General features: G+C 63.5%; 4 protein-coding genes across 4 annotated transcripts; 1 reads left to right on the top strand and 3 right to left on the bottom strand.

The window, feature by feature from the left end:
- Positions 1–11097: 11097 nt before the first annotated feature.
- RAB2B (RAB2B, member RAS oncogene family) lies at positions 11098–17574 on the bottom strand. The gene is made up of 8 exons (XM_065422918.1): positions 17412–17574; positions 17234–17305; positions 13493–13560; positions 13046–13128; positions 12851–12943; positions 12413–12524; positions 11995–12063; positions 11098–11705 (listed from the first exon to the last, which is right to left on the bottom strand). Exons 1-8 carry the CDS (start codon positions 17455–17457, stop codon positions 11601–11603), a joined length of 648 nt encoding a protein of 215 aa, XP_065278990.1. The 5' UTR covers positions 17458–17574; the 3' UTR covers positions 11098–11600.
- A 401-nt stretch (positions 17575–17975) lies between these two features.
- Positions 17976–29465, top strand: TOX4 (TOX high mobility group box family member 4). The gene is made up of 9 exons (XM_065422914.1): positions 17976–18034; positions 20941–21009; positions 21807–22049; positions 22320–22577; positions 23529–23768; positions 23877–23964; positions 24395–25083; positions 29008–29171; positions 29253–29465. Exons 1-9 carry the CDS (start codon positions 18029–18031, stop codon positions 29314–29316), a joined length of 1821 nt encoding a protein of 606 aa, XP_065278986.1. The 5' UTR covers positions 17976–18028; the 3' UTR covers positions 29317–29465.
- Positions 29466–29653: 188 nt separating this feature from the next.
- Positions 29654–34172, bottom strand: METTL3 (methyltransferase 3, N6-adenosine-methyltransferase complex catalytic subunit). The gene is made up of 11 exons (XM_065422915.1): positions 34079–34172; positions 32934–33124; positions 32272–32670; positions 31638–31813; positions 31207–31423; positions 30704–30891; positions 30441–30479; positions 30254–30362; positions 30083–30148; positions 29870–29982; positions 29654–29790 (listed from the first exon to the last, which is right to left on the bottom strand). The coding sequence occupies exons 1-11, from the start codon at positions 34170–34172 to the stop codon at positions 29679–29681; spliced, it is 1704 nt and encodes a 567-aa protein (XP_065278987.1). The 3' UTR covers positions 29654–29678.
- Positions 34173–36280: 2108 nt separating this feature from the next.
- On the bottom strand, positions 36281–41169 carry SALL2 (spalt like transcription factor 2). The gene is made up of 4 exons (XM_065422920.1): positions 41154–41169; positions 37487–39738; positions 36939–37337; positions 36281–36554 (listed from the first exon to the last, which is right to left on the bottom strand). Exons 1-3 carry the CDS (start codon positions 41167–41169, stop codon positions 36957–36959), a joined length of 2649 nt encoding a protein of 882 aa, XP_065278992.1. The 3' UTR covers positions 36281–36554; positions 36939–36956.
- Positions 41170–62208: the final 21039 nt, after the last annotated feature.

The raw sequence follows: 62208 nt of genomic DNA, 5'->3' as shown, positions 1-62208 counted from the left end.
CCCCCCACCCCCCCACAGCGTTCCAGACCCTGCCCCCCACACACAGCGTTCCAGACCCTGCCCCCCCACACACAGCGTTCCAGACCCTGCCCCACACCGCACCCCACACACAGTGTTCCAGACCCTGCCCCCCGCAGCGTTGCAGAACTTACTCCCACTCCACTAGACCCTGCCCCGCACCCCACACAGCGTTACAGGCCTTGCACCCCACACTGTTACAGACCCTGCCTCCCACACCGCACCTCCCACAGCATTACACCAACCCTGCCCCCTCACCCCCCCCCTACAGCGTTACAGACTCTGCCCCCCACACCGTACCAGAACCCCCACTTCACTGTTCCCAGTTCCCCAGGCTGTCCCATCTCCATCCCTCTCCTGCCCCACCAATCCTCTCCCCACTCAGTGCCCCCCAAACTCCTCCATCCACCCTCTTATCCCCACCCTCCTGCAGCTTGTGTCCTCTTTTCCCTTCATCCCTCTCAACTCTCCTGCTCCCCATCTCACCACAACCCCTGCCCCATGCACCCTCACCCATCCCCCATTTCCCCTCCAGCCCCAACTTCCTGCCCCCAACCCCTCTCCCACAGCACCCCACCCCCGTCCCCTCAGTGCTCCTTCTCCCCAACCCATACTGCCCCATCTCACCCCGCACACCCCCAGTGCTCCCCCAACCCATCCACATGGCTCCCTCCCCTTGTGCACCCCTGCCCCAACCTGGTTCAGTACCCCACTGCCTCTCGCAGCTCCCCACATGCCCCTCATGGCCCAGAGCTCCCCCACCCCGTCTCACCCCACATGTCCCCAGGGCACCCCCCACATGCTCCCCCACCCGATCTCATCCCACATGTCCCCAGGGCACCCCTCACATACTCCCCCAACACACATGTCCCCAGGGCACCCCATCTCATCCCACATGTCCCCAGGGCACCCCTCACATGCTCCCCCAACCCAAGTCCCCAGGGCACCCCCCACATGCTCCCCCACCCCATCTCATCCCACATGTCTCCAGGGCACCCCCCCACATGCTCCCCCACCCCACATGTCCCCAGGGCACCCCCCACATGCTCCCCCACCCCATCTCATCCCACATGTCCCCAGGGCACCCCTCACATGCTCCCCCAACCCACGTCCCCAGGGCACCCCCCACATGCTCCCCCACCCCACCTCACCCCACATGTCCCCAGGGCACCCCCACATACTCCCCCAACACACATGTCCCAGGGCACCCCTCACATGCTCCCCCACCCCATCTCATCCCACATGTCCCCAGGGCACCCCCCACATGCTCCCCCCCCCGCAACGGGGCCCGGGCTCTCCCGGACGCGGCTCCAGCCCCGGCGTCTCGGCGGCGGGTCCCTCCCCCAAGCCGGGCGGGAGGCGGGGCCGGGCCCGGCCGCTTCCAGCAGCGCAGCAGGCACAGGGCCCGGCCCGGCCGCAGCGAGACACCCCGCCCCCGCCCCCAGCCTGGCCCCACAGAGACCCCCCCCGCACCCAGCTCCCGCCCCCCCCCCGAGCCTGGCCCCACAGAGACCCCCCCGCCCCTCCCCACAGCTCCCTGGGACCCCCCCCAGCCTGGCCCCACAGAGACCCCCCCGTCACTCCCCCCCACAGCTCCCTGGGACCCCCCGCCTCCCCACCCCCAGCTCCCACCCCCACAGACACCCACCGCCCCCAGCCCCACCCAACACCCCGAAGACCCGACCACCCCCCCACAGCTAGCCCCCCCCGAGCTCCCAAGAACCCCAATATCCCACCCCACCCAGCAGAACCCCCCAAAACCCACCTCAGCCCCCCCATCCTGCCCCCAGCTTCCTCCCTCGAGCTACTGCACCCCCGAGTCACCCCCAGAGCCAGCCCAGGGATGCAGGTGCTAAGTGCTAACCCGGCCACGACTCCCCATACACATGCTGGGGCTGACCTCCTCTGCACCCCAGTGCCACACACCAACCCCCCCCAGGAGCCCAGAAACCCCCCCAATCTAACACCCCACTCCACAGCAGGGCCTGGGGCCATGGGCTCCGGCCACCCACCCCTGCACATACCTACTGGCCTCCCCGCAGGGCTGTGCAAGATACAGCCGCTTCCAGGGTCCCCCACAACTGCTCCAGCTGCCCCCTCCCCACTGTGCTCCAATACACCCCAGAGCCGAAAACAACACCCAACAAGCCGATAGGTGGGGGTGCAACCCTTAGCCCTGTACGTTTCCCAACAGCCCCTCTCAGTGCCATCTCCAGGCACCCATCCCCCCATGCTCACTCTGGGCCAGCTGAACCCCCAGGGCACCTCCCCAAACCACAACCCCCCACTGGGCTGCACTGTGACCCCCACTGCCCGGCGCCCACCCACTACCAACCAAGCTCTGCTGAAGGCCCACGCCACATACCCCCTCCCTGCACGCGCCCCCCAAGCAGAGCACAAAACATTGGGAGCCCATGCCACACTCCCTGGGAGTGTCAGCATAAAACAGGGATCCCCATACTGGGGCCCTGTAGAGCTCAGCTGGGCCTGGGCCACGTGACGGGGACCAGGACCCCACTCCCAACGCCAGCTCCCACTTGAGGACACTTTCCTGAAGGTAGGTCCTGGGGGTCGGAAGGGTCCTCGCAGAGAGGGATCCAAGGCCATCCCACTGCACCAGGGTAAGGGGCTGCCCCAGGGGTGAGCGTGTGATGGGACAGGAGGGGAGAAAACTAAGGTTCCATTCCCCTCTCCCCTCAACATAGCATCTCTGCCTTGGGGGACAGGCTGGGGTTGTTGCCGGGCAACGACCTTGCATCCAGGTTGCACAACATTACTGATGGGAAAACAGCCGGGAGCAGGGAGCCAGCAATCTGATGGGCCACAATGGGGGTCGAGGAGCACCCCCTACTCCATGGCTCAGGGATTCAAATGCACTCAGCTAAAGGCCTCAGTGGGCAAACCGCAGAGTTAGGAGGGTGCCAGTGATCTGGCTTGGCCAGCCAGTGACTAAGGGGGAAGGCAGCAGGAGCTGCAGAATCTCGGGTTCACGTCAAAGAGGTCCTTCGTCATTCTAGGGAGCCATGGGTTCACCCACACACAGAGGAGTACGCACTTCTGTCCCCTCAGAGCCATGCAATGTGCTGCAGCTACCAGGGCCCCCAGGTGTCAGCCCCGATTTGGCCCAGAGATCATCCCCCCTCCTTCCCCGGTGCCCTCGCTTGGTCTGAGCTGTGCACACACCCTGCTGCTGTACAGAGCCTGCCATCCCCTGCCACGCTGCACAGCACAGCCTGCTGCACCCCGCTACTCCCCATCACCCACGCCAACAGCCCTGCAATGCTGTGCAGGGCTCTGTCCTGGCCCGTTTGGGGAAGAGGCCGAGCAGGTGGGTGATGTATGCCAGGCAGCTCTGCCCACCTGCTGCTGCGGCCCAGCAGTGACCCAGCAAGGGCCTGCCAGTGCCCCTCAGTCCCAACCCACGAACACCTGCTATCCCTGACCTGGGGCTTCCCACCCACAGCACTACCAGTGCTCCTCACTCCTGACCCACAGACCCCTGCAATCCCTGGCTGGGCTCCCCACACAACTTTCTCAGTGCCCCTCACTCTGGACCCGCAGCCCCCTGTTAGCCCAGGCCTGGGCTCCCACCCACGGCTCTGCCAGTGCCCCTCAATACTTTTCCCCTCTAGGGGAAAGGGGCCTTTCCCCTCACCGGAGCTGCCCCTGCAACACACAGGCGCCAAACTGGACCCTCTCCCCAGCCCCAAAACTCCCACTGAAAATATCTGTGATAGGATCTTCGGCTGACATCTCCCAGATCGTACTTGTAACGGGGCTCCCCGCCTTCCAGCCCTTCCCCTCTATACTGCAGACACCCACTGGGTGCACATGGGGCCTGCTTGCTCCTATTCACCATGGGAAGGGAAGGATTGAGCTATTACCAGACACAAGGGGAGAAGAAAACCAGAGACAAGCCATAGTGAGACAGGGGTTCTGAACCCAGCGGAGAGGGGCTGAGGTGATGTTGCAGGCATCCCACATCATCCGTGCTATCTCCCCACCCAATACAATAATATGGGACCAACCTGAGTGGATGCCCCTCAACTTCTAACCGACCCCACCTCCACCCCCACAGGCAGGGGGCTTCCAGGCCCTAGAGGGGGTGTGGAGGGGAGGGGGTATTTCACTCCAGAGGGAAAGCTGGGCAGCACCCTCCCAACAGAAATCTCCCACAAGGGGCAGCACGCTGTATCCTCTCCTTGTGCCCCCACAGATCAGCACAGCACAGATGCACCAACCCCCCCTATGTTCCCTGTCCCCCCAGGAAAGCACTACCTGGATGCTTCCTCCCACCACCAATCTCCTTACCCCTCCCCCACCCACCAAGGACAAGGTGACATGGAACCCCCCATACAATGTGGCTTCAAGCCCCCATCCTAATGTGAACCCAGCCCCCCACCCCCCTCCCACGTGCAGTGTGGACCCAGCCCCCCTCCTCTAGTGCAATGTGGACCCAGCTCCCCCCTGCCCCATGCAGTGTGGACCCAATCCCCCCACGCCCCACCTCCAGTGAAGTGTGGACCCAGCTCCCCCCTGCCCCATGCAGTGTGGACCCAGCCCCACTCCTCTAGTGCAATGTGGACCCAGCTCCCCCCTGCCCCATGCAGTGTGGACCCAATCCCCCCCCCAGTGCCGTGTGGACCCAGCTCCTCCCTGCCCCATGCAGTGTGGACGCCCCCCCATTATCCCCTATGGGGGGCGGGCTGGACCATCCCTCCCGGGGGGGGGGGAAATCTCCCTGCCTGGCCTGCATCCCGCAGACGGGCACGTCGCCATCCCATAATACCCCTGCCGGGCGGGGGGGGCGGGGACCTTACCTGGGGTCTCCCCTGCGGCTGCCTCGGCCTCACCCTTCGCGGCGCTGCCCCCCCTCCCCGGGAGAGAGAACAAGGCAGCTGAGCATGGGCGGCGCAACCTAACCCGCAGCCCCTCCAAACCCCGCCCACCTCTCCCGGCCGCGGCGACGGGCCCGGCGACCTAGGAGGCGGGGCCAGCCAGCAGGTTAGGCTGAGAGCCTACCAGGAAGTCTCCGCAGAGAGGAGGGGGAAGGGAGAGGGGGGCCTCGCCCGGGAGGGGCTGTCCTGAGTGGTGCCTGAATTAAAATAATAATAATTTAATAAACCCCAATGTTTGTGGATTTATTCCCTCCCCCACCTCGTTTGGAAACCTGTCGTGGGTATTTTTTTCCACCCCTTTCACAGTCAGGCAGTGGGTAGGACAGCTATGTGGTATAGCCATCTTGGTTTGGTCTGGATGCTGAGTGTATTTTTTTTGGGGGGGTAACCCCCTATTTAAGCCAGTGGTGACCCCACACTCGCAGTGCCCCCCCCACCCTCCAATGCCCGGCTGGGGAACAGGCTGCCTGCCCCAGGTGTCCAAAAACCATGAGTCAGCTCCCCCCCAAATCATGGGACAGGCCTAAATCATGGGATCACGGTTAGATATCCTGGGATTGGATTTAAAAATCATGGGATTAGGTATAGAAATGATGGGATACGGGTTAGAAATCATGGGATTGGGTTCAATAGTAATGAGATTGTCTTTTAAATTAACGGCATTGTGTTTAAAAATCATGTGTTTTTTTTTGTAAATAAGGATAGGGTGATCGGACAGCAAGTGTGAAAAATTGGGACAGAGGGTGTGTGTGGGGTAATAGGAGCCTATATAAGAAAAAGCCCCAAATATCGGGACTATCCCTATAAAATCAGGACATCTGGTCACCCTAAACAAAGATAACATGTACAATTCTTTTTAATTAATTTTTTTTTTAGACTTTAGGGGTGGTCACTTTTCCAACTTTTCTCATCCAACAGCAGCATCCAACAGTTGACTTTGTAAACTCCCTTTACAAAGTAAGAAAGCTGGGAGTCTCACATAATCAATTATAATAATCTCTAGCTTTTATCCAGTGCTTTTCATCTCTGTTGATCCCAATGTGCTTTAAAAACAAGGTCAGTATAACGATCTGCATATTAGAGATGGGGAACCTGAGGCACAGCATGAAGTGATCGCTCAAGGTCTCTCAGCAAGCCAGAAGCAGAGCCAGGAATAATCACCTAACACTAGGAGCTGGGGCTTTAAGAGAAACATCCAATGTCCAAGACTTGCAATAAAATGATTAAATCTGGCAACACTGAAATGCTAAAAAACATTAACCACCACCCCGCACCAAAAAAAATGATTTTGTATCCTTCTGTGGTTGGTGTTAAAAGTGGGGTGGAGGAGTCACCTCAAGGGCAGAACTTTTTGTTAATGAGTAGCTAATTCAAAAGGCTCTAAAATCTGCAGGCATACTCAGACTGTCTTGAAAATTGCTCTGCTTCATTAAGCCTAGGGGAAGAATTAGTGGTCCATGTTTAGGGTCATTTGGGCCAACGGTTCCCAAGACTGCCCCACACAAAATTAGCTTCTTTTAATCTTCAAAATGCACTGAAATCCACATACAGTGAGATCCTCTTGATTCCTGGTAGACCACCGACAGGAGCTGGAGTAGGAGTTGTGCTGTGAATTTGGAGTAATTTGGTCAAGGAGTTCTAGAGACAGAACCCCCCCCCAATCCATGCATGTTGGTAATCTGCCTTAAAAGTAGTGCACCCCAGGATATGGGGGAGGTGAACACCCCACTGAGATGAATGGGGCAGCTCACATTCCCTGGTATGGTGTCAAGATAAATCTGTCAGCCGAAAGCACCACACTGAGATGAATGGGGCAGCTCATACCTCTATGACCCTCACCTACTGAAGAGCCCCTTTGCCCTCTAGCCCTGTGGGTGGGATGGAGGGGTCATGAGGGAGACAGAGCTGGTAGCTGAGTGGGAGGTGCAGTTCCCCCTCCCCCCCCCCACGTAACCCTATTTCTGTGTAGTACCACAGGAGATATTTACTTTAGCCCTCTAATTCCCATTTTTCAAAGGAATAAAGTGGTGTCAATCCTGGTTTTAAGAATCTTAAAGGCTGTTCTACACATGGAGTTGCTCTTGATTAACTCCTGCAAGCATGCTTAGGCTTGTCTACAACAAGATATTAATCTGGATTAAGGCAGGGTGTGAATTTAAAGTAGAACAGCTATTCTGAAAAACTCCATGTGTGGATGCTCTTATTCTGTAATTCACATCTTTAATGCAGACTAATTTTTCTGAGTGCCCCCATGTAAACAAGACTTGCTTGTAGAATAAGAGCATCCAACGCAGGAAATTATTCTAAACTATTCCGCTTTAAATTCATGCCCTGCTATAATCTGGATTAACCCTAACCCTAACCAGCAATACTCCTCTTCTACTGGTATAGCTCTTTCATTCGGGGGAGACCTGGTCTACATTTACCATTGATATTGGCAGAGCTGTTTCACCAGGTGTGGTTTTTGTTCTACACTTCTACTAACCCACATACCTATGCTGTTCTACACTTCTACTAACCCTAACCCTAACCAGCAATACTCCTCTTCTACTGGTATAGCTCTTTCATTCGGGGGAGACCTGGTCTACATTTACCATTGATATTGGCAGAGCTGTTTCACCAGGTGTGGTTTTGTTACCCACATACCTATGCTGTTCTACACTCGAGAGCAGATGGATTTATACTGGCATGTGAGCACTTTTGTCTTCACTAGGAGGATTTGCCTGTGTAGCTAGACTGGTCCAGCTATGCCAGAAAAGCTTTTCTAATGTATACAAGGCATCAGTTGGAAGTGCCAATAAAAGCACAATCTTTTCTTGCGGATATAAACTGTGTTCACACTAGGAGGGTTTGCTGGTCTAGCTCTTATAGTTACCCTGGCAAAGCATGCATGGTGATAAACAGAAGCCAGGCACTGTTCTTCATGTGGGATTCATCTGGATAACTCCGTGTGTAGCCAGGCCTTTAGTCTAGGCGCCTTCTGGGCTCTGGGAGATGTGAAGGAAATTCCAGGGCAGTGAACAGAGAGATGGTGGGGCTTGCTCCCTTCCAGGTCCCTGGGGATATTACGGCTAGGAGCGGGGTGTGGCCAATAGAGCTTCTGTCAGCGAGGGGAGAAACCCTGCAACAGTGTTCACCTCCCGCGGGACTCTTTGGGTCTCTGCCCCACCTTGCCCCCTGCATTGGCACTCTCAGAGGCACCATCGCAGGGTGGGAACAAAGCTATTTGCCCCTGACCCTGGAGGGTTAAAAGCCTGCTTGCCTTGCTCCATTTCTGCTCTTCATTCAGAGGTCACTGCCTGAAGTCAGTGCCACGCCCCTGGTCCCAGAGCTGCAGCATTTGGACCAGGACCCAGTCTTCACAAAGGAAACTGAGCCCCAGTGGGATTCAAATAGAACAGGCACAATTGAGGCAGGGGCAGGGTTTATTAGACATGCAGGGTCACATAGAAATCAAGAAGAGTCCTGGCAGACAGGCAGACTGAGACGGGATGGCAGGACAGAGGCAGAGAAAAAAGCAGGTGTGTATGGATGGCTAGAAAGTATGGAGAAACAGAGACAGACAGACACCAGGTAGAGATATGTAATGGCAGTGAAAGGACAGGGTGGGTAGATTAGGACAGACAGACACTGTAGGGGGAAGGACAGATAGCTGGGTGGGTGACCAGTCAAATTCATTCTCCCCAGAGAGATGCCCAGAAACATTAGCCTCTGTGACCCATGTAGTAGTCACTGCTGCGCTTCCCGGGGGCTCAGCCCAGCCAGCCTATGTGGGGCCACAGCTTACACCCAGATGGCCCAGTGGAGCTCCAAGGTGTCTGAGCAATGCAGGGAGAAATGCCCACAAAACTGCTCTGGTCCTTCCATACCCGAGGAGGCCATCAGGGAGCAGTGGCTCACCTAGTCTAACTTTTGTACTAAGCCCAGTGACTGGTGTCTGGCGAAAGCATCCCCCAGCTGGGATTCTCAGCCCTTCCAGCTCGATGCTGAGACTGGAAGCAGCTCAACACATTTTCCTCCAAAAAAGCTTTTTAATACCAAAGGGGTGTTTCCGCAAAGCCACTTCCCACAGAAAAAGATTTATTGTTTTTTAAACAAAGTCAAAATTTGTATTGTACAAACGGTGGGGGAATTCCTCCTCTCCTCCAGTAGCCCCCCCCTTCTCTGCCCCAGGAAAAGAGGGAGGGGATGTAAAAGTTAGGGACAGGAGGAATTCCCCCGACTCCTGCTATTCCCCCCAGAAATAGGAAAAAAAAACAACCAAACAGCTAATCAAAATGTTTGAATGAAATTAAAATTGCTCATTTTCTTTTTAAAATTAAAAAAGGGGCTAGACTCCCTCAGGTCAGCCCTGTCCGAGGAGATGCTAAGACCTTGTCTACCCTTAATGGACATGTCAGCCGGAGGTGTGAACAAAACACACAACCTAGCAACACAGCTATGCCAACAAAGCCCCAGCTGTGCGGGCAGAAGAGGGCTTGTCAGCACAACTCATGTTGTTTGGTGAGGTCACATTCCTCCACTGGCAGAAAAACTTCTGGAGATGCAGCGCTTGAAACTGTCTCCTGCACTTGAGAGATGGGTCGAAAGTTTGTTTTGCAAAAAGCTTCAACAGAAAATGAACAATTTTTGTTTCTTCAACATTAGGTTTTGGACAAAAATGTTTTGCTGAAAAATAGGATTCCAGCTCTATATATACATAGATTCCCCCTTCCCATAAACATTTAACAATTTAAAATATTTTGAAGGGGAAAATATTGCAAATTTTTGGTTTGAAATTGTGGGGAAATGTCAACTTTCTCACAAATTTTTATTTTCCTGCTTTTTCTCTGGGGGGAAAAGGAGTTTAAAGGGTTTTTAAAGTTGGAGAATGTGGGGGGAAGAACCCCTCTGTTTCTCATGTGTTTACATTTTCCCAGTGAGAAAAGTGAAAAAAATGTTTTAACAAAAAAAAGTGATCATTGTCCTCCTTTCCTCTCCCCCCCCCCCCCCCGGTGAGGTAAAAAAGGAAAGAAAGGGAATTAAAAAAAAAAAAAAAACAAGAGAAGGAAAAACCCAGGAGATCCTTTTTTTAAAATTAAGCAAATATTTGTTTACAAACACTTTGAAACAAAACTTGTTTTGAATTTTGTAACAAAAACAATTTTAAAAGTTTAAAATGTTGAAGAAACAAAAATTGTTCATCCAAGCCAGAACAAACCACAGCACTGTCTCCCATTTGGGTTTAGAAGTGGCCTATTTCAGTTTAGTTTACAATTGGGAACAGGTATCGTAGGGTCCAGCACCAAGTTCAAACCAATCAGCGTGTAACTGGTGCAATGTTCCCATGCAGGTAAAGGCTAAAAGACCTTCCAGACTCTGCAGGTGGGTGAAGGGAGATGAGGTAACCCATCCTAACCTGCCTAGCAGGATGTATGCAGTGCTTAGCCACCGGTCATCACAGCCCTCCAGCTGCCTGCATCAGGGCACGGGGGGTTCGGAGGAGGTGAAGGGGTATCTTTAGGGAGCTTTCCCCAGAGCTGAGGGGCAGTAATGGAGGCTAGGCACACGGGTGTCCGTTCCCTCTGGGAGCCACGCTGACCTGAGCTGAGAGACATGGGGAGTTGGGGGTCTTTGCAAACCCCAGGCCTGACTGTTAAACGCTCCCCCAGCAGCACCAGTTACTGTAGGCTGTCCATCACCAGTGTCTGTACCTCTGTGTTGTCAGCGTGGGGCCCAGATGTTCAGAGCTTCCTAAGGGAACTGGGTGTCCAGTGAATGGGGAACTCAGTGCCTGAAGCCCCCAGGAAGCTTAGAAAAACTCAGCCCTGCCAAGCCAACAAGAGAATAAATCTCCCATCAGTGGTGCAGCCTAGGAGGTTACAGCAGGGGGTGCTGGGAGCCAGGACTCCTGGGTTCTTTCTCCAGCTCTGGGAGGTGAGTGGAGTCTAATGGGTTAGGGTTGGAGCCAGGACTCTTGGGTTCTCTCCTGACTCTGGGAGGGAAGTGGGGTCTAGCAGGTTAGAGTGTGGAGGCTGGGAGCCAGGACTCCTGGGTTCTATCCCAGCTCTGGGAGGGGAGTGGGGTCTAGTGGTTAGAGCAGGGGGGCTGGGCGCCAGGACTCCTGGGTTCTCTCCCCAGCTCTGGGAGGGGAAGGACCACACTATGGTGCCCCACCCCATAAGCAGAGATGCAGCGAGTGTGGGTTACAGACATGCACATGTTTAATAAGACGAGCCACAGAGAGGGAGTACACGATAAAAGCCGATACAGGCTGAGGAGTGGGGGCTGGGCACCTGGCCAGGAACACACAAACAGGGTGGGGGGCCCCCAGTTGGGTCTCACAAGCCCCAGGGAAGCGGGGGCCTCACCAGGGCCCGGGAAACAAGAGATGCAGCTGAAGCGAGAAGGCACTGATGGGGGGAGACTCCAGACCAGGCTCTGCCCCCCCCCCCCCAAACTTACAAGAAGGAATGTTCGGGGGTGTGAAACCATGGGCAGGGTCTTTAACCACCCCCCAGGTGTGCGTCAGGGGACACCTGTTCCCCTCCATGGGGTCGGGACAGGAGTCATGAGCCCCCTCCCACCTCCACGGCTCAGCCAGGGAGCCACCTTCCCCACCCAGGACTGGGGCGGGCTGGTCTCAGCCCCAGGGGAGCAGAGGGTGACCCCCCCACTCCAGGGGCACTGGCATCAACGCGGGGCTCAACAGCAGCCCGAGCTGTCTCCTGAGCCCTGGGGGCTGTGGCGAGAGCCGGCGCCAGGAGCTGCCCCCGATGGCTGCTGGGGCCCGATCTTGATGCCATTCGCCTAGAAGAGAGAGGGGAGGTTACTCAGATGTGGACAGGGGAGGGCGCTGCCTCCGTGGGCCCTGCAACAAGACACTGGGTCTAGGAATGGGATCCCATCACCCATAGAAGATCTCACAGAGCTCCTGGTCCCTAGGGGAAGGGACCCAGGCATCCGAGATAGCAGCATGGGGCACTCACTCCCGCAGCATATGCCTGGGAGAGGAAGTGGGAACCCAGACGTCCAGGATGGCAGTGCCGGGGCACCCCCCAGGCAGAAGGCAGACAAGAAGTGGGGGGGTCTGGCTCACCTCGTTGTTGACGTCAAAGAGCCCCTGCTGGATCTTCCTGTAGATTTCCTTGGCTGTGTCAATGAAGGCCTGAAAACCCAACACATGTGGGGCTGAAAGCGGGCTGGCCTGGGGGCATCTGTCCCCCGCACCCAGGATGTGGCTCCCAGGTGCACCCCCTAGCCCTGCTGTAAGGAGAGGGGGCTCCTGGGTGTAATGGGGTGTGGAAGGGGGCACTGTGGGAGGTGACCCCAGGTCCCTTCTAGTCCCCTCTGCCACTGACAGCTGTCTTGGCTGAGCGGAGGGTGTGGGAAGGGGAATGGGGTGGGCAGAACAGGGAGGAATGGGGTGGGAGAGCGGGTGGGGGGATGGAGTGGGAGAGTGGGAGGGAAGGGGCAGTCCCAGGCCGTGATCCCAGCCCCCCTTTCCCCTTGGTCACCTCCTCGACGTTGGTGGACGTCTTGGCCGAGGTCTCCATGAAGACCAGCCCGTGTTCCCGCGCGAAGGCCTCTCCCTCTGCTTTCTGCACATCCCGCCGGGACTCCAGGTCACTGCGGGGACACCAGGGGTGGGGGGTGAGCATGGATGGGCAGGGGTCCTGCCCCAGTGAGTCCTAGGGCCCCCAAAGGCCATGCTGGGAGCCCTGCCCTCGGCTGTGGAGCCTGTCTTGGCAGAGATGAGCATGCTTCACCCTGGATCCCTGCACCGCCCAGAGAATCCCCTCATGGAAAGCCGGCTTCCCATCCAACCCTGCAGATATCAGCCCCACCCCACCGGGGTTCCTACATCCCCCGGAGATGAGAAACCCCCTGGCCACTCCCGCAGCTCCTTGACAGCAGATCTCTGCAGGGACCTGCCCTGGACCCCAATCAGTTACCTCTTGTTGCCGATAAGCATGATGACCATGTTGGAGCTGGAATGTTGCCGAGCGTCCTCCAGCCACGAGGTCAGGTGGTTAAAGGTCTCCCGCCTGCGGGGCAGAGAAGGGGTTGAGAGGTGCTGCGGGGACAGACGGCCCCCAGGCTCTGAGCGCATGAGGGAGGGGAGTGTGGGTGAGGGAGCCAGGCCCTACCTGGTGATGTCATAGACCAGCAGCGCTCCAGCTGCACCACGGTAGTAGGAGCGGGTAATAGAACGGAAAGACTCCTGCCCAGCCTGGATGGGAGAAAAAGGGGGTGAATGCAGCTGCTCACCTGGTTCCACTTCCCTGCTGGGTCCCCCGGCTCCCCCAGCCCACACCTGGCTTCCCCCAGTCACCCTATTCCCCTGCATCACACCCACCTCCTCCCCTGCGCCACAGCTCCAGTACAACCCCCAGCACCCTCCGTGCAACCACACCCCACAGCTCCATGTCCCACCACCCCTCAGCTCCATGTCCCACCATCCCTCAGCTCCCAGACCCATTACTCCCACTGCTCCTAGCTACCTACCCCCACACCTCCACAGCTACGTCTCCCAGCCCCACAGCTCCCCACAGCTGTGAATCCAATCTCCCCTGCCAGTGTCTGCCCCATCTCACCGTGTCCCAGATCTGCAGCTTGATCTGTTTGCTGTCAATGTTGATCATCCGAGCCCCAAACTCCACACCTGGCAGAAAGACACAACATCAGAAACCATTAAAAGGGGGACCCAATGGGACAGGCCCAGTACAGTACACAGCTCCGCCGGTGCCCCTCACTCCCGACCCGCAGCCCCCTGCCAGCCCAGCCCAGCCCAGCCCCCCCCAGCTCCGCCGGTGCCCCTCACTCCCGCCCCGCAGCCCCCTGCCAGCCCAGCCCAGCCCCCCCCCAGCTCCGCCGGTGCCCCTCACTCCCGCCCCGCAGCCCCCCTGCCAGCCCAGCCCCCCCCAGCTCCGCCGGTGCCCCTCACTCCCGCCCCCAGCCCCCTGCCAGCCCAGCCCGCCCCCCAGCTCCGCCGGTGCCCCTCACTCCCGACCCGCAGCCCCCTGCCAGCCCAGCCCAGGCCAGCCCCCCCCCAGTTCCGCCGGTGCCCCTCACTCCCGCCCTCAGCCCCCTGCCAGCCCAGCCCAGCCCCCCCCAGCTCCGCCGGTGCCCCTCACTCCCGCCCCGCAGCCCCCTGCCAGCCCAGCCCCCCCCCCCCAGCTCCGCCGGTTCCCCTCACTCCTGCCCCGCAGCCCCTGCCAGCCCAGCCCAGCCCCCCCAGCTCCGCCGGTGCCCCTCACTCCCGCCCCGCAGCCCCCTGCCAGCCCAGCCCAGCCCCCCCACCCCCGCCGGTGCCCCTCACTCCCGCCCCCAGCCCACTGCCAGCCCAGCCTCCCCCCAGCTCCGCCGGTGCCCCTCACTCCCGATCCGCAGCCCCTGCCAGCCCAGCCCAGCCCCCCCCCAGCTCCGCCGGTGCCCCTCACTCCCGACCCGCAGCCCCCTGCCAGCCCAGCCCAGCCCCCCCCAGCTCCGCCGGTGCCCCTCACTCCCGCCCCCAGCCCCCTGCCAGCCCAGCCCAGCCCCCCCCAGCTCCACCGGTGCCCCTCACTCCCGCCCCGCAGCCCCCCTGCCAGCCCAGCCCCCCCCAGCTCCGCCGGTGCCCCTCACTCCCGCCCCCAGCCCCCTGCCAGCCCAGCCCGCCCCCCAGCTCCGCCGGTGCCCCTCACTCCCGACCCGCAGCCCCCTGCCAGCCCAGCCCAGCCCCGCCGGTGCCCCTCACTCCCGCCCCGCAGGCCCCTGCCAGCCCAGCCCAGCCCCCCCAGCTCCGCCGGTGCCCCTCACTCCCGCCCCGCAGCCCCCTGCCAGCCCAGCCCAGCCCCCCCACCCCCGCCGGTGCCCCTCACTCCCGCCCCCAGCCCACTGCCAGCCCAGCCTCCCCCCAGCTCCGCCGGTGCCCCTCACTCCCGATCCGCAGCCCCTGCCAGCCCAGCCCAGCCCAGCCCCCCCCAGCTCCGCCGGTGCCCCTCACTCCCGACCCGCAGCCCCCTGCCAGCCCAGCCCAGCCCCCCCCAGCTCCGCCGGTGCCCCTCACTCCCGACCCGCAGCCCCCCTGCCAGCCCAGCCCCCCCCCAGCTCCGCCGGTGCCCCTCACTCCCGCCCCCAGCCCCTGCCAGCCCAGCCTCCCCCCAGCTCCGCCGGTGCCCCTCACTCCTGCCCCCAGCCCCCCTGCCAGCCCAGCCCCCCCCAGCTCCGCCGGTGCCCCTCACTCCTGCCCCCAGCCCCCCTGCCAGCCCAGCCTCCCCCAGCTCCGCCGGTACCCCTCACTCCCGCCCGCAGCCCCCTGCCAGCCCAGCCCCCCCCCAGCTCCGCCGGTGCCCCTCACTCCCGACCCGCAGCCCCCTGCCAGCCCAGCCCCCCCCCAGCTCCGCCGGTGCCCCTCACTCCCGCCCCCAGCCCCCTGCCAGCCCAGCCTGCCCCCCAGCTCCGCCGGTGCCCCTCACTCCCGACCCGCAGCCCCCTGCCAGCCCAGCCGGTGCCCCTCACTCCCGCCCCGCAGCCCCCCTGCCAGCCCAGCCCCCCCCAGCTCCGCCGGTGCCCCTCACTCCCGCCCCCAGCCCCCTGCCAGCCCAGCCCGCCCCCCAGCTCCGCCGGTGCCCCTCACTCCCGACCCGCAGCCCCCTGCCAGCCCAGCCCAGCCCCGCCGGTGCCCCTCACTCCCGCCCCGCAGGCCCCTGCCAGCCCAGCCCAGCCCCCCCAGCTCCGCCGGTGCCCCTCACTCCCACCCCGCAGCCCCCTGCCAGCCCAGCCCAGCCCCCCCACCCCCGCCGGTGCCCCTCACTCCCGCCCCCAGCCCACTGCCAGCCCAGCCTCCCCCCAGCTCCGCCGGTGCCCCTCACTCCCGATCCGCAGCCCCTGCCAGCCCAGCCCAGCCCCCCCCAGCTCCGCCGGTGCCCCTCACTCCCGACCCGCAGCCCCCTGCCAGCCCAGCCCAGCCCCCCCCAGCTCCGCCGGTGCCCCTCACTCCCGACCCGCAGCCCCCCTGCCAGCCCAGCCCCCCCCCAGCTCCGCCGGTGCCCCTCACTCCCGCCCCCAGCCCCTGCCAGCCCAGCCTCCCCCCAGCTCCGCCGGTGCCCCTCACTCCTGCCCCCAGCCCCCCTGCCAGCCCAGCCCCCCCCCGCTCCGCCGGTGCCCCTCACTCCTGCCCCCAGCCCCCCTGCCAGCCCAGCCTCCCCCAGCTCCGCCGGTGCCCCTCACTCCCGACCCGCAGCCCCCCTGCCAGCCCAGCCCCCCCCAGCTCCGCCGGTACCCCTCACTCCCGCCCGCAGCCCCCTGCCAGCCCAGCCCCCCCCAGCTCCGCCGGTGCCCCTCACTCCCGCCCCCAGCCCCCCCCCGCTCCTCTGGTGCCCCTCACTTCCGCCCGCAGCCCCCTGCCAGCCCAGCCCCCCCCCAGCTCCGCCGGTGCCCCTCACTCCCGCCCCCAGCCCCCTGCCAGCCCAGCCCGCCCCCCAGCTCCGCCGGTGCCCCTCACTCCCGACCCGCAGCCCCCTGCCAGCCCAGCCGGTGCCCCTCACTCCCGCCCCCAGCCCCCTGCCAGCCCAGCCCAGCCCCCCCCCAGCTCCGCCGGTGCCCCTCACTCCCGCCCCCAGCCCCCTGCCAGCCCAGCCCAGCCCCCCCCAGCTCCGCCGGTGCCCCTCACTCCCGCCCCCAGCCCCCCTGCCAGCCCAGCCCCCCCACCCCCGCCGGTGCCCCTCACTCCCGCCCCCAGCCCGCTGCCAGCCCAGCCTCCCCCCAGCTCCGCCGGTGCCCCTCACTCCCGCCCCCCAGCCCCCTGCCAGCCCAGCCCAGCCCCCCCCAGCTCCGCCGGTGCCCCTCACTCCCGACCCGCAGCCCCCCTGCCAGCCCAGCCCAGCCCCCCCACCCCCGCCGGTGCCCCTCACTCCCGCCCCCAGCCCGCTGCCAGCCCAGCCCGCCCCCCAGCTCCGCCGGTGCCCCTCACTCCCGCCCCCCAGCCCCCTGCCAGCCCAGCCCAGCCCCCCCCCAGCTCCGCCGGTGCCCCTCACTCCCGACCCGCAGCCCCCCTGCCAGCCCAGCCCAGCCCCCCAGCTCCGCCGGTGCCCCTCACTCCCGCCCCCAGCCCGCTGCCAGCCCAGCCCCCCCACCCCCGCCGGTGCCCCTCACTCCCGCCCCCAGCCCGCTGCCAGCCCAGCCCCCCCCCAGCTCCGCCGGGGCCCCTCACTCCCGACCCGCAGCCCCCTGCCAGCCCAGCCCCCCCCCCCAGCTCCGCCGGTGCCCCTCACTCCCGACCCGCAGCCCCCTGCCAGCCCAGCCCAGTCCCGCCGGTGCCCCTCACTCCCGACCCGCAGCCCCCCGGCTGTCACCGATGGTCAGGTCGTGGACGGGCTGGAAGCGCTTGTCGGTGAACTGCAGCAGGAGACAGGATTTCCCGACACCTGGGGGCACAAAACGAGACTCTCAGGCCCGGGGGGTGAGGGGGGGCTGGGGCGGGGAGTGACCCCCCCCCGCCCGGACGGGCCCAGCGCCCCTCCCCCACAGTACCGGTGTCCCCGATGATGATGTATTTGAAGAGATAGGCATAAGACATGATGCCCCAACCAGGTCCGCCAAGAGCCTCTCTATCCCCGTCCAGGCTCCGACTCTACTGCTCTACATCGGGTGCCGCTCTATCCCCACCCTGAACCGTCCCCGTCTCCACTGCACTACTTCCGGCGAGTGGCGCCGCTCTATCCCCAGCACGGAGCCTACTCTATGCTCTACTTCCGGTACGCTCTAGCCTCCTGCCGGTGCCGACTTTATTATCCACTTCCGGAGCCGTTCTAGCCTTAGCATAGGGCCATCTCTACTTCTCTACTTCCGGCGCCGCAATATCACTCACCCAGTACCATTTCTACTTCCGGCGCCATTCTATCTCTGGGAGAGCTAAACTCGGTTGCTCTCTAGCCGGGAGCCGCTCTGGGCGTCCGGGCGTCCCGTTGTGCCCCACTCCCAGCTCTACAGGGCGGGGGCTTGGGGTTTGTACCGGAAGTGACGCCAAACAGCGGCGGCGGGGGGAGAACAGTGCTGCTGGGGGAGCACTGGAGGGCGGCGATTTCCGGTTCCGGGAGAGGGCTCGGGGGTCGCTTACAGACTCGTAGGCTGTGGCGGCTGCTGGGACAATGGAGGTGAGGGGGGTGGCTGCAGGGGGCTGGGGAGCGGCGTGGTTGTGGGGGACCTGGGGAGTGGTTGCAGGAGGTGGTTTTGGGGGGGCTGGTTGCAGGGGGCTGGGGAGCGGGGTGGTTGTGGGGGACCTGGGGAGTGGTTGCAGGAGGTGGTTGTGTGGGGGCTGGGGAGTGGTTGGGGGGCTAGTTGCAGGGGGCTGGGAAGGTGGGGGGGTGGCTGGGGAGCGGGGTGGTTGTGGGGTGGCTGGAGGGGTGGTTGTGGGGGGGCTGGTTGCAGAGGGCTGGGGAGCGGGGTGGTTGTGGGGGACCTGGGGAGTGGTTGCAGGAGGTGGTTTTGGGGGGGCTGGTTGCAGGGGGCTGGGGAGCGCGGTGGTTGTGGGGGACCTGGGGAGTGGTTGCAGGAGGTGGTTGTGTGGGGGCTGGGGAGTGGTTGGGGGGCTGGTTGCAGGGGGCTGGGGAGCGGGGTGGTTGTGGGGGACCTGGGGAGTGGTTGCAAGAGGTGGTTTTGGGGGGGCTGGTTGCAGGGGGCTGGGAGGGTGGGGGGGGCTGGGGAGCGCGGTGGTTGTGGGGGACCTGGGGAGTGGTTGCAGGAGGTGGTTGTGTGGGGGCTGGGGAGTGGTTGGGGGGCTAGTTGCAGGGGGCTGGGAAGGTGGGGGGGTGGCTGGGGAGCGGGGTGGTTGTGGGGTGGCTGGAGGGGTGGTTCTGTGGGGTGGCTGGAGGGGTGGTTGTGGGGGGGCTGGTTGCAGAGGGCTGGGGAGCGGGGTGGTTGTGGGGGACCTGGGGAGTGGTTGCAAGAGGTGGTTTTGGGGGGGCTGGTTGCAGGGGGCTGGGGAGGTGGGGGGGGCTGGGGAGCAGGGTGGTTGTGGGGGACCTGGGGAGTGGTTGCAGGAGGTGGTTGTGGGGGGGCTGGGGAGTGGTTGGGGGGCTGGTTGCAGGGGGGCTGGGGAGGTGGGGGGCGGCTGGGGAGCGGGGTGGTTGTGGGGGGCTGGGGGTGGTTGGGATGTGCTGAAGTCACAGGCTCAGACCTGTTCTGCACATAAAGGTTTTGCCAATGTCCATGTGTGACACACACGTGCCCCCTCCCCCCAGAATAATGGATCTGGGACCCCCTGGGCTCGGTGATGCTGCCACAGAAGCGCATTTGCTGGTGCAGCTCGTTTGGCTCTGGGACCTGGTCTGAGCTGTGTCCTGTTTAAATGCTATTTCTCTTGGGCTGGCATCAGGCGCATCTCTGCTAGGGCAGCATTGGCAGCAGAGCCGCGCTGGTGTCCAGCTCTGCCAGCGAACCCGTGGTAGTGTAGACGAAGCCTTACGCCAAAGTAATGAAGGGACTGGATTGTGACCAACACCTGCCTCTTGCTGGCGTGAAACTGGTTCAGGCAGTTTGACTCACACCTGTAAACTAAGCATCCACTCGCCCACCTGAGCATCCGCTCGCAAACTCTCATCAGTTTGATTGAACCTGTGTAAAATCCCATCCTCAAAGAGATCCCCGTGGCTCTGCCTGTGGGTCAGGCTGAAATCCCAGATCCCTAGGCCACCTTAGAGGGACAAAAAGGCTGTGAGCCAGGTCTTGTCTACCTTTAAACATGGCCATGCCAGCAGCGTTAAGGCAGAAAACACCCCACCCAGTGTAGAGACAGCTCTGCTGGTATAAAAGGGTTTGTGCCGGGGAAGCGAAAGAAGCTCTCCTAGCATATCTTTTATACCACTTTTACTGTGGCTCCCGTGGGTTTTTTTCTGGCATAAATGTCACACCCGTCACAGTCATAGCTCTGCCACTAAACCTTCTAGACCAGGGCTTTGCTTGAGCCCAGCTTACGTGGGTTAAACTGCAGGCTGTGGGCTTGTCTGCACATGGACTTGTTCAGGAATAGCTCTGCTATGAAAGTGGATTCAGCGACACAGGAACAAGCTAAAGTACTTCTATTGGCTTTCTGTCTCCAGAGTATCTGAGTGCCTGACAATCTTGAATGTATTTCTTCTCCCAGCGCTCCTGAGACGCAGCGCAGTGCTAGTATGCCCTCTGTACGGGTGGGGAACTAAGGCAGAGAGGCTAAGTCCTCTGCATGGGACACTCAGGAAAATTAATGTGAATTCATTTGAAGTGAATTAGTTAAACCACATTTAACCTAACTCACTTTGAAGTTAATTATGGCCACTTGAATGCTGAATAAGACTATCCACACAGGGGTTGTGTGCAGTTTAGCAAATCCACTTTAAATTCACACTTGTAGTTAAATTGGATTAACTTTTCTGAGTGTCCCATGTAGACAAGCCCTTAGTGACTTGCCTCAGCTTCCACAGGGAGTCTCTGACAAAGCAGGGAGTTAATACATGTGGAGAGCTGTTGTTGTAGTTTAAATTCTCCCTGCCTTAATCTGGATTAATTTTCAAACCTAGACAAATGCTAAAACCTTTGAAGGCACTATTTAGAGAATTCCTCCCAGTTCCCGCTGGCCAGAGCTCAACCAATGCCCGTCTTCCTAAAGCACCTTCCAGGAAGGTCTCCGGGCTGTCTCTGAAGCCCTCATGAGACGGAGATTCCACCACTTCCCTCAGGAGTTTGTCCTAGTGGTTAATTCCCCTCATTGTTAAAAAAACAAAAAACAAAAAACACAACAACAATGGTGCCTGATTTCCAACCAGAATGTGGCTGGCCCAGCTTCCAGTCCCGGGTTCTGGTGTGGGCAGGTGAGGCCGGCGTGGTTGCCTGTGTCTCACTGGAAAGCCCCATTAACACCACCAGGGCTCCTTTGTTTCCCCCTCACTGCTGCCTGGACTGGGTGCCAGTCACCCCATGTACAGGGCTGAATGCCTGTGGGCTGGGGTTTGCACAGAAACCAAGGACACAGGCTGGTCTGCTCCCCCCCCCCCTCACCAGCCCACATCTCTTCTCTCCCCCATAGTTCCCTGGAGGAAACGACAATTACCTGGCCATCACGGGGACGGCCCATCCCTTCCTGTCGGGGGCGGAGGTGAGATGGCATTGCGGCTGGGGGTGGAAAATGGGAGATGGATTTGGGGTGGGAGCGGAGCTGAGCAGAGCAGGGTCTGTGGGAGGAGGCCCATGGATGGAGGCTGGAGCTGGCCCGTGGGGTGACCAGGGCTCACCTGGGAATGAGCGACTAGCAGAGGCAGAGAGAGGAAACCAAGAGGGTAATTGTGAGAGGGAGTTGTGAGGGAAAACGTTGCTGCCCCAGTGGGGACTTCCTGGTGTGAAGCAGGAGGGCTGGAGCCCTCGGTCTTGGAGCCATGTGGCCGACTCTGAAGGAAGAGTGGGACCCCCTGGGGGTCTGGTTCACTGAAGGGGTTCCTCCGAGGGACGGTTTAAAAGATGGGGCATGGCACAGAACCTTTGGATCACTATGGGGCACCAGGGAGATGGGGGCTGGGCCCTGGCCAGGGGTGGGGTAGTGAGGGGCTGCAGGGAGATGGGGGCTGAGCTCTGGCAGGGGGAGGGGTGGTGATGGGGCTGGGCCCTGGCCAGGGGTGGGGGAAGGGGGGCACCAGGGTGATGGAGCTGGCCAGGGGAGGGGTAGTGGGGGGCACCAGGGAGATGGGGGCTGGCCCCTGGCCAGGGGAGGGGGCAGGGGGGCACCAGGGAGATGGGGGCTGGGCCCTGGCCGGGGAAGGAGGCAGGGGGGCACCAGGGTCATGGGGCTGGGCCCTGGCCATGGGAGGGGGCAGGGGGACACCAGGGAGATGGGGCTGGGCCTTGGCCGGGGGAAGGGGGCACCAGGGCACCGAGTTCAAGTCTCCGACCTCTCTGCAGACGTTCCACACCCCCAGCCTGGGGGATGAGGAGTTTGAGATCCCGCCCATCTCCCTGGACGCCGACCCCTCGCTGGCTGTCTCAGACGTGGTGGGGCACTTCGATGACCTGGGGGACCCCAGCAGTGCGCCCGACGCCGGCTTCTCCACCCAGTATGGCGTGCAGGCCCTCGACATGCCCGTGGGCATGAACCATGGCCTCATGGAGCAGGGCGGCGGGCTCCTGGCGGGGGGGCTGGCCATGGTGAGGGGCTGGGGCCAGGGCTGGGCAGGGGAGGGCGGGTTGCCTCGCAAGGCACTGCCCTGTAGTGCCTGGCTGTGGGGTGGGTGGAGCCTGGGCCCCCTAGTGGCTGGCTGAGGATGTACGTGCCGGGAGGGCCAGGGCTGCTGCCCTCTAGCAGCAGGCTGGGGTATTGCAGGAGGCTGGTGCTGCAGGGGGGAGGGGGGGAGCCTCCTCTGGGGATGGACAGTGCCCCCCAGCGCCAGCCCCCCAGCTTTGTGTCTGCCTCTCCAGGACCTGGATCACTCCATTGGCACCCAGTACAGCACCAACCCGCCCGTCACGATAGACGTGCCCATGAGCCCTGGGGCACTGATGGGGCACGGCCAGCTGACCACCATCGACCAGTCCGAGCTGAGCTCCCAGCTGGGCCTGAGCCTGGGGGGCAGCTCCATCCTGCCGCCCGCTGCCCAGTCGCCCGAGGAGCGGCTCTCCACCACGCCCTCCCCCACCAGCTCCCTGCAGGAGGACGAGCCTGAGGAGTTCAGACGGGTGAGATGCTGCTGCCCCCCCCCCCCCCGCGGGCAGCGCCAGGGCCCCTCGCTCCCGCCCCCCCCCCGATGGGCAGCGCCAGGGCCCCTCGCTCCCGCCCCCCCCCCCCGCGGGCAGCGCCAGGGCCCCTCGCTCCCGCCCCCCCCATGGGCAGCGCCAGGGCCCCTCGCTCCCGCTCACCCCCCATGGGCAGCGCCAAGGCCCCTCGCTCCCCCCCCCCCGGGCAGCGCCAGGGCCCCTCGCCTCCGCTCCTCCCCCCCGGGCAGCGCCAGGGCCCCTCGCCTCCGCTCCTCCCCCCGGGCAGCGCCAGGGCCCCTCGCCTCCGCTCCTCCCCCCGGGCAGCGCCAGGGCCCCTCGCCTCCGCTCCTCCCCCCGGGCAGCGCCAGGGCCCCTCGCCCCCGCCCCCCCCCCAGGGCAGCGCCAGGGCCCCTCGCCCCCGCCCCCCCCCCATGGGCAGCGCCAGGGCCCCTCGCCCCCGCCCCCCCCCCATGGGCAGCGCCAGGGCCCCTCGCCCCCGCCCCCCCCCCATGGGCAGCGCCAGGGCCCCTCGCTCCCGCTCCCGCCCCCCCCCCATGGGCAGCGCCAGGGCCCCTCGCTCCCGCTCCCGCCCCCCCCCATGGGCAGCGCCAGGGCCCCTCGCTCCCGCTCCCGCCCCCCCCCCCATGGGCAGCGCCAGGGCCTCCCGCTCCCGCCCCCCCCCCATGGGCAGCGCCAGGGCCCCTTGCTCCCGCTCCCGCCCCCCCCCATGGGCAGCGCCAGGGCCCCTCGCTCCTCCCACCCCCCAGGCAGCGCCAGGGCTCCCGCTCCCGCTCTGCCCCCCGGGCAGTGCCAGGGCCCCCTGCTTCCCCCCCGCGGGCAGCGCCAGGACCCCTCGCTCTGCATTCCCCCCCCCCCCCCCGGGGTCTTGGCTCTCCTGTGCATGCTGCTGAAGGTGAGGTCTGTCTCCAGCAGCAGGTGCCGGCCCAGAAGGCTGCGCCAGTGGTGCTGGACGTGGGGCGGAAGCAGAAGCCCGCCAAGAAGCAGAAGAAGAAGAAGGACCCAAACGAGCCGCAGAAGCCGGTCTCGGCCTATGCCCTGTTCTTCCGTGACACGCAGGCCGCCATCAAGGGCCAGAACCCCAACGCCACCTTCGGGGAGGTCTCCAAGATCGTGGCCTCTATGTGGGACAGCTTGGGCGAGGAGCAGAAACAGGTGGGTAGGGCAGTGGGGCCTGGGGGGAAGAGCACAGGCAGGTGAGGGCTGGGGAGGGGCAGGGCTGGCTGTGGGTGTTGCTGCTCACCCCCTGTCCTTCCTCGCCAGGTTTACAAGCGGAAGACGGAGGCGGCGAAGAAGGAGTATCTGAAGGCGCTGGCGGCCTATCGGGCTATCCAGGTGCGTCAGGCACAGGGTAACTGCGCTCGGTGCTGTATGCATGGTCCCAGGCTGAGGGCAGCAAACGGCCGCTCTGTGCCCTGAAGTTCTGAAGATGGGCTGGGCTCAGCAGGGACCAGCTCAGCGGAGAGAGGGGGGCTGGATGAGGAGCAGGGTGGAATGAAGCAGAGATGGAGGAGGAGGGAGAGGGTCAGAGAAAATAGCTGAGGGAGTCCAGCAAAACTGTAGTTCTCGGAATGTCCCTGCTTCAGTTGCTTCTCCCCCGCCTGGCAGGAGGCTCTGGCTCGTCTGTTCTCCCCTAGGGCTCCTCTCTGGGTTGCCGCAGGGAGGAGGGGGCTGCCCTGCATTGTTCAGGGTCCCCAGGGGGGCCTTAGTTGGTTCCCCCCCCCTTCCCTGCTTTCTCTGCTCTTGGGCTAATCTTCCTTCTCCCTCTCTGCAGACGGTAGCCGAGACGGCGGAGCTGGACCTGAACCCAGTGCCGCCCCCAGCAGCTCCCCAGCCAGCACCAGCTCCGGCCCCCGCGGCCCCCTCGCCAGCCCCCACGCCCCCTGCCCCCTCGCCGGTTCTGGAGTCCCCACCAGCCACCCCCCAGCCAGCGCCCGCCCCCGGGAACCTCTGCTCGCCGCCGCCAGCCCAGCCCAGCTTCACCAAGATCATCATCCCCAAGCAGATGCTGCCCTTGTCCTCGCAGGGCGGTGTGGTCACTGTCATCCCCGTCACCTCCGTCACCTCCAGGGGGCTGCAGCTGGGCACAGGCGCCACCCAGATAGTCACCCGCTCTGTGCTGCAGGCTGCGGCCGCTGCCGCCGCCGCTGCCTCCTCCATGCAGCTGCCCCGGCTCCAGCCCCCGCCCCTGCAGCAGATGCCCCCGCCCCAGCCCCCTGCCCAGCAGGTTGCCATCCTGCAGCCGCCGCCGCCCCTGCAGGCCATGCAGCAGCCCGCCCTGCAGCAGAAGGTGCGGCTCCACCTGCAGCAACAGCCCCCGCCCCTCCAGATCAAGATCCTGCCTCCACCTGCCCTGCAGATCCAGCCTGTCACCCTGCAGCCCGAGGAGGCCAGTCCCGAGCGGCCCAGCCCGGAGCCCCAGGGCTCCCCGGAGCCCGTGGAGATGATCACGGCCGACGTGGTGCCCGAGGTGAGGAGGAGGGAACGGGGGCCCCGTGGCCCTGCTCCTGGGAGGGCTGGACGGAGACACGGTGCCTCCTGTGTCCTTGTAATTCTGCCCTGCCCTGCGGTCGATGGGGGGCTGGTGGGGCCAAGAGCCAGCACATTCAAAGGCCATGGGGTAGGATGGACTGGAGGAGTGTATATGACCTGGGGGTTCTCTGTGTGGGTCGTGGGGGGATAGGCTGGGTGCAGGGGGGGATGTGGAGGAGTGGCGTGGGGGGGACAGGCTGGGTGTAGGGGAGTGATGGAGGGGTGGCGTGGGGACAGGATGGGTGCAGGGGGGTGTTGGGTTATGGAGGGGTGACAGGCTGGGTGCAGGGGGTTGTGGAGGGTTGGCATGGGGGGATAGGTGTGGAGGGGCGGCATGGGGGGACAGGCTGGGTGCAGGGGGTCGTGGGGGGACAGGCTGGGGGATAGGCTGGGTGCAGGGCTGTGTGGAGGAGGATGGGGGGGACAGGCTGGGTGTAGGGGGGGGATGTGGAGGAGTGGCGTGGGGGGGATAGGCAGGGTGTAGGGGGTGATGGGCTGGGCACAGGGGTTGCTGTGTGGGGAGGGGCTGGGTGTGGGGGTGTAGATGGGGTGTTGTGTGGGGAGAGGCTGGGTGCAGGGTTGAGGGGAGGGATGGGCTGGGTGCAGGGGGTGATGAGCTGGGCGCGGGGTGTGTGGACGGGGTGCTGTGTGGGGACAGGCTGGGCCCAGGGTGTGCTGTGGGGGGACAGGCTGGGTGCAGGGTTGAGGGGAGGGATGAGCTGGGGTGTGGATGGGGTGCTGTGGGGGGATGGGCTGGGTGTGGGGGTGGCGTGAGGGGAAGGGCTGGTTGCGGGGGCGTGGATGGGTGCTGTGGGTGGATGGACTGGCTGCAGGGGGTGCTGTGTGGGGACGGGCTGGGCACGGGGGCGTGGACGGGTGCTGTAAGGGGGAGAGGTCGGGTGCATGAGGTCATAGTGGGTTGAGGCGGGAGTGGCCTGGCGGGGGGTGGGCTGGGTGAAGGGGGTGGTGGAGAGGTTGTGTGGGGGGATATGCCGGGTGCGGGGGGTGGTGGAGGAGAGCTGTGTGGGGACGGGTTGGGTGCAGGGGGTGATGGGCTGGGTGCGGGGTGTGTGGCAATGGGCTAGGTGCGGAGGCGTGGATGGGTGCTGTGGGCAGATGGACTGGGTGCCGGGGGTGGTGGAGAGGTGCTGTGGGGGGATGGGCTGGGTGCGTGGGCTGTAAGGGGGAGAGGTCGTAGTGGGCTGAGGTGGGAGTGGCCCGGCGGGAGGTGGGCTGGGTGTGGATGGGCTGGGTGCAGGGGGTGACGGGCTGGGCGCAGGGGCGTGGACGGGTGCTGTAAGGGGGAGAGGTCGGGTGCGTGAGGTCATAGTGGGTTGAGGCGGGAGTGGCCCGGCGGGTGGTGGAGGGGTTGTGTGGGGACAGGCTGGGCGCAGGGGTGTGGATGGGCTGGGTGCAGGGGGTGATGGGTTGGGCGCGGGGGCGTGTACGGGTGCTGTAAGGGGGAGAGGTTGGGTGCGTGAAGTCGTAGCGGGGTGAGGTGGGAGTGGCCTGGGGGGGGTGGGCTGGGCACAGGGGCGTGGACGGGTGCTGTGAGGGGGAGAGGTCGGGGGTGGGAGTGGCCCGGTGGGGGGGCGCGCCGACGGGTGCTGGAAGGGGGAGAGGTCGGGGGCGTGAGGTTGTAGCGGGCTGAGGTGGGAGTGGCTGGGCGCAGGGGGTGCTGTGTGGGGATGGGCTGGGCGCAGGGGGGTGGATGGGTCCTGGAAGGGGGAGAGGTCGGGGGCGTGAGGTCGTAGCGGATTGAGGCGGGAGTGGCCCGGCGGGGGGTGGGCTGGGTGGAGGGATGGGCGCAGGGGCGTGGACGGGTGCTGTGTGGGGTTGGGCTGGGCGCAGGGGCATGGATGGGCTGGGTGCAGGGGCGTGGATGGGTGCTGTGTGGGGATGGGCTGGGTGCAGGGGGTGATGGGTTGGGTGCGGGGGCGTGGACGGGTGCTGTAAGGGGGAGAGGCCGGGTGCGTGAGGTCGTAGCGGGCTGAGGTGGGAGTGGCTGGGCGCAGGGGGTGCTGTGTGGGGACAGGCTGGGTGCAGGGGCGTGGATGGTTGCTGGAAGAGGGAGAGGTCGGGGGCATGAGGTCGTAGTGGGGTGAGGTGGGAGTGGCCCAGCGGGGGGTGGGCTGGGTGCACGGGGTGGTGGAGGGGTTGTGTGGGGACGGGCTGGGCGCAGGGGCGTGGACGGTTGCTGTGTGTGGACGGGCTGGGTGTGGGGGTGTAGATGGGGTGTTGTGTGGGGGGAGGCTGGGTGCAGGGTTGAGGGGAGGGATGGGCTGGGCGCAGGGTGTGTGGACGGGGTGCTGGGTGGGGACAGGCTGGGCCCAGGGCGTGCTGTGGGGGGACAGGCTGGGTGCAGGGTTGAGGGGAGGGATGGGCTGGGCGCAGGGGTGTGGACGGGGTGCTGTGTGGGGGTGGCGTGGGGGGATGGGCTGGGTGCGGGGGCGTGGATGGGTGCTGTAAGGGGGAGAGGTCAGGTGCATGAGGTCATAGCGGGTTGAGGTGGGAGTGGCCTGGCGGGGCGGTGGAGAGGTTGTGTGGGGGGATATGCCGGGTGCAGGGGGTGGTGGAGGGGAGCTGAGTGGGGACAGGCTGGGTGCAGGGGGTGCTGTGGGGGAATGGGCTGGGTGCAGGGGGTGATGGGCTGGGTGTGGGGGCATGGATGGGTGCTGTGTGAGGACAGGCTGGGCGCAGGGTTTGCTGTGTGGGGACGGGTTGGGTGCAGGGGGTGATGGGCTGGGTGCGGAGGCGTGGATGGGTGCTGTGGGCGGATGGACTGGGTGCCGGGGGTGATGGAGAGGTGCTGTGGGGGGATGGGCTGGGTGCGTGGGCTGTAAGGGGGAGAGGTCGGGTGCGTGAGGTTGTAGTGGGCTGAGTTGGGAGTGGCCCGGCGGGTGGTGGAGGGGTTGTGTGGGGACAGGCTGGGCGCAGGGCTGTGGATGGGTGCTGTAAGGGGGAGAGGTTGGGGGCATGAGGTCGTAGCGGGATGAGGCGGGAGTCTCAGCAGGGGGTAGGCTGGGTGCAGGGGGTGGTGGAGGGGTTGTGTGGGGACGGGCTGGGTGCAGGGGCATGGATGGGCTGGGTGCAGGGGGTGACGGGCTGGGTGCGGGGGTGTGGATGGGTGCTGTGTGGGGATGGGCTGGGCGCGGGGGTGTGGACAGGTGCTGTAAGGGGGAGAGGTCGGGGGTGGGAGTGGCCCGGTGGGGGGGGCGCGCTGACGGGTGCTGGAAGGGGGAGAGGTCGGGGGCGTGAGGTCGTAGTGGGGTGAGGTGGGAGTGGCCCAGCAGGGGGTGGGCTGGGTGCAGGGAGTGGTGGAGGGGTTGTGTGGGGACGGGCTGGGCCCAGGGGCGTGGATGGGTGCTGTGGGGTCGGACTGGGTGCAGGGGTGCTGGAAGGGGGAGAGGTCGGGGGGCGTGAGGTCATAGCGGGCTGAGGTGGGAGTGGCTGGGCGCAGGGGGTGCTGTGTGGGGACGGGCTGGGCGCGGGGGTGTGGACGGGTGCTGTGTGGGGACGGGCTTGGTGCGGGGGCGTGGACGGGTGCTGTGTGGGGACGGGCTGGGTGCTGTAAGGGGGAGAGGTTGGGGGCGGCCCGGCGGGGGGGTGTGGTGGAGGGGCGCTGTGTGGGAACGGGCTGGGCGCAGGGGCGTGGATGGTTGCTGTAAGGGGGAGAGGTCGGGGTGGGAGTGGCCCGGTGGGGGGTGGCCTGGGTGCGGGGGGTAGGGGAGGGGTGCTGTGTGGGGATGGGCTGGGTGCGTGGACAGGTGAGAGGTTGGGGGGCGGGAGTGGCGCGGCGGGTGTGATTCGGGGAGATGCCCCAAGGCCTCGCCCTGCAGCCAGTGACCCCCCCCCCCCCCAGGTGGAGTCCCCGACGCAGATGGACGTGGAGCTGGTGTCGGAGTCGCCCGTGGGGCTGTCGCCCCGGCCCCGCTGTGTGCGCTCCGGCTGCGACAACCTGCCCGTCAGCAGCAGCGACTGGGACAACGAGTACTGCAGCAGCGAGTGCGTCGTCAAACACTGCAGGTGAGGGGGGGGCTGTGCCTCCCCAACCCCCCTCCCTCCCTCCCTCCCTCCCTCTGACGCTCGCTCTGTCTCCCTTCGCAGGGACGTGTTCCTAGCCTGGCTGGCTTCCCGCAACTCCAGCAGCAGCGTGGTCTTTGTGAAGTGAGCGGCGCCCGTTCTGAGTGCGGGCAGTGCCCGGCGCAGACACGGCTGGGGACCAAGGGGGACCATGCCCCCTGGGGTGGAGGGAGGTGGTGCAGGCACAGACTTTGCTCTTCTGACAGGCCAGGCCTCTGGAGCTGATTAAAGTGGGAGGGGCTGGAGCTTTGTGAGCTGCTTATTGGGGCCGGGGGGACGTGGCCCCCAGCATCGCCCCCGCTGCCTGGCCTGAGAGTCCCCTTCAGCTGGGAGTTGGGAGCTGCCTGTGCCCAGCGCCAGCAGCTGCCGTCAGCCCCCCCCCCCCCCCCTTTTCCAGGGAGCGAGGCCCAGCACTTGTTTTCTCGTTTTATTATGAAATAATGCCGCCCCCTACATGTTCTTGGGTTTGGAGATGATCCCGTCTGGGTAGCGCTGCTTGAACTGGGCCACCACGTCCGGGTCCAGCAGGTGGATGCCGTCCAGCTGGTTGCCCAGTGTGATCCTGGCAGAGAGAGGAGGGCAGGGTTAGCAGGCGGGGGGTCCCGGTGTCCTGGGAGGAGCGGGGGGCGGGGGGCACTCACCAGTTGGGCTGCACGTTATGCGGGCGGCCGAAGAGCTCTATCTTGCGGGTGCCAGGAGAGAGGCGCTCGATCATGCCGTAGATCTCATCCGGCTTGTGGCTGGTGGAGCGGACCTGCAAGAGGGGGTGGCCATGGGGGAGCTGTGGGGAGCGGGGAAGGAGCCCTGGCCGCTCCCAGCAGGGGGGCCGGAGCGCAGGGAAGGGCTGAACTCACCTCGGCTACGATGACATCGCAGTCCAGGCCCCGGTTGAAGCCCTGGGGGTTCCCCTTGACCCCCACCTGTACAGAAGAGAGAGAGAGCGGCTGAGCCAGGAGCTGGGGGGACCCCCCATATTACCTGGTCCCAGGCAGTGCTCCCCCATACCAGGCAGTGCTCCCCCATACCAGGCAGTGCTCCTTGCCATGGTTCAGCCAGTGCCCCGTCCGCCCCGTGCGGATGATTCGCTGGAGCTGGTTGGTTTTCACCCAGATGATCTCATCCACCCGCTCGTACCTGGGGGAGACGGGGAGGGGGTTAGCGGCTAGGCCAGAGGGGGCAGGGAGGGGGGAGGGGGACCGACCAGACACTCACCCCCAGAGGTTTAGGCACTCGCGTCCCAGCTCCATGGCCCTGCGGGGAGAGCAGGCGGGGGTGAGATGCTGAACTGGCCTAGACACCGTCAACCTAGCCTAGCCCCCCCCATAGCCACCCAGTGACCTGCAGCCCGGCCCACCCCAGGCCCCCTGGCAGGCTCACCCGCCTCCTCACCTGCTGGCTGGTGACCCAGAGCCTCTGCTGCGTGCCCCCCCGATACCCGGCAGTGACCCACAGGCTCAGCCCCCCCCGCTGCGTACCGGCCGGTGACCCAGAGGAAGAGGAACCCTTCGTCCTGCAGCACAGGGATGTTGAGGCGTCGCATCTCGTCGTCGGTCAGGGTGCCATAGGGCAGCTCCATGTGGATGTCCCAGGGCGGGTCGGCCATGACCACCGCGAACTTGCCCAGGATGCTGACGTCCAGGTAGCGGATGTCGCAGCAGATCCACTGTGGTGAGGGGGGGGTCAGAGAGAAACCAAAACTACCCACTCCTGTCCACAATGAGAATGGCCTTTAGCCACTGATGGGGCAGCAGGAAGCCTCCGCCCCCCACTGGGACCCCCAGAACTCCCTCATCCCACAGCTCACCAGCCACTATGCCCCTCTCCAGAGACCTGACAGCCCCACCCCCGTATTGCTGCCCAGAACCCCCCCATCGCCCCCACCCCAAACCCTTCCCCAGAGACCTGACAGCCCCACCCACGTAACACTGCTGCCAGCCCTGTGTCCCATACCACTTCCTGCCTAACCCCCCACCGGTACCTGTGGGGGGAAGAGGCGGTCGATGCTGGGGTCCCCACCCACCGCCTGGGGCAGTGCCAGCTCCTGGCCAGCGTTGTGGTCACGCCCCCCGGGGGCGTCCAGGTCAGCACAGGCATCAATCTCGTAGTGGACATATTTGCAGGTGTCCATGTGGAAGCAGGTGTTGAGGAAGGAGCAGTCGCCCAAAGACTCGTCTGTGTGCTTGTTAATGATGCGCCTGGGGGGGACAGCGGTAAACGACAGACATGGAACCCAGGTGTCTGACTTGCCGTTCCCCCCCACTAGACCACTCCCTTCCCAGAGCTGGTGAGAGAACCCAGGAGTCCTGGCTCCCAGCCCACCCTGCTCTAACCCACCATACCCCACTCCCCTCCCAGAGCTGGTGAGAGAACCCAGGTGTCCTGATTCCCAGTCCCGGGGCAGGCTCTCACCTGAAGTGCAGTTTGCGGCAGGGCCGCTCAGCGTCTGTGGCTTTCATACACTCCTCCTTGGTGCCATAGTCGCAGAACTCCTGTACCTGGGCACGGCCCCGCGAGCGAAACTTCTCCACGATTGATTGCTCCTTGGCCGTGGTTGTGTTCAGTAGCTCCAGGATCTCCTGGCTCACCTGGGGTGTGGGGAGAGCTGTGAGAAGGACCCAGGAATCTGGGGTTCCCTTCTGCCCATTCCCCTCCCACAATCCAGGAGTCCAGCCTCCCCCCCACCCGCTCCTCCCTGTGGGAATAACTGGGGTCTAGCAGACCTTCCTCAAGGGGTGGAAAGTGGGTAAGGGTTCATATATGATCACAATAGCCTGTACCAATGAATGTTACTAAATGTTAAAGAGGTGAGAAAAGAAGACAGACTGTATTGGTCCAAAGAAAAAGGTCTCAGGATCCCACCCAAGGCCAGGGTTGAGATCATGTCTGCTCCAACCTACTAGACCCACTCCCCTCCCAGAGCCAGGGACAGAACCCAGGAGTCCTGTCTCCCAGCCCCTGATCCTAACCCACTAGACTCCACTCCCTTCCCAGAACCACCGCTGGGGCCTGTGTTGAGGCTAGGATCCAGGTGTCCAGCTAGTACCTTCTTGCTCTGCTGCTCCTTGGTGGACTGCTGGCTCAGCAAGCTCTCGATCTCCAGGTCCAGGTCCGACGCCTGCTTCCGAGACTTCTTGGCCGGCTCCTTGGCCAGCTCCAAGGTGGTCAAGGCAGAGGGGGTGGCACCGGCTGGGGAAGGAACAGCACCCCCAGCATCCTGCTCTGCCCAGCGCTTCTGGCCCCCAGCGCTGCCTGGCTCAGCGGGGCCCTTCCGCTCAGCCACGGCGCCCATCATCGCAGAGAGCTTGGAGTGGTCAGCATAGGTGACCAGGGTGGGCTGCTCCTCGTCATCCTGCAGCAGCCCCCGGCGCACCTCAATCAGCTCCTGAGCCGCAAACTTCTGCAGCAGGCTCTCCACGCTGCGCTGGGTGACGGGGGCCTCCGGCTGTGGGACAGACAGGATCACAGGGTGGGGCAAGTGTGAAGAGAGATGGGGTCACCCCAGTGCCTGGCAGGGGGAGAGATGGTCAAACTGGAGGGAGGGTGGGGGACGTGTCAGAGGATCAGCCAACCCAGGGAACGAAGGAACTGCAAATAGTAGACAGAGCAGGCGTTGCTGGGGGAAGGCGGATGTGTTTTCACATGGACAGGCGGTGAAGGGGAATGGGGCTGGGCACCAGCAGCAAGGGGGAGGGACCGGGCTCTCACCGTGGAGATGGCCAGGCAGATAGAGAGGGCATCGGTGGGCAGTGCAAGCCCTAGGTCCGAGAGGTGATGCAGCAGCTTCTTCTCCAGCTCAGGGTCAGTGGCCAGCTCTCTAGCTGCGCTGCTGGGTGTGGGGACTGCGGGCACTGGGCTGTCGCTGCGGAAAGGTGACGCCAGCTCTGGATTCCTGAGGTCTGGGGAGAGAGATGGGATGAGGCTGGTGACGTCTGAGTACTGAGAGGTGACATCCCCTCCCAACCTCCCCAGCACCCGCCCACTACACCAACCCCTCCCCATCCCAACTTCTCCCCCCAGCTCCAGCCAATCAGTCCTGTCCCCTTCCCCACTGCCTCTCACCCCTGTGCCAGTGGGTCCAGATGGGGGTCTCTGCTGCAGCTGCTGTCGACCCCCTAGTGCCCCGACCCCATAGCTTCTCCTGCCACCCTGGCCCCCAATGCCTCCTGATTCCTGACCCCCTGTATCCCCAGCACCTTGATGCCCTAGTGCCCTTTGGGGAGCACCTGAGCCCTGTGCCCAAAATGCCCTTTAACTTCTGACCCCAACACAAGGGTCCTGCTTCTGTCACTGCTGCAGCCACCCTCTGGCCCTGCCTCATGGTTCCTAATCCCCCCCCTGCCCCAGTGCCCCCCAGTACTCCTGCGTCTGCCCATCTGATCCAGCCATGGCCTTGCTGACCTTTGACCCCCACAGTGCCCCTGGATCTCACAACCAAGGGATGTAGCCTGCACACCCCCCCCCCCACTACCTAAGCCCCCACTACCCTGGCCAAACCCCAATCCCCACCGACCCCTATGTCCATTGTGCCCTTTCACCTCCCCTAGTTACCCCAACCCCTTGGTATCCTCTAGGCCCCAGTCCCCCACTCATGCCACTTGCCCTTTGACCCTGCGACACCCCCTGACCCCTACTCCCCCAGGGAATCCTGCTGGTGTCACCACTGCCCCCTCGTGCTCTTTGGCCCCTGACCCTCTTCCCTTTGACCCTTTGTTTGCCCCCTGATCTCCTTGCATCACCAATGCCCTATGATTGGTCCCTGACCCCGTGCCCCTCCGACCCCTGAACTCCATGGTCCCTCTCTGCCCTTTGACCCCCGCGCCCTTTGACTCCCACTGCCCCCAACCCCTCACCCAGCGGATCCTGTTTCCGCCGCCGTTGGAGCCGCTCCCGCAGCGAGTCCAGCTGCTTCTTGTGGGCCTGGATCGAGCTCCACGTGTCCGACATGGTCCGGCCCGGCCCGGCCCGGGACGCGGTCTCCGGCCCGCCGCCCTTCCCTGTTCAGGCAGCCCTGGGCACCGGGACGGACCGATGCTGCTCACCCGGGCCGCGCGAACACGAGTAACCGGAAGTGCCTCGGGGGGATGGAGATAAGGAGCGAGCATTTCCTGTTTCTACCCACACCGCGAATCCGCCGCCGCCATCATGTATACTGGCAAGCGACGACCATTTTGGTTATGGATGTGTGTGCAGAGCGGCCATCTTGGTTAGGGGTAATTTTTAAAGCCGCCATCTTGGTTATCTTTGTTTTAAAAAAAACAGCCATCTTATTTACTGGCAAACGACGGCCATCTTGGTTTTAAAGCCTCCACGGCGGCCATTTTTGACTGGGGCATAGTAGGCGTCCATCTTGATTAGTGACGAATGCTGATGTCTTGGCGGCCATCTTGTTTACTGGCACAGAGGCGCCTAGCCGCCATCTTTGTTACTGGCATAAAAGGTTTTTGGCCCTTGTTGGTCATTGGTGTCTGCTGTACTTCGACTCCACACCAGCCTCGTTGATGTTTGGCAGAGTCTGACTCACCCCCCTCACAGGGCAGTGGTTGCAGCCATGTTGGTGTCTGGCCCCCATCCGAGGTGGCAGCCCCCCTGTTGGTCTCTCGCATCAAGGTGATGAGTAGAGGACGTGGCAATCTCACTGCGAAGTTTGGGCGGCCATGTTGGTTACTGGCACCAGAGCATTCCTTGCCCAAGCCACAAGCCCTGTTGTCAATGCAGTGGACTGTGGAGGCAGCCATCTTGGTCATTGGCACCTGGGTGCAAAGCCGGGCCCGCTGGTGACTGGTGACAGCTGCTTTTCGCAGACACCAGGGAGGCCGTTCTGGCACGAAGGAGCTTGGTAGTGAGCGCCTGGCACTGATCCGATCCTGGGGGTGACCAGCTCTGGGCAGGGATCGGGGCCTAACCCTGCTCCCTTTTCTGCTGCAGCTTCTCCTTTCCCTGGCGTGCTTTAGGCTGGTTGGAGGATAACATTTGCCATTCCTCCAGCCCCTTTGTGTCCCCAAGCACATCACCCCCTTCCCCCCCCAACATGCAGCCACATCTGGAGAGCAGCAGGAGAGTTTGGGGCAGCAGAAAACACACCCCTGGGTGTTTGCCCCATGTAGAGCAAAGGGGAGCCCTAGATTGCCAGGCAGGTCACACCCTAGGATTCAGGATCCCTGAGTTCCAGTCCCAGTCCCGCCACAGACTCACTGTCTTTGAATCTAGCCCTAGCTCCCTCCTGGGGGTAAAGAACTCTTCCCTCCCCCTGACTTTAGCATGGCATCTGGGCTGATGGGGTGGCTGCTCTGCCCTGGTGCGGGGGCTGGAGAGGAGAGAGACAGGAAGAGCTGGCAGATGCAGGAGGGAGGGAAAATGAAACAGGGGTGGCAAGGTAGGAGGGGAGGGAAGAACAGTTGAGCTGGAGAAGGAAGGGGGGTACGACTTTGGGGATTAGTGCTGGCTGGACGTTCCCCTCACCAGAGGCCTCCCAAGCAGCTCTGGCTGGGTCAGGCTTAAGCAGCTCAGGCGCATTATGTGAAACTGGCAGGGAGGGGAAAAGAGCTGGGCCTGGAGCTGCGGAGCAGGGCTGGAGACAGGGAGTACTTGTAATCCACTGGGGAGTGTGTGTGACCGCCCCTCTCCCCCCCAGTGCTGATCCACAGAGAACATGAGCATGTTACAGCCCCCAGCCACATGGGCCTGGCTCGTTAGTCACACTGTAGGTAATGAGGCCATCTAAGTGTGTACATGTCGCTGCTGCTCCCTGCTGGAGGGATGAGCCCTGCCGTGTGTCTGTGTGTCCCTGTTGCCCCCTGGTGGAGGTGACGAGTCCTGCCATGTGTGCACCTGCTGGAAGGGACAAGCCCTGCTGTGTGTCTGTGTGTCCCTGTTGCCCGCGGCTGGAGGGGACAAGTCCTGCTCTGTGTGTGTGTCCCTGCTGCCCCCTGCTGGAGGGGATGAGCCCTGCCGTGTGTGTGATACAGAGAAACGTCTGAATCTCCCTACTCACCTCCCCCTCCCATCCTCTCCCTGGGGAGAATAAGATCCGAGTCTCTGGGGATTTGTCAAACTGCTTTAATGGTGGACACAGACAAAGTCCCGCTGACCCTGGCCAGAGCGGCTGGGCCTTTGTTCTACACTAGAGGGCACTTCACTATGGGTTCAGGGTGGCTGGGACGAGCCCTGGTCCCTGCGCCAGGGTCCTGCCTCCCATCCAGTCCCCTCTGAGCTACGGTAAAAGTAAAAGACTAAAATGCCACTAAAGTTGTGTGGGGGCCGAGTCCCCGATGCCTGATCCCCCCGCGGGGGCTGGTGCCTCTTGCAGCACGCCAGGGCTGGCGCCCCCTGGAGGAGAGAGAGAGAGATGGGGTTAGGGGACAGCACTGCTGGGCAGAGTGGGGTTGCACAACCCCCCAAACTGATGGCATGACCTCTGACATCTACCCCTCCTACTGATTGACCTCTGACCCCAAATCCGTCCCACCAAGCAACCTCCTACCCCAGCCCTCTCCCAAGTGACCCCTAGTCTGCCCTGGCCCCCATGCTTTCCATCAACCACCCTCCCAGCTCCCTGCCCCCCAAGAAGTGGCTAAATTGGGGAATGAGCCCCATGGCTGGGAAGGTTGGGGGGATTTCCTGTGTCTCTGGGGCAGCCCTTCATCACAGCTAGGCTGGACTTTGGGGTCAAACTCCTCCTCTTTTTATTCCCTGGGGGAGGAGGGATGTTACCTGCTGAGGGCCTGTCGGCTACTTCTCTGCCTTGCCTTGGCTCTCTGGGACAGCCTCCCCTGCAGCTGGAAGTCCTCCTGCCGGCTTCTCCTTGGCTTCAGTGGGGGCTGCCTTGCTGGGCGCGGTGGCTGGGCCAAAAAGTACAGGGGTTGCAGTAGAGGAGGAGGGGGTGGCGGTGACAGGGGGGCCCCGGCAGGTCTTGGCGGCCAGGCCCCCCCCTGCGATGAAGGCCGTGTACTGGTTCCAGAAGGACAGGGGCCCCACCAGTTGGGTTGGCACATCCCGCGCCAGGAACTCCTGCAGCTTTGCTGTGCCTCCTGGTGCTGCTGGGGCCTCTGGGACCAGACGCCGGCCACGCCGTGCTGTGCTGCAGCTCCACGCTGTGCTGCCCAGGGGAACCTGCCACAGGGACAGAGACAGACAGGGGAGCCCATTACATCTCAAGGGAGACCCTGTGTAAAGGCAAGGGCAGATGGGGGAGGTTCGAGCAGGGAGAGAGGCAGGGGACAGGCTCGGGGGGTGGGTGGGAGGAGCAGGGGCTCCCTTACCTGGTGGTGGGCTGCCAGGGCGTGCTTACGCAGCGCTGCCCCGTCGGGGAATCCCTCCTTGCAGACCCCACAGGCCAGTGCCACCCCCTCTTTGGCCTGGCTGGCCTGTGGCTCCTCGGCTCCAGCCCCTGCTGCCCCCTCCTCCTCTCCCTCCTGTGCTCTGTCTCCTCCTCCCTCTGCCTTCTGGGTGCTGGGGTCCCCTTCTCCCTCCACGGCGGGTGGGGGGCTCCCTACCCCAGGAGGCGAGGCGCTGGGATCGGCTGCTCCCCCCACCTCTAGCTTCCCAGCATCCTCCTCTTCCTTGGCATGAGCCGGGGCTGCTTCCTCCTCCGGGCTGGATGCCCCCTCCGAGCCCCCCAGGGCCTTCTCTGTGCTGCTGTCAAGTGAGTCCTCATCGCTGCCTTCCTCTTCCTCCTCCTCCTCCTCCGACAGCTCCTCCTCATCCCTCTGCGGGGCGGGGCCCTCGGGCTGGCGGGGGCCCTCCCCCGGGACGGCAGGGGGCTCGGGCAGCAGGGCCCCATTGGGGATCTGGCCCCCGAGGTGCATGCGGACGTGTTGCTGGAGGCTGACGGCGTTGGTGAACTTCTTCTGGCAGATGGGGCAGGAGTTCTGGGCTCGGGCGGCCGGGCTGGCCTTGTGGCCCACGAAGTGCGCCCGCAGGTTGCCCCGGGTGGAGAAGGCCCGGCCACACACCTTGCACTTGAAGGGCCGCTCCCCGCCGTGCTGCCCGTAGTGGAGGCGCAGTGCCCGGGGGCAGCTCAGCACCCGCAGGCAGATCACGCACTGGTTGGGCCCCGAGGAGGAAGAGGGCGGCGAGGAGGCCGAGGGAGCTGCCGGGCCGGCTCCGGGCGAGGCCCCCTGTCGGTCGATCTTCTCCACCAGCTGCTGCAGCTTGGAGGTCTCTGAGGGGGAGGCTCCCAGCGGCTCCAGCACGTAGGGGAAGGGGAAGCCGGTGCTGCCTGCCTTGAAGTGGTTGGCCAGCAGGGCCCAGCTGGGCAGCTTGCCCAGGGGCACTCGGGCTCCTTCTGCTTCCCTCCCCGGCGGCGTGTTCTCGTCCCCCTTGCCGCGCCCCTCGGCCGCTTTCATCAGCACTAGCTTGTTGAAGACGGGCAGGGTCTGAGCGGCAGTCGCACCCCCGGCCGCGGTGCCCGAGAGCAGCGTCAGACTCTCAGTGGCGCTCAGCCCCTTGCGCTCGGGGGGCGCCGCTTCCTCGCCCGGCTCGGCCTTCTCGGGCGGCACCGACATGCCGTAGGGCAGCCCGGCGCCGGTCAGCACGTAGTCGAGGTGCTCAGGGACCGGGTGGGGGTTCATCTGGACATGCGGGTACTTCTCCCGGTGCCGGTGGAAGTGCACCTTGAGGTTCCCCCGGGTGGTGAAGCGGTTGCCGCAGACGTTGCACTTGTAGGGGCGCTCGCCCGTGTGGGAGCGCAGGTGGATCTGCAGGGCGCTGTCGCTCCCGAAGACCTTGGCGCAGAAGCGGCACTTGTGCCGACCCCCTGGCTTCTCCTCCAGCCCCGGTTCGGTCCCCCCGGCCCCGTTCTTCTGCCGCAGCAGCCCTGGGGAGGTGGCCTGCTCCAGGCCCCGCGCCGCCCCCAGACACTGGGCGGCCAGGAGCCCCGTGGAGGGGAACGCCGGGGCCAGGATGGGCTCCGCTTTGGGGCCCCTGGCGCTGCCAGGGAAGGGGTGGTAGAGGTGGAAGAAGGTGGGCTTGGGCACCTCTGGGGAGCCCGACACCTGGGTCCTCACCGGCTCGGACTTGATGGAGAAGACGGGCAAGGGGGCCTTGGGCTGGTGGGAGGCCCCTGGGGCTGGCTCTGGGGCGGGGGCAGAGGCGGCCGACTGCCCCAGGGAGCCCAGCAACAGCACCTGCCGGCAGATCTCCTCCGTCATCTGCATCTGGTGCAGCTGGCGCTGCTGGAGCACCCGCAGCTCCTCCAGGATCAGGGGGATGTTGAGGTGCCCGGAGTGGGGGGGGGCAGCTGGCGGAGCCAGGGGCGGTGGCGGCGGAGGAGGGGGCGGCTCCGGGGCCAAGGGGTTGCTGGCCAGAGGAGCCGTCTCTGTCTCCATGCCCGGGGGGCTGTCGGGCCGGGGCTCCGAGGAGGAAGAGGAGGAGGAGGAGGAGGAAGAGCCAGCGCTGTCTTGCCCGTTGGCTGAGGAGGAGGAGGAGGGAGGGGGCTGGTTGGGGTGACAGGTGTCCCGGTGGGCAGCCAGCTCCGTGGGGCAGGACGGGGCTGCCTCGTCACTTGTGTCCCCTGTGGAGACAGAGAGACAGAGGGTCAGACCTTGGGGGGGCAATGCCAGGGGAGCCCCCAGCACCCCAGAGCTTCTGCAGCTCCCCCAAACCATAGGGGAACCAGAGACAGCTCCCATATCTATAGGGGGTGTCCCTACATCCCCCCAAAGCTATAGGGGGCAGAGGAGCCTGCTCCCCTCAAGGCTGCATAAGGGCTGGGGAGATACCTCCCACCAGTCCCCTCCATGCAGTCCTCCCCCTTCCCCGCTCAGAAATCCGCCCGGAACACCGTGCCCAGCTGGCTTTCCCCGCTCGGTGCCCCCTGACTCCATGAACCCCCACCCCCCACAGGCACAAGAGGGTCCGGGGAGGGGGGTCAGGTCCCAGCCTGAGAGGGAGACAGTGCAGGGTTCTCCTTTCCCCAGGGTGTAAATCAGGAGTAACCCCATTGGGACACATGAGACATATGGACAAACTGACAGAGGGCACAGGGGGGGGACGGACAGACAGACTGAGGGTGCAGGGTATGGACGGACGGACAGACAGAAAGGTGCAGGGGACAGACAGACACACAGAGGCTGCAGGGGACGCACGGACAGACACAAGGGGTGTAGGGGACGGACAGACACGCAGAGGCTGCAGGATGCGGACGGACAGGGGCGCATGGATGCACGGACAGACAGACAGAAAGGTGCAGGACGCGGGCGGACGGACAGGGGCTCATGGACAGACAGAGGGTGCAGGTAATACGCGGATGGACAGGCAGAAAGGTGCAGGGGACAGACAGACACACAGAGGGTGCAGGGGAGGTAGGGCTGGACAGACATGGGCGCATGGGGTGCACGGGATAGACAGACAGAGGCTGCAGGGGTCAGACAGACACTCGGTGCAGGGGAGGGAGGGATGGACAGACAGACATAGGGGCACAGGGGAGGCACGGACAGACAGAAAGGTGCAGGGAACAGACGGACACACAGAGGATGTAGGGTATGGACGGACGGGCGCAGGGAACACACGGACAGACAGGGCGCAGGGAACACACGGACAGACAGACAGAAAGGTGCAGGGGACAGACAGACACACAGAGGCTGCAGGGGACGCACGGACAGACACAAGGGGTGTAGGGGACGGACAGACACGCAGAGGCTGCAGGATGCGGACGGACAGGGGCGCATGGACAGATAGAGAGTGCAGGTAATACGCGGACGGACAGACAGAAAGGTGCAGGGGACAGACAGACACACAGAGGGTGCAGGGGAGGTAGGGATGGACAGACATGGGCGCACGGATGCACAGACGGACAGAGGGTGCAGGATGCGGACGGACAGGGGCGCATGGACGCACGGACAGAGGCCGGACGAGCCGCCCCCCTCCGGGCTGCGGAGGAGGCCCGGGACCGGTCCCAGCCGGGCGGGCCGAGGGGCAGTACCGCACCTGCGGGCTCCGCCATGGCCCGTGTCCCCGGGCGCTGGAGCTGCGGGCGCGGGGCGGTCCGGGCGCGGGGCCTGCGCGCTCCGGGCGGAGGAGAAGGAGGATGCGGGGGGAGGAAGCAGGAGGAGGGAGCGGATGCAGGGAGGAGCCGGAGCGGATCCGACCCGCCGGGGCTGCAGGGACCTCTGGTGTCCGGAGTCCGGGGCGGCGAGCCCGGGGTCAGCGCTGCGGGCGCCCCGACGCACAAGGGTCCCGCCCCGTGTGGAGCCCAGCCGGGGTCCCTGCGCCCCGAGCCCAGCCGGGGGTCCCCAAGTCCAGCTGAGGGTCCCCGAGCTCCGAGCCCAGATGTGGGTCCCTGCGCCTCAAATCCAGCCAGGGGTCCCTGCGCCCTCATATACGCGGGGGGGGGGTGTCCCTGCACCCTGTAGATCCCAGCTGCGGGTCCCTGCCCCTCCTAAAGAACCGGGATCCCTGCTCCCTGATATTCCCCCATGCCCAGGGCAGCTGCACCCAGGGGAGGGTGTGGGACAGATGGAGGTGGGTTTGCGGAAGGAGTCCCACTAGGCCAGTGGCTCTCAACCTTTCCAGGCGACTGTTCCCCTTTCAGGAGGCTGATTTGTCTTGTGGACCCCCAAGTTTCAGCTCACTTAAAAACTAGTGCTTACAAAATCAGACGTGAAAATAGAAGAGTGGCCCAGCCACACTAGTACTGAACAACGGCTGACTTCCTCGCTTTTACCCTATAATCGTACACTAAACCAACGGGCACATCAATATTGTACCCACATTTCCGTCTGTAGCATAGAGAGCAGCACAAACAAGTCATTGTACGCTAGCTTAGTTTGTACTGACTTCCATAGGCTTCTTCTGGAGCCTGTTGTAAAACTAGGCCGATCTCTAGCTGAGCTGACGTACCCCCTGGAAGATCTGTGTACCCCCAGGGCTCCAAGCACTGCCAGAGGCCAAGCCAGCAGGTGTGGGGAAACCTGGGGACCCAGAAGCTGGGTGAATTGGCGTGGCTTCCTTCACACAGGTTTACACCAACCCAGGATCCAGCCCGGCTGGTTCTGGAGCAGCAGGGGTCAGTGTACACTGCGGGGGCTTCAGGCCTGTGGGGCCCTGCTGCTTGGCACCAGACAGACACAGGGGGAGCTGGACTGGGGGGGCTGTCCCTGACATGTTTGCTCTGACCAGCCGCCCCCCCAGGGAGCCCCGGCCCGTTTCTCTGGCTCCCTCGGCCGCAGCCAAAGTCCCAAAAAGAACCCCCCCAAACTCAACAGAAGAGAAGATTTCCAGGGCTCACAGGGTTACCTAGCAACCGCACAAAGGGTCCCCAGGGGGCTGGGGCAGGACCGGCGCTGCACAGAGTGGGGAAGAGACAGACGGACGGACGGACAGATGGTGTATGGAGATGGGTGGGTGGATGGATGGATGGATGGATGGACAGGTAGAAAAGTGTGTAGGAGACGACAGACTTATAGATTGGGTGCATGGGGATATATAGAGGAGGGGTGTGTATGAGGCTAGATAGATGAGGGGGTGCAGGGGGATACATAGCTAGATGGGGTGCCGGAGGACAGAGGAGGGGGTTCAGGTGACAGATGAGGGGGTGCAGGGGGATACATAGCTAGATGGGGTTCCAGAGGACAGATGAGGGGGTGCAGAAGAAGATGAAGGGGTGCCAGGGGATACATAGATGAGGGGTGGGGAGGGACATATGAGGGGGGCAAGGGGGATATACAGAAGAGGGGGTGAAGGGAACAGAAGAGAGGTGCAGGGGGATACATAGCTAGATGGGGTGGAGCGGACAGATGAGGGGGTTCAGGGGACAGATGCGGGGTGCAGGACAGATGAGGAGGTGCAGGGGATACATAGCTAGATGGGGTGCAGGGGACAGAGGAGAAGGTGCTGGGGACAGGGGACAGAGCAGGGGGTTCAGGGGACAGAGGACAGATGTGGGGTTCAGGGGATAGAGGAGGGGTGCAGGGGATACATAGCTAGATGGGGTGCCGGAGGACCGATGAGTGGGTTCAGGTGACAGATGAGGGGTTCAGAGAACAGGGAACAGATGAGGGGTTCAGGGGACAGATGTGGGATGCAGAGGACAGATGAGGGGTGCACGGGGATACATAGCTAGATGGGGTGCAGTAGACAGAGGAGGGGTGCAGGGGATACATAGCTAGATCGGGTGCCGGCGGACCCACGAGGGGGTGCAGGGGACAGATGAGGGGTTCAGGGGAGAGATGAGGGGGCGCAGGGGAGAGATAGCTAGATGGGGTGCAGGGGACAGATGTGGGGTGCAGGGGACAGGGGACAGATGAGGGGTTCAGGGGCAGATGAGGGGTGCAGGGGACAGATGCAGGGGTTCAGATGACAGATGAGGGGGTTCAGGTGACGGGAAAGAGAAGGGGTGCAGGAGACAGAGGAGGGGTGAAGGGGACAGATACGGGGTGCAGGGGAAAGATGATGAGTGCAGGGGAGAGATGAGGGGTGCAGGGGAAACATAGTTAGATGGGTGCCAGAGGACCCATGAGGGGGTGTCAGGGGACAGATGCGGGTGCAGGGGACAGAGGTGGGGTGAAGGGGACAGATGAGGGGTGAAGGGGAGAGGTGCAGAGGAGGGGTGCAGGGGAGATATGAGGGGGTGCAGGAGAGAGATGCGGGGTGAAGGGGACAGAGGAGGGGTGCAGGGGACAGGGGACAGATGCAGGGTGAAGGGTGAAGGGGACAGATGCGGGGTGCAGGGAGAGATGAGGGGTGCAAGGGATACAGACTTAGATGGGTGCTGGAGGACTGATGAGGGGGTGTCAGGGGACAGATGAGGGGTTCAGGGGACAGATGTGGAGTGCAGGGGATACATAGCTAGATGGGGTGCTGGAGGACTGATGAGGCAGTTCAGGGGACATATGCGGGGTGCAGGAGAGAGATGAAGGGTGCAAGGGAGAGAGGAGGGGTGCAGGGGACAGATGCGGAGTGAAGGGGACAGGGGACAGATGCAGGGTGAAGGGGACAGATGCGGGGTGCAGGGGAGAGATGTGAGGTGCAGGGGATACCTAGGTAGATGGGGTGCCGGAGGACTGATGAGGGGGTTAAGGGGACAGATGCGCGGTGCAGGAGAGAGATGAGGGGTGCAGGTGATACATAGCTAGATGGGTGCCGGAGGACCCATGAGGGGGTTCAGGGGACAAATGCGGGGTGCAGGGGAGAGATGAGCGGTGCAGAGGAGAGATGCGGGGTGCAGGGGATACATAGCTAGATGGGGTGCCGGAGGACTGATGAGTGGGTTCAGTGGACAGATGCGGAGTGTAGAGGAGAGATGCGGGGTGCAGGGGATAGATAGCTAGATGGGGTGCCGGAGGACTGATAAGGGGGTTCAGGGGACAGAGGAGGGGTTCAGGGGACAGATGTGGGGTGAAGGGGATAGATGCGGGGTGCAGGGCAGAGATGAGGGGTACAGGGACTACATAGCTAGATGGGGTGCCGGAGGAGATATGAGAGGTGCAGTGGATACCTAGCGAGACGGGTGCCGAAGGACCCATGAGGGGGTATCGGGAGACAGATGTGGGGTACAGGGGAGAGAGATGAGGGGTGCAGGGGAGACATAGCTAGATGGGGTGCCAGAGGACTGATGAGGGGGTTGAGGGGACAGAGGAGGGGTTCAGGGGAGAGATAAGCAGTGAAGGGCATAGGGGACAGATGTGGGGTGCAGGGGACAGATGGGTTCAGGGGAGGGGGCAGAGGAGGGATGCAGGGGAGAGATGAGTGGTGCAGGGTACAGAGGAGGGGTGCAGGGGATAGGGGACAGGTGCATGGTGAAGGGGAGAGATGCTGGGTGCAGAGGAGAGATGCAGGGTGCAGGGGCTACATAGCTAGCTGGGTGCCGGAGGACCCATGAGGGGGTGTCGGGGGACAGATGCGGGGTCTAGGTGATACATAGCTAGATGAGTGCCGGAGGACACATGAGGGGGTGCAGGCGAGAGATGCGAGGTGAAGGGGACAGATGCGGGGTCCAGGGGAGAGATGAGGGGTGCAGGGGAGAGGATACCTAGCTAGATGGGGTTCAGGGGATAGATGCGGGGTGCAGGGAGAGATGAGAGGTAAAGGGGATACAGAGCTAGATGGGTGCCGGAAGACCCGAGAGGGGGTTCAGGGGACAGATGTGAGGTGAAGGGGACAGATGCGGGGTGCAGGGGAGAGATGAGGGGTGCAGGGGATACATAGCCAGATGGGGCACTGGAGGACTGATGAGGGGGTTCAGGGGACAGAGGAGGGGTTCAGGGGATAGATGCGGGGTGCAGGGGACAGATGAGGGGTGCAGGGGATACATAGCCAGATGGGGCACCGGAGGACCCATGAGGGGGTTCAGGGGACAGATGCTGGTGCAGGGGACAGATGCGGGGTGCAAGGCAGAGATGAGGGGTACAGGGGCTACGTAGCTAGATGGGGTGCCGGAGGAGATATGAGAGGTGCAGTGGATACATAGCGAGATGGGTGCCGAAGGACACATGAGGGGGTGTCAGGGGAGAGATGAGGGGTGCAGGGGAGAGAGGAGGGGTGCAGGGGAGAGAGGAGGGGTGAAGGGGACAGGGGACAGATGAAGGGTGAAGGGGACAGATGCGGGGTGCAGGGGAGAGATGTGGGGGGGAGGGGATACCTAGCTAGATTGGGTGCCGGAGGACTGATGAGGGGGTTCAGGGGACAGATGCGGGATGCAGGGGAGAGATGGGGGGTGCAGGTGATACATAGCTAGATGAGTGCCAGAGGACCCATGAGGGGGTTCAGGGGATAGATGCGGGGTACAGGGGAGAGAGATGAGGGGTGCAGGGGAGACATAGCTAGATGGGGTGCCAGAGGACTAATGAGGGGGTTCAGGGGACAGAGGAGGGGTTCAGGGGAGAGATAAGCGGTGAAGGGCACAGGGGACAGATGTGAGGTGAAGGGGACAGATGGGTTCAGGGGAGGGGGCAGAGGAGGGATGCAGGGGAGAGATGAGTGGTGCAGGGTACAGAGGAGGGGTGCAGGGGATAGGGGACAGGTGAATGGTGAAGGGGAGAGATGCTGGGTGCAGAGGAGAGATGCGGGGTGCAGGGGCTACATAGCTAGCTGGGTGCCGGAGGACCCATGAGGGGGTGTCGGGGGACAGATGCGGGGTCTAGGTAATACATAGCTAGATGAGTGCCGGAGGACACATGAGGGGGTGCGGGGGAGAGATGCGAGGTGAAGGGGACAGATGCGGGATCCAGGGGAGAGATGAGGGGTGCAGGGGAGAGGATACCTAGCTAGATGGGGTTCAGGGGATAGATGCGGGGTGCAGGGAGAGATGAGAGGTGAAGGGGATACAGAGCTAGATGGGTGCCGGAAGACCCGAGAGAGGGTTCAGGGGACAGATGCGAGGTGAAGGGGACAGATGCGGGGTGCAGGGGAGAGATGAGGGGTGCAGGGGAGAGATAGCCAGATGGGGCACTGGAGGACTGATGAGGGGGTTCAGGGGACAGAGGAGGGGTTCAGGGGATAGATGCGGGGTGCAGGGGACAGATGAGGGGTGCAGGGGATACATAGCAAGATGGGGCACCGGAGGACCCATGGGGGGGTTCAGGGGACAGATGCTGGTGCAGGGGACAGATGCGGGGTGCAAGGCAGAGATGAGGGGTACAGGGGCTACGTAGCTAGATGGAGTGCCGGAGGAGATATGAGAGGTGCAGTGGATACATAGCGAGATGGGTGCCGAAGCACCCATGAGGGGGTGTCAGGGGAGAGATGAGGGGTGCAGGGGAGAGAGGAGGGGTGCAGGGGAGAGAGGAGGGGTGAAGGGGACAGGGGACAGATGAAGGGTGAAGGGGACAGATGCGGGGTGCAGGGGAGAGATGTGGGGGGGAGGGGATACCTAGCTAGATGGGGTGCCGGAGGACTGATGAGGGGGTTCAGGGGACAGATGCGGGATGCAGGGGAGAGATGAGAGGTGCAGGGGATACATAGCTAGATGGGTGCCAGAGGACCCATGAGGGGGTTCAGGGGACAGATGCGGGGTGCAGGGGAGAGATGAGGGGTGCAGGTGATACATAGCTAGATGAGTGCCGGAGGACTGATGAGGGGGTTCAGGGGACAGAGGAGGGGTTCAGGGGAGAGATAAGTGGTGAAGGGCACAGGGGACAGATGTGGGGTGCAGGGGACAGATGGGTTCAGGGGAGGGGGCAGAGGAGGGATGCAGGGGAGAGATGAGTGGTGCAGGGTACAGAGGAGGGGTGCAGGGGATAGGGGACAGGTGCATGGTGAAGGGGAGAGATGCTGGGTGCAGAGGAGAGATGCGGGGTGCATGGGCTACATAGCTAGCTGGGTGCCGGAGGACCCATGAGGGGGTGTCGGGGGACAGATGCGGGGTCTAGGTAATACATAGCTAGATGAGTGCCGGAGGACACATGAGGGGGTGCGGGGGAGAGATGCGAGGTGAAGGGGACAGATGCGGGGTCCAGGGGAGAGATGAGGGGTGCAGGGGAGAGGATACCTAGCTAGATGGGGTTCAGGGGATAGATGCGGGGTGCAGGGAGAGATGAGAGGTGAAGGGGATACAGAGCTAGATGGGTGCCGGAAGACCCAAGAGAGGGTTCAGGGGACAGATGCGAGGTGAAGGGGACAGATGCGGGGTGCAGGGGAGAGATGAGGGGTGCAGGGGATACATAGCCAGATGGGCTGCTGGAGGACTGATGAGGGGGTTCAGGGACAGAGGAGGGGTTCAGGGGATAGATGCGGAGTGCAGGGGACAGATGAGGGGTGCAGGGGATACATAGCCAGATGGGGCACCGGAGGACCCATGAGAGGGTTCAGGGGACAGATGCTGGTGCAGGGGACAGATGCGGGGTGCAAGGCAGAGATGAGGGGTACAGGGGCTACGTAGCTAGATGGGGTGCCGGAGGAGATATGAGAGGTGCAGTGGATACATAGCGAGATGGGTGCCGAAGGACCCATGAGGGGGTGTCAGGGGAGAGATGAGGGGTGCAGGGCAGAGATGAGGGGTACAGGGGAGACATAGCTAGATGGGGTTCAGGGGATAGATGTGGGGTTCAGGGAGAGATGAGGGGTGTAGGGGATACATAGCCAGATGGGGTGTCGGAGGGCCCATGAGGGGGTGTCGGGGGAGAGATGCGGGGTGAAGGGGAGAGATGATCGGTGAATGGCACAGGGGACAGATGTGGGGTGAAGGGGACAGATGAGGGGTTCAGGAGAGGGGGCAGAGGAGGGATGCAGGGGAGAGATGAGTGGTGCAGGGCACAGAGGAGGGGTGCAGGGGACGGGGACAGGTGCAGGGTGAAAGGGACAGATGCTGGGTGCAGAGGAGACATGCGGAGTGCAGGGGCTACATAGCTAGTTGGGTGCCGGAGGACCCATGAGGGGGTGTCAGGTGACAGATGCGGGGTACAGGGGAGAGATAAGGGGTCTAGGTGATACATAGCTAGATGAGAGCCGGAGGACCCATGAGGGGGTATTGGGCGACAGATGCGGGCTGCAGGGAAGAGATGAGGGTGCAGGGGATACATAGCCAGATGGGGCACCGGAGGACCCATGAGGGGGTTCAGGGGACAGATGCTGGTGCAGGGGACAGATGCGGGGTGCAAGGCAGAGATGAGGGGTACAGGGGCTACGTAGCTAGATGGGGTGCCGGAGGAGATATGAGAGGTGCAGTGGATACATAGCGAGATGGTTGCCGAAGGACCCATGAGGGGGTGTCAGGGGAGAGATGAGGGGTGCAGGGGAGAGAGGAGGGGTGCAGGGGACAGATGAAGGGTGAAGGGGACAGATGCGGGGTGCAGGGGAGAGATGAGAGGTGCAGGGGATTCATAGCTAGAAGGGGTGCAGGGGACAGATGCGGGGTGCAGGGGAGAGAGGAGGGGTGCAGGGAATACATAGCTAGATGGGTGCCGGAGGACCTATGAGGGGGTGTCGGGAGACAGAGGTGGGGTGCAGGGGAGAGATGAGGGGTACATGGGATACATAGCTAGATGAGTGCCGGAGGACCCATTAGGGGGTTCAGGGGACAGATGTGGGGTGCAGGGGAGAGATGACGGTTTCAGGGGACAGATGCAGGGTGCCTGGGAGAGATGAGGGGTGCTGGGGATACATAGCTAGATGGGTGCCAGAGGACTAATGAGGGGGTTCAGGGGATAGATGCGGGGTGCAGGGGAGAGAGATGAGGGGTGCAGGGGAGACATAGCTAGATGGGGTGCCAGAGGACTGATGGGGGGGTTCAGGGGACAGAGGAGGGGTTCAGGGGAGAGATAAGCAGTGAAGGGCACAGGGGACAGATGTGGGGTGAAGGGGACAGATGGGTTCAGGGGAGGGGGCAGAGGAGGGATGCAGGGGAGAGATGAGTGGTGCAGGGTACAGAGGAGGGGTGCAGGGGATAGGGGACAGGTGCATGGTGAAGGGGAGAGATGCTGGGTGCAGAGGAGAGATGCGGGGTGCAGGGGCTACATAGCTAGCTGGGTGCCGGAGGACCCATGAGGGGGTGTCGGGGGACAGATACGGGGTCTAGGTAATACATAGCTAGATGAGTGCCGGAGGACAAATGAGGGGGTGCAGGGGAGAGATGCGAGGTGAAGGGGACAGATTCGGGGACCAGGGGAGAGATGAGGGGTGCAGGGGAGAGGATACCTAGCTAGATGGGGTTCAGGGGATAGATGCGGGGTGCAGGGAGAGATGAGAGGTGAAGGGGATACAGAGCTAGATGGGTGCCGGAAGACCCGAGAGAGGGTTCAGGGGACAGATGCGAGGTGAAGGGGACAGATGCAGGATGCAGGGGAGAGATGAGGGGTGCAGGGGAGAGATAGCCAGATGGGGCACTGGAGGACTGATGAGGGGGTTCAGGGGACAGAGGAGGGGTTCAGGGGATAGATGCGGGGTGCAGGGGACAGATGAGGGGTGCAGGGGATACATAGCCAGATGGGGCACCGGAGGACTGATGAGGGGGTTCAGGGGAGAGATGCAAGGTGCAGCGGAGACATAGCTAGATGGGGCACCGGAGGACCCATGAGGGGGTTGAGGGGACAGATGCTGGTGCAGGGGACAGATGCGGGGTGCAAGGCAGAGATGAGGGGTACAGGGGCTACATAGCTAGATGGGGTGCCGGAGGAGATATGAGAGGTGCAGTGGATACATAGCGAGATGGGTGCCGAAGGACCCATGAGGGGGTGTCAGGGGAGAGATGAGGGGTGCAGGGCAGAGATGAGGGGTACAGGGGATACATAGCTAGATGGGGTCCTGGAGGACTGATGAGGGGGTTCAGGGGAGAGATGCAAGGTGCAGCGGAGACATAGCTAGATGGGTGCCGTAGGACCGATGAGGGGGTTCAGGGGACAGATGAGGGGTTTAGGGGAGAGATGAGGGGTGCAGGTGAGACATAGCTAGATGGGGTCCTGGAGGACTGATGAGGGGGTTCAGGGGAGAGATGCAAGGTGCAGCGGAGACATAGCTAGATGGGGTGCCAGAGGACTAATGAGGGGGTTCAGGGGACAGAGGAGGGGTTCAGGGGAGAGATAAGCGGTGAAGGGCACAGGGGACAGATGTGGGGTGAAGGGGACAGATGGGTTCAGGGGAGGGGGCAGAGGAGGGATGCAGGGGAGAGATGAGTGGTGCAGGGTACAGAGGAGGGGTGCAGGGGATAGGGGACAGGTGCATGGTGAAGGGGAGAGATGCTGGGTGCAGAGGAGAGATGCGGGGTGCAGGGGCTACATAGCTAGCTGGGTGCCGGAGGACCCATGAGGGGGTGTCGGGGGACAGATGCGGGGTCTAGGTAATACATAGCTAGATGAGTGCCGGAGGACACATGAGGGGGTGCGGGGGAGAGATGCGAGGTGAAGGGGACAGATGCGGGGTCCAGGGGAGAGATGAGGGGAGCAGGGGAGAGGATACCTATCTAGATGGGGTTCAGGGGATAGATGTGTGGTGCAGGGAGAGATGAGAGGTGAAGGGGATACAGAGCTAGATGGGGTCCCAGAGGACTGATGAGGGGATTCAGGGGAGAGATGCAAGGTGCAGCGGAGACATAGCTAGATGGGTGCCGGAGGACCGATGAGGGGGTTCAGGGGACAGATGCGGGGTTTAGGGGAGAGATGAGGGGTGTAGGGGATACATAGCCAGATGGGGTGTCGGAGGGCCCATGAGGGGGTGTCGGGGGAGAGATGCGGGGTGAAGGGGAGAGATGATCGGTGAAGGGCACAGGGGACAGATGTGGGGTGAAGGGGACAGATGAGGGGTTCAGGGGAGGGGGCAGAGGAGGGATGCAGGGGAGAGATGAGTGGTGCAGGGTACAGAGGAGGGGTGCAGGGGACGGGGACAGGTGCAGTGTGAAAGGGACAGATGCTGGGTGCAGAGGAGAGATGCGGAGTGCAGGGGCTACATAGCTAGCTGGGTGCCGGAGGACCCATGAGGGGGTGTCAGGTGACAGATGCGGGGTACAGGGGAGAGATAAGGGGTCTAGGTGATACATAGCTAGATGAGTGCCGGAGGACCCATGAGGGGGTATTGGGCGACAGATGCGGGCTGCAGGGAAGAGATGAGGGTGCAGGGGATACATAGGTAGATGGGGTGACGGAGGACCGATGAGGGGGTGTCAGGGGACAGATGCGGGGTGCAGGGAGAGATGAGGGGTGCAGGGGACAGATGAGGGGTGCAGGGGATACATAGCCAGATGGGGCGCTGGAGGACTGATGAGGGGGTTCAGGGGACAGAGGAGGGGTTCAGGGGATAGATGCGGGGTGCAGGGGACAGATGAGGGGTGCAGGGGATACATAGCCAGATGGGGCACCGGAGGACCCATGAGGGGGTTCAGGGGACAGATGCTGGTGCAGGGGACAGATGCGGGGTGCAAGGCAGAGATGAGGGGTACAGGGGCTACGTAGCTAGATGGGGTGCCGGAGGAGATATGAGAGGTGCAGTGGATACATAGCGAGATGGGTGCCGAAGGACCCATGAGGGGGTGTCAGGGGAGAGATGAGGGGTGCAGGGGAGAGAGGAGGGGTGCAGGGGACAGATGAAGGGTGAAGGGGACAGATGCGGGGTGCAGGGGAGAGATGAGAGGTGCAGGGGATTCATAGCTAGAAGGGGTGCAGGGGACAGATGCGGGGTGCAGGGGAGAGAGGAGGGGTGCAGGGAATACATAGCTAGATGGGTGCCGGAGGACCTATGAGGGGGTGTCGGGAGACAGAGGTGGGGTGCAGGGGAGAGATGAGGGGTACAGGGGATACATAGCTAGATGAGTGCCGGAGGACCCATTAGGGGGTTCAGGGGACAGATGTGGGGTGCAGGGGAGAGATGACGGTTTCAGGGGACAGATGCAGGGTGCCTGGGAGAGATGAGGGGTGCTGGGGATACATAGCTAGATGGGTGCCAGAGGACTAATGAGGGGGTTCAGGGGATAGATGCGGGGTGCAGGGGAGAGAGATGAGGGGTGCAGGGGAGACATAGCTAGATGGGGTGCCAGAGGACTGATGGGGGGGTTCAGGGGACAGAGGAGGGGTTCAGGGGAGAGATAAGCAGTGAAGGGCACAGGGGACAGATGTGGGGTGAAGGGGACAGATGGGTTCAGGGGAGGGGGCAGAGGAGGGATGCAGGGGAGAGATGAGTGGTGCAGGGTACAGAGGAGGGGTGCAGGGGATAGGGGACAGGTGCATGGTGAAGGGGAGAGATGCTGGGTGCAGAGGAGAGATGCGGGGTGCAGGGGCTACATAGCTAGCTGGGTGCCGGAGGACCCATGAGGGGGTGTCGGGGGACAGATGCGGGGTCTAGGTAATACATAGCTAGATGAGTGCCGGAGGACAAATGAGGGGGTGCAGGGGAGAGATGCGAGGTGAAGGGGACAGATTCGGGGACCAGGGGAGAGATGAGGGGTGCAGGGGAGAGGATACCTAGCTAGATGGGGTTCAGGGGATAGATGCGGGGTGCAGGGAGAGATGAGAGGTGAAGGGGATACAGAGCTAGATGGGTGCCGGAAGACCCGAGAGAGGGTTCAGGGGACAGATGCGAGGTGAAGGGGACAGATGCAGGATGCAGGGGAGAGATGAGGGGTGCAGGGGAGAGATAGCCAGATGGGGCACTGGAGGACTGATGAGGGGGTTCAGGGGACAGAGGAGGGGTTCAGGGGATAGATGCGGGGTGCAGGGGACAGATGAGGGGTGCAGGGGATACATAGCCAGATGGGGCACCGGAGGACTGATGAGGGGGTTCAGGGGAGAGATGCAAGGTGCAGCGGAGACATAGCTAGATGGGGCACCGGAGGACCCATGAGGGGGTTGAGGGGACAGATGCTGGTGCAGGGGACAGATGCGGGGTGCAAGGCAGAGATGAGGGGTACAGGGGCTACATAGCTAGATGGGGTGCCGGAGGAGATATGAGAGGTGCAGTGGATACATAGCGAGATGGGTGCCGAAGGACCCATGAGGGGGTGTCAGGGGAGAGATGAGGGGTGCAGGGCAGAGATGAGGGGTACAGGGGATACATAGCTAGATGGGGTCCTGGAGGACTGATGAGGGGGTTCAGGGGAGAGATGCGAGGTGCAGCGGAGACATAGCTAGATGGGTGCCGTAGGACCGATGAGGGGGTTCAGGGGACAGATGAGGGGTTTAGGGGAGAGATGAGGGGTGCAGGTGAGACATAGCTAGATGGGGTCCTGGAGGACTGATGAGGGGGTTCAGGGGAGAGATGCAAGGTGCAGCGGAGACATAGCTAGATGGGGTGCCAGAGGACTAATGAGGGGGTTCAGGGGACAGAGGAGGGGTTCAGGGGAGAGATAAGCGGTGAAGGGCACAGGGGACAGATGTGGGGTGAAGGGGACAGATGGGTTCAGGGGAGGGGGCAGAGGAGGGATGCAGGGGAGAGATGAGTGGTGCAGGGTACAGAGGAGGGGTGCAGGGGATAGGGGACAGGTGCATGGTGAAGGGGAGAGATGCTGGGTGCAGAGGAGAGATGCGGGGTGCAGGGGCTACATAGCTAGCTGGGTGCCGGAGGACCCATGAGGGGGTGTCGGGGGACAGATGCGGGGTCTAGGTAATACATAGCTAGATGAGTGCCGGAGGACACATGAGGGGGTGCGGGGGAGAGATGCGAGGTGAAGGGGACAGATGCGGGGTCCAGGGGAGAGATGAGGGGAGCAGGGGAGAGGATACCTATCTAGATGGGGTTCAGGGGATAGATGTGTGGTGCAGGGAGAGATGAGAGGTGAAGGGGATACAGAGCTAGTTGGGGTCCCAGAGGACTGATGAGGGGATTCAGGGGAGAGATGCAAGGTGCAGCGGAGACATAGCTAGATGGGTGCCGGAGGACCGATGAGGGGGTTCAGGGGACAGATGCGGGGTTTAGGGGAGAGATGAGGGGTGTAGGGGATACATAGCCAGATGGGGTGTCGGAGGGCCCATGAGGGGGTGTCGGGGGAGAGATGCGGGGTGAAGGGGAGAGATGATCGGTGAAGGGCACAGGGGACAGATGTGGGGTGAAGGGGACAGATGAGGGGTTCAGGGGAGGGGGCAGAGGAGGGATGCAGGGGAGAGATGAGTGGTGCAGGTTACAGAGGAGGGGTGCAGGGGACGGGGACAGGTGCAGGGTGAAAGGGACAGATGCTGGGTGCAGAGGAGAGATGCGTGGTGCAGGGGCTACATAGCTAGCTGGGTGCCGGAGGACCCATGAGGGGGTGTCAGGTGACAGATGCGGGGTACAGGGGAGAGATGAGGGGTCTAGGTGATACATAGCTAGATGAGTGCCGGAGGACCCATGAGGGGGTATTGGGGGACAGATGCGGGCTGCAGGGAAGAGATGAGGGTGCAGGGGATACATAGGTAGATGGGGTGACGGAGGACCGATGAGGGGGTGTCAGGGGACAGATGCGGGGTGCAGGGAGAGATGAGTGGTGCAGGGGAGAGAGGAGGGGTCCAGGGGACAGATGTGGGGTGAAGAGGACAGATGCGGGGTGCAGGGGAAAGATGGGGGGGGAAGCGATACCTAGCTAGATGGGGTGCCGGAGGACTTATGAGGGGTTCAGGGGACAGATGGGGGGTGCAGGAGAGAGATGAGGGGTGCAGGTGATACGTAGCTAGAGGGGGTGCCAGAGGACTGATGAGGGGGTTCAGGGGACAGATGTGGGGTGCAGGGAGAGATGAGGGGTGCAGGGGATACATAGCTAGATGGGTGCCGGAGGACCCATGAGGGGGTTCAGGGGAGAGATGCGGGGTGCAGGGGAGAGATGAGCGGTGAAGGGCACAGGGGACAGATGTGGTGTGAAGGGGACAGATGAGGGGTTCAGGGGAGGGGGCAGAGGAGGGATGCAGGGGAGAGATGAGTGGTGCAGGGTACAGAGGAGGGTGCAGGGGACAGGGGACAGATGCAGGGTGAAGAGGACGGATGCGGGGTGCAGGGGAGACATGAGGGGTGCAGGGGATACATAGCTAGATGGGTGCCGGAGGACTCATGAGTGGGTGTCAGGGGACAGATGCGGGGTGCAGGGGAGAGATCCCGGGTCCAGGGGACAGATGCGGGGTGCAGGGGAGCGATGATGGGTGCAGGGGATACATAGCTAGATGGGGTGCCGGACGACTGATGAGGGGATTCAGGGGACAGAGGAGGGGTTCAGGGGAGAGATGTGGTGTAAAGGGGACAGGGGACAGAAGTGAGGTGAAGGGGACAGATGAGGGGTGCAGGGGATAGATATCTAGATGGGGTGCCGGATGAGTGATGAGGGGGTTCATGGGACAGAGGAGGGGTTCAGGGGAGATATGAGGGGTGCAGGGGAGATATGAGGGGTGCAGGGGATACATAGCTAGATGGGGTGCCGGAGGACCCATGAGGGGGTTCAGGGGAGTGATGCGGGGAGCAGGGAAGAGATGATGGGTGCAGAGGAGAGATGCGGGGTGCAGGGGAGACATAGCTAGATGGGGGGGCGGAGGCCCCATGAGGGGGTTCAGGGGAGAGATGCGGGGTGCAGGGGAGAGATCCCGGGTTCAGGGGACAGTTGCGGGGTGCAGGGGAGAGATGATGGGTGCAGGGGATACATAGCTAGATGGGGTGCTGGAGGACCCATGAGGGGGTTCAGGGGAGTGATGCGGGGAGCAGGGAAGAGATGATGGGTGCAGAGGAGAGATGCGGGGTGCAGGGGAGACATAGCTAGTTGGGGGGCTGGAGGTCCCATGAGGGTGTTCAGGGGAGAGATGTGGGGTGCAGGGGAGAGATGAGGGTGCAGGGGATACATAACTAGATAGGGTGCCGGAGGACTAATGAGGGGGTTCAGGGGACAGATGCGGGGTGCAGGGGGAGATGAGGGGTACAGGGGATTCATAGCTAGATGGGGTTCTGGAGGGCACCTGGGGTGTGTCAGGGGAGAGATGAGGGGTGCTGGGGAGACATAGCTAGATGGGGGGTTGGAGGTCCCATTAGTGGGTTCAGGGGAGAGATGCGCGGTGCAGGGGAGAGATGCCGGGTTCAGGGGAGAGATGCAGGGTGCCTGGGAGAGATGAGGGGTGCAGGGGATACATAGCTAGATAGGGTGCCGGAGGACTAATGAGGGGGTGTCAGTGGACAGATGCGGGGTGCAGGGGGAGATGAGGGGTGCAGGGGAGACATAGCTAGATGGGGGGCCGGAGGACCCATGAGATGGTTCAGGGGAAAGGTGATTTGGCCCAGGGGGCACAGCCCGTGGGAGTTGGAGACTTTGGCGAGTTTCACGTAGTTTGCGAAGTCCCCTGCCCCGCCTGCCCGGCCACCCGGCCCCCGGCACCACCTGCCGCCCCCCGGCTCCCGGCAGCACCTGCCGCCCCCTGCCCCCCCGGCACCCACCGTTTTCGGAGGTTGTGGACCCGTCGCAGTCCGAGATGAGCTGCTGGGGTTTGCGCTGCTTGCGGCGAGACATCCCCACGGGGCGCGGGCCGGCACCCCTGGGTGCACCGCCGGCTCGGGAGCCAGTGGGCACCGGGACGCTCCCGGGCGGGGTCTCGCCCCCCTCCCCGGAGCATGGACACGCCCCCTCCTTTGCGCCCCTCACTGGCAAGGCGAAGCCCTAATCCGGCCGGTCACTCGGGTCTCCTTTGTGCTCCTTAACCCCTTCCTGCCTGGCAGGCCCGCGCTGGGATGGGGTGGTGGTTACCCAGGGCCGGCCAGGCCCAGAGCTGCGGCGTTGGGGCTGGTTCTACAGAGAGCCGGGGCCTGGGGCTGAGCTGCAGCTGCCTCTGGGGTGGGGCAGGGCGACGTTGAACAGCTGCACTCTGGAGGGGTGGCCAGGCAGAGCAGGGATCAGGATGGGAAGTGAAGGTGCTGCCCGTAGGCAGGTGAACCTGCAGGCAGAACGTGGCAGGACACGATTTGGGATTGAACCAGGGCACTGGCGTTAATACCCCAATTCGGGCAAACGCAGCATCCCTTTACCGCTCACCAAGTGGGCAGAACTTCCCCAAACATGCCCCCCCCCGGGGCACTGGGGCATTGGGGTCAGCACTGACAGCCCCAGAGGGCGCCCCCTACTGAGCCCCTCAGCCCACGCCCTGCAGCAGAGCCCCCATACCCAGCACATGCCCCCTCCCTCCTCCAGACCTGTCCTCTCCCCCCGTCCCCGCTCTCCTCCACCCCCCATTACACCCTTCCTTCCTCTTTCTTCCCTTTTCTTTTCACCTCTTCCCCGTGGCCTCCTGACCTCCCCGAGCACCACAAAAGCCCAGGCCTCGGCAGAGCCGGCGCTGCGGGAATGTTAATGAAGCCGCAGCACAAAGGGGGAAAAGACTTCGAAAAAACCCTCAGAAAGGGCCCCTTTGAGACAGGCTCGCTGCTGTGTGTGGCTCAGTGGGGAGGGGTTGGGGGGGATGGGGATGGTGGTGGTGGTGGGGGCTCTGAGAACCTCTCAACATGCTGCCTATAGGAGCCATGCCTGCCCCCTTCCATTCATGCAGCTGAGAGGAGACTCATGCACTGGGGCTGGAGAAAGGGGGAGGGGATGCTTAGGGCGTGTGGGGCTGTGTCCCCTGCAGGGCCCCCTCACTGTATAAAGGGGGTGCAGGGTGTGTGTGGGGGGGCTGCATTTACCATAGGGCCAGGCTTTCTCTGTAAATGGGGTGCGGGGGGGGGGGGGGCCTGCATTAACCATAGGCCCAGGCTTTCCGTGTAGATGGGGTGCAGGGGGGCTGTGTTTCCATAGGGCCCCACTCCCTGTGTTAAGGGGGCACTGGGGGGGGGGAGGGTCTCCCATGGACTTTAATCCTCATCCCTTCCTGCCCAGTCCAGCCTCCCTGACACATGCATGGAAGCTAAGCTCCTGAAGCCCATAGGGTGATGTTCTCTGCCCCCCCAGGGGTGTAGCTGGCCCATGTGTTTGTGGGCATGTGTGGGGAGTTTCAGCTCCACCAGGGGCACTGCTGGGGGTGGGTGGGCATGAGGGCACAGACAGGGACCATGCTCCTCCCCCAACCCCTTTGTAAATAGCTGAGCAGAAGCGGGGCACTGGTTTTCAAAAGTGGCCCCCAGTTTTTGGTGCCTGGCTTGAGAAGTTTCCCAGGAGCTGAGCGGCCCCTGAGGGGCCCTACTGGGGAGCTGCCAGCTGTGGCCCCCAGTGCCTAGAAGTGTCTGAAAATACAGGACCTCACAGCTATGAGCACAGAACGCCCCCAGTCCTGCTGTTGGGCTGAGCCGAGGGGCCCAGAGGCAGCTCTAGCCCTCTGCCCCCATCCATCCCCTTGGATCTGTCCCTGGCCCCCTCCCTGCGTCCCTGGGCAGAGTTAACGCCCCCCAGCGCCTCACACCCAGCCCGACGCAGCTCCCCTTGAATGCACAAAGACAAGGGGCGTGTGACGAGGCCAGTGGGCTGGGGGGAAGAGGAGACAGCAGGCTGCCCCCCAGCCCATGCTGGGGAGTGGGGGGTCTGTGGAGGGCATACCCAGCCAATTTGTCTGGCCCCAGGAAACAACAGGGCCTGAAGAGAAGGGTCAGAAGAGAGAGAGGAACTCAGATACTGAAACTGATTGTGTGTGTGTGTGTGTGTGTGTGTGTGTGTAAGTGTGAGAGAGAGATAGTGTGTGAGTGGGGGGGCAGCGAGATAGAGAGAGAGAATGTGGGACAGATCCTGAGATGGCTGATTTGCACCAGCCAGGGATCTGTCCCCATTGGCTCCAATGGAGCTGCGGCCGACTGACACCAGCCAGGGGATCTGTCCCCATTGGCGCCAATGGAGCTGCGGCCGACTGACACCCGCTGGGGGATCCGGCCCCATTGGCTCCAATGGAGCTGCGGCTGACTGACACCAGCCGGGGGATCCGGCCCCATTGGCTCCAATGGAGCTGCGGCCGACTGACACCCGCTGGGGGATCCGGCCCCATTGGCTCCAATGGAGCTGCGGCCGACTGACACCAGCCGGGGGATCTGTCCCGATTGGCTCCAATGGAGCTGCGGCCGACTGACACCAGCCGGGGGATCTGTCCCGATTGGCTCCAATGGAGCTGCGGCCGACTGACACCAGCTGGGGGATCCGGCCCCATTGGTTCCAATGGAGCTGCGGCCGACTGACACCCGCTGGGGGATCCGGCCCCATTGGCTCCAATGGAGCTGCGGCCGACTGACACCAGCCGGGGGATCTGTCCCGATTGGCTCCAATGGAGCTGCGGCCGACTGACACCAGCCGGGGGATCCGGCCCCATTGGCTCCAATGGAGCTGCGGCCGACTGACACCCGCTGGGGGATCCGGCCCCATTGGCTCCAATGGAGCTGCGGCCGACTGACACCAGCCGGGGGATCTGTCCCGATTGGCTCCAATGGAGCTGCGGCCGACTGACACCAGCTGGGGGATCCGGCCCCATTGGTTCCAATGGAGCTGCGGCCGACTGACACCAGCTGGGGGATCCGGCCCCATTGGCTCCAATGGAGCTGCGGCCGACTGACACCAGCCGGGGGATCTGTCCCGATTGGCTCCAATGGAGCTGCGGCCGACTGACACCAGCTGGGGGATCCGGCCCCATTGGTTCCAATGGAGCTGCGGCCGACTGACACCGGCTGGGGGATCTGGCCCCATTGGCTCCAATGGAGCTGCGGCCGACTGACACCCGCTGGGGGATCCGGCCCCATTGGCTCCAATGGAGCTGCGGCCGACTGACACCCGCTGGGGGATCTGTCCCGATTGGCTCCAATGGAGCTGCGGCCGACTGACACCCGCTGGGGGATCTGTCCCCATTGGCTCCAATGGAGCTGCGGCCGACTGACACCAGCCGGGGGATCTGTCCCGATTGGCTCCAATGGAGCTGCGGCCGACTGACACCCGCTGGGGGATCCGGCCCCATTGGCTCCAATGGAGCTGCGGCCGACTGACACCAGCTGGGAATCTGGCCCCATTGGCTCCAATGGAGCTGCGGCCGACTGACACCAGCTGGGGGATCCGGCCCCATTGGCTCCAATGGAGCTGCGGCCGACTGACACCAGCTGGGGATCTGGCCCCATTGGCTCCAATGGAGCTGCGGCCGACTGACACCAGCTGGGGGATCTGTGCCCATTGGCTCCAATGGAGCTGCGGCCGACTGACACCAGCTGGGGATCTGGCCCCATTGGCTCCAATGGAGCTGCGGCCGACTGACACCAGCTGGGGGATCCGGCCCCATTGGCTCCAATGGAGCTGCGGCCGACTGACACCAGCTGGGGATCTGGCCCCATTGGCTCCAATGGAGCTGCGGCCGACTGACACCAGCTGGGGGATCCGGCCCCATTGGCTCCAATGGAGCTGCAGCCGACTGACACCAGCTGGGGATCTGGCCCCATTGGCTCCAATGGAGCTGCGGCCGACTGACACCCGCTGGGGGATCTGTCCCCATTGGCTCCAATGGAGCTGCGGCCGACTGACACCAGCCGGGGGATCTGTCCCGATTGGCTCCAATGGAGCTGCGGCCAACTGACCCCAGCCAGGGGATCTGTCCCCATTGGCTCCAATGGAGCTGCGGCCGACTGACACCCGCTGGGGGATCCGGCCCCATTGGCTCCAATGGAGCTGCGGCCGACTGACACCAGCCGGGGGATCCGGCCCCATTGGCTCCAATGGAGCTGCGGCCGACTGACACCCGCTGGGGGATCCGGCCCCATTGGCTCCAATGGAGCTGCGGCCGACTGACACCAGCCGGGGGATCTGTCCCGATTGGCTCCAATGGAGCTGCGGCTGACTGACACCAGCCGGGGGATCTGTCCCGATTGGCTCCAATGGAGCTGCGGCCCACTGACACCAGCTGGGGGATCCGGCCCCATTGGTTCCAATGGAGCTGCGGCCGACTGACACCAGCTGGGGGATCCGGCCCCATTGGCTCCAATGGAGCTGCGGCCGACTGACACCAGCCGGGGGATCTGTCCCGATTGGCTCCAATGGAGCTGCGGCCGACTGACACCAGCTGGGGGATCCGGCCCCATTGGTTCCAATGGAGCTGCGGCCGACTGACACCCGCTGGGGGATCTGGCCCCATTGGCTCCAATGGAGCTGCGGCCGACTGACACCCGCTGGGGGATCCGGCCCCATTGGCTCCAATGGAGCTGCGGCCGACTGACACCAGCTGGGGATCCGGCCCCATTGGCTCCAATGGAGCTGCGGCCGACTGACACCAGCTGGGGGATCCGGCCCCATTGGCTCCAATGGAGCTGCGGCCGACTGACACCAGCTGGGGATCTGGCCCCATTGGCTCCAATGGAGCTGCGGCCGACTGACACCCGCTGGGGGATCCGGCCCCATTGGCTCCAATGGAGCTGCGGCCGACTGACACCAGCCGGGGGATCTGTCCCGATTGGCTCCAATGGAGCTGCGGCCGACTGACACCAGCTGGGGGATCCGGCCCCATTGGCTCCAATGGAGCTGCGGCCGACTGACACCCGCTGGGGGATCCGGCCCGATTGGCTCCAATGGAGCTGCGGCTGACTGACACCAGCTGGGGGATCCGGCCCCATTGGCTCCAATGGAGCTGCGGCCGACTGACACCAGCTGGGGGATCTGGCCCCATTGGCTCCAATGGAGCTGCGGCTGACTGACACCCGCTGGGGGATCTGGCCCCATTGGCTCCAATGGAGCTGCGGCCGACTGACA

Source organism: Emys orbicularis (assembly GCF_028017835.1).
Source record: "Emys orbicularis isolate rEmyOrb1 chromosome 12 unlocalized genomic scaffold, rEmyOrb1.hap1 SUPER_12_unloc_2, whole genome shotgun sequence".
Lineage (NCBI taxonomy): Eukaryota > Metazoa > Chordata > Testudines > Emydidae > Emys > Emys orbicularis.
The sequence above is the reverse complement of the archived record's forward strand: the minus strand, read 5'-3'. Positions and strand labels throughout refer to the sequence as shown.

Bases quoted from the DNA above. Each gene is read 5' to 3' on its own strand.
- RAB2B (XM_065422918.1), bottom strand. From the start codon at position 17,457: ATGTCTTATGCCTATCTCTTCAAATACATCATCATCGGGGACACCG. The intron at 13,129-13,492 runs GTGAGATGGGGC...TCTCCCATCCAG, and splicing joins AGCTGCAGATCTGGGACACG to GCTGGGCAGGAGTCTTTCCG. The intron at 12,944-13,045 runs GTAGGGCCTGGC...TCTGCCCCGCAG, and splicing joins CTGGTCTATGACATCACCAG to GCGGGAGACCTTTAACCACC.
- TOX4 (XM_065422914.1), top strand. The intron at 23,769-23,876 runs GTGGGTAGGGCA...CTTCCTCGCCAG, and splicing joins TGGGCGAGGAGCAGAAACAG to GTTTACAAGCGGAAGACGGA. The intron at 29,172-29,252 runs GTGAGGGGGGGG...CTCCCTTCGCAG, and splicing joins TGCGTCGTCAAACACTGCAG to GGACGTGTTCCTAGCCTGGC.
- METTL3 (XM_065422915.1), bottom strand. From the start codon at position 34,172: ATGTCGGACACGTGGAGCTCGATCCAGGCCCACAAGAAGCAGCTGGAC. The intron at 30,480-30,703 runs GTACGCAGCGGG...CTCTCCCCGCAG, and splicing joins TTCCTCTGGGTCACCGGCCG to GGCCATGGAGCTGGGACGCG. The intron at 30,149-30,253 runs GTATGGGGGAGC...TCTTCTGTACAG, and splicing joins ATGGCAAGGAGCACTGCCTG to GTGGGGGTCAAGGGGAACCC.
- SALL2 (XM_065422920.1), bottom strand. The intron at 37,338-37,486 runs GTAAGGGAGCCC...TCCCTGTGGCAG, and splicing joins CCCTGGCAGCCCACCACCAG to GTTCCCCTGGGCAGCACAGC.